This window comes from Tachysurus vachellii, chromosome 22 (assembly GCF_030014155.1).
Source record: "Tachysurus vachellii isolate PV-2020 chromosome 22, HZAU_Pvac_v1, whole genome shotgun sequence".
In the NCBI taxonomy this organism is placed as follows: domain Eukaryota; kingdom Metazoa; phylum Chordata; class Actinopteri; order Siluriformes; family Bagridae; genus Tachysurus; species Tachysurus vachellii.
In genome coordinates this window covers 9,948,151-10,020,239 of record NC_083481.1, presented here as the reverse complement: position 1 = coordinate 10,020,239, position 72,089 = coordinate 9,948,151, and the positions used below count along the sequence as shown (strand labels likewise).

Genomic DNA, 72,089 nt, shown 5'->3' with positions numbered 1-72,089 from the left:
ATTCGCCAGTGCTATTTAGTAGCTTTTGGTACATTTTGGAATATAAAATACATTTTTAGGCTTGCTTTATAATCAAATATAGTGAAAATGGGGTGGTCAAAAATATTAGCCCCTTGTGAATATTTGCTTTCAACACACACCCAATTAATCAATCAGCTTTCAAAACACACCTAATTAATCAATCAGCTTTCAAACCACACCTGTGCAGTCAATTGGCTTCCTAACAACACCTGGGCATTCAATCAGCATTAAAGGACTCCAAGGAACAGGGCACTTGAACACATTATTGGGAGAGACTACTTTTACTCACCATGCCAAAGACAAAGGAAATCAGTCTTGAGCTCAGAAAGAAGATAGTGGAGGCTCATGATAAGGGGGAAGGCTATACTGCCATTTCCAAGCTTTTCACAGTGTCTAGAACCGCCGTACGTTGCATCATTGCCAAGTACAAGGAGACAAATTCTGTAAGAAACAAACCTGGGCGTGGTCGTAAGCGCAAGATTTCAAGAACCCTGGAGAGGAAAATAGTCAGAGATATCAGCAAGATGCCCCAGACATCTGCCAAGATGATTGTTGCTGACCTGGCCTCTTCTGGAGTTGATGTTTCAAGGAACACAGTTGTGAGGGCTTTTCATCGTGGTGGGCTTCAGGGCCATCGTCCCAGAAGAACCCCTTTACTCAAACAGCGGCACATCACAGCTAGACTGAGGTTTGCCCGTGAACATTTGAAAGGTAAAGATGAGTTTTGGGAGTCTGTGCTTTGGTCTGATGAGACTAAACTGGAACTGTTTGGGCACATGGATGTTGCTTATGTTTGGCGAAGAAAGGGTGAGGCCTTCAACCCTAAGAACACAGTTCCCACAGTTAAACATGGTGGTGGGAGCATCATGCTGTGGGGCTGTTTTGCAGCTTCAGGCACAGGGAGCCTTGTTCGGGTGCATGGCATCATGAAAAAAGAAAATTATGTTGACATTTTGAGGGATAATATGCAGAAATCTGCTCGTAGTCTAGCCTTAGGTCGTCGCTGGGTCTTCCAACAAGACAATGACCCAAAGCATACATCGAAATTGGTCCAACAGTTCCTGAAGGATACCAAAACAAAGGTCCTGGAGTGGCCCGCACAGAGCCCAGACCTCAATCCTATTGAGAATGTATAACTGCCTAAATGAGCAGGTGTACAGGTGTATATATTAAAGTGGATGGTGCGTGTACTTTGGTGATTGTTCTTGTTGAAACAATAACCAAGTGAAGCTCCTGCTATAGCATAAATGGATGTTAATTACTTTATTTAATATAGGGTCTCTCAACCTACAATTACTGAATCCCTAGGGGTTTGTGTGGTGTTCAAGGTGGTTAATTAGACTGTGAGGAAAAGATCATTGTCACATTAAATAAAGTTTTATTAAATAAAATTGTTTTCAGGTTTATCATTTCTAAACAGTCTATGTCTCAAACTTTATTCTTAAATTATTTCTATAAATAATTTGCAATCTATAATTTATTCAACTTTCTCTTTTTTAATAAAAAAATCTATGCTTTGTAATCCTTTACATAAAGATATTTAAACAGCATTCACATAAACACATAAACTCCAAGAAATCTTTTAAACATTTTGAGTAGGCATTGTCATAATTATAATTGTCTAATAATAATTAAAATGTTTTAATTATGATCACTGTAGTTAACTGTGTACCTGGTAATTGTACCTATTTTTTTTGGTGCAGACATGACAAAAATATACAGGACAATATATTTTTAATTTTTTATTTATTTATTTATTTATTTTGCAGGTGATTGCCATAGTAACCGATTCACTAACAGACCTGGACATTTTCCATGACCTGCAGGAGGCATGCACGCAAAGGCGTGTCCCTGTGTACATCCTACTAGACCAGGCATCTCTCCCAGCATTCATACAAATGTGCAAAAACCTTAACTTGCAACTTGGTGACCTACAGGTATGTTTATTGCCATTTTAATGCTTCTCCCACCCTTTCTGGATATCTGAGTATGGCTGTCTCTTGCCCAACTATTTTAAAAAGACGTTAAAGTTAATTTTCAAAGAATGTGGTATGAGTATTCCTCTAACCACCAATGCAAAACAGTCTGCTGGTTAGTGCGTCTCTTCATCTTCAAAGCTAAATTTAATTAAGTGATATTGATTTTTGAAGTTCACTACAAATTCTTTGTTTTGCAGCTAATGAGAGTGCGGACACTAACAGGTTCAACTTACTACATGCGATCTGGTGCTCGAATTACTGGGAAGGTTCATGAGCGGTTTATGTTGATTGATGGAAACAGAGTAGCCACAGGCTCCTACAGGTAAGGTTTAGACTATATATTTATTGGTCATGACATGGCAACATGAACCAGGAAACCAATACACATGCTAATTTCCATAGTTATAAATATAATATAAATATTATTAATAATAATAATTATTATTATTTAATTATATTAAATATAAATATAACTCTTTACTTTTGCTGTTTACTTGTGCTGTTTTATAAATATCAGAAATTCATAAAATATTAGCATGTATAGTTCTTATTTAATGCTTACTATCCCTCATTAAGGCATGCAGGTCCAATAATGAAATACTGTCCTTGTTAGGATCTCATTTTAATCATTACAATTCATACTTGACCAAAATAAAAAGAGACAGACATGAAATGATTTTTTTTAAGTACAGCTAAAGATTCTTGTAATCAACTTTGGGTATTTGTTTCCTATTAATCATGAAAAATCCGCTGTAGTCTAATATAAAGAACTGTGCATGTATGTTTGTGTCTGTGTCTGTGTGTGAAAAAACAATGTACAAAGGAACTAAACCAATTTGAACAGTATGGGGTGGGGCTGAGTGAGGGATGTACTTAAAAAAAAAGTGATCAAGCACAAATGTTTTTGTGTGTACAAATGAGTGAGACAAGTTGTGATCACAAATGTTTATTTCTCATGCACAGACAAACTGACATGGTTTTCTTAATTTTCTGATCATGTGGGGGCCAACTTCACACAGGTTATTTTTGGCATTTCCAGCATTAAACACTAAGGTCAAGGGAATTTTTGTCTGGAATATTTATTAGAATAAAAAAGAAAAATATTTGATAATACAAGTCTATATACTGTCAAGATAAATTCAGGAGGAAAGCCCCAATAAATAATCTCATTGGAGTGAATAACTTTTTTAGTAGTAAAAATTTGAGAGTTATATTTTATGTATTGAGACCTTCAGTTGTACTTTAACACATGACTATCATGATAAGAGTCTGGTATGATAATGGTATGATGATGGACATGTCCCAGCTTGTAATGCAAGATCAGACATGTTACAATAACGCTACATTAAAGAGAGTTTAGTGCCTGGCTGATGATCCAACTGTGGCAGCTAATTAAATCATTGCATTGATTTTGGGAAAAAAGATGTAATCGTAACCTAATCTAAACCAATTACGCAAACTGGTAATCTGTCCCTTTGATAAGGCTATTTGGATAGAAATATACATAAGGCTTTAAGACAATGTACTGGTTAATCTCCTCAAAAGTTCTTTATTTGTGACTGTATTGACAATGATGTATTTTTCCCACAAAATCTCTTTTTGCAATGTGTAAATTATGCATCTTTACAACATAGCACACTCCACATATGATGTGAAAACTTTTCCTAAACTTCAGAAGCTAAGCTCATTTGGAGGACCTTGCTAACTCTTTCGTATACAGAATATAGAAGAGAGGGTCATGCAGTCCAACCAATTCAGAGAACTAAGACATTTATTCTCTGTTGGACTCCCAGCTTTGCATAATTGTGGCATTGTCAGTATTTGAACCATTATTGAATGCTTTGGTGCTTATAGTGCTTAAATTTTCTATTCAGGAAAGATTAAGATAATGTTGATTTATTTCTTCATCCTTAGGTTCAACTGGACTGACGGTAAACTTAACAGTAGCAATCTGATTGAGCTATCTGGCCAAATCACAGAGAACTTTGATGAAGAGTTCCGCATCCTCTATGCTCAATCTCTCCCACTTGACACAAGAGTTACCTCTAGTATTCAAAACAGCAGCATCTATGATTACCAACTACTCAAGCCCAAAGGAGCCTCCGGTTCCACAGCAGCAGTCTGTAAACCAATGAGGCTGACCAGCACACCCAACAGAGCTCACATCAAACACTCTGGAAAAGAAAGTGAGATTGAGTGCATTCCACTACCTGGTACATTAAATCTTGAAGGGAAGTGGATTGAGAAAGATTTTGGACATGATCCTACTGCTGCTGAAGACAATCCTGTGAATGTTGAAAACTTTGCTGTATCTGCTAACACTGTAATTGTGGGAACTACGACACATACACCTGCCCAGTTTCGTCACATGTCCACACAGACTAGCTACCTGAATTTAGATGACACAATGCAAATAAAAGCAATCACTACTCCTCAGGATTCTTGCACCATAGCCCTAAACTCTGCCTGCAGTAAAAAGACAAGCAGCCCTAGCCATTCATCATCTGCATCAACAACTACCACACCCAGGGAATGTTCATCTCAAGTAGAGGTGCAGTACTGCCCATACATCAACCGCAGTATACTTCCTACAGGCAGCAACCTGAGAGATAGTGTATGCAAACTGACCAAAGAACGGCATTACCATTTTTCAATCATTCGCTCCAAGCTGGACCACATGGTAATGATGCTATCCCGTGGGAGTGGGCAGATAGATCTTGTTGGTCGGCACCATGGGGTGAAGGGCAGTGTGTTGGTTGGGACATGGCCAAGGTCACGTTGTCTGCAGTAAAGGGAGCAGTCTTGGTGTCGGGAATGTTTTGCATTACATTTATTGTCTTTCAAGCTGTAATTTAGTGGAACATGTGTTCCATTTAAATACTTTATGGGGGTTTGCCGAAGCACATTTTAAGAGCTTGAGTAAAAATAATATAGTATAGTTATTACATGTTTATTGTTAATGTTTTTCTAGACTTTATATAATTAAAGGTGGTTGGGTCTTCTTGACAGTTAATTATGTTTAATATTAAATTTGTTCATTTTAGTGGTATAATGGGATCTTTTGTTAATCAGGTGATGTAAATTGATAATTTACAGAAATTGTAAAGGTTTAGTAGTATTTTGCACAGCCATGTTTTCACTACATTAGAATACATAAGGTACTGGGTTCCTGAAATTCTAATTCATAAATCAAAGCATTCCAAGCTTTTGCTTAATTTAGCGGATCAAAAAATAGTGCAATTCTCTACTGCAGGTGTCAAAGATTAGAAGAAAATTATGATAATAATAAAATAATTTTCTCAATAAAAATTGAGTTGTGTTGAGAGTAAATGTTGACTGCTATTCTTTCTTAATCTTTCTTTATCTTTTTGTGATTAATCATTTTGTTAATAATACCTAGATATGTTATGCAAGTATGTCTTTCAAAGCAGCACATCACATTTTATAATGTAATCTATGGAGACCAAGAATAATTTGCAGTATTCAGACTTTTTAGACCAACTGGATAAGATGTGGCAACACAGAGCTTATGACACAACTGGTCCTTTCCTGGTCCCCTGTGCATAGAATTTGTTTATTCATTCAAACAAATTTAAAAACTCTATGGCAGACTTCAGAATGGCCATAAATTCTAGAACAAAGTAGATTAATTTGTACACATTTTGCAGTGGTAAGAAACATATGGAGTAAATTAAAGTATTAAATGAATAACATCTTGTTACAATGGCACCTGTAAATGTGTGGAATATATTAGGCAGCAAATGGTCTCAAAGCTGATGCGTTGGAAGCAGAAAAAATGGGCAAACATATGGAACTGAGCAACTTGACCAATTTGACAAGGCCCAAATTGTGATAGCTAGATGACTAGGGCAGAGCATCTGACAATGCAATGATTAGTGTCCAAGGAAGGATAACCAGTGAACAGGTGAAAGTCATAGGCACCCAAGGCTCACTCACTCACTCTCACTCATTTTCTACCGCTCATCTCGGGTCACGGAGCCTGTCACGGGGGCATCATCGGGCATCAAGGCAGGATACACCCTGGACAGAGTGCCAACCCATTGCAGGGCTCATACACACTCTCATTAACTCACGCAATCACACACTACGGACAATTTTCCAGAGATGCCAATCAACCTACCATGCATGTCTTTGGACCGGAGGAGGAAACCGGAGTACCCGGAGGAAACCCCCGAGGCACGGGGAGAACATGCAAACTCTGCACACACAAGGCGGAGGCGGGAATCGAACCCCCAACCCTGGAGGTGTGAGGCGAATGTGCTAACACTAAGCCACCGTGCTCCCTTGCACCCAAGGCTTATTAATGCAATTGTAGAATGATCCCTCAGAATAGCTACTGTAACACAAATTGCTGTTGGCTATAGTAGAATTAAGTAATTGCAGCTTGGTCAGAATACCTACAGGTATATGCGGTCCCCTGTCCACTACCAGAAAAAACACTCCCTATGCTAAGCTTTGATGTTTGTAATCACCAGCTTCCCATCAGCTGACTGGTATTCAGTGCCAGTGCTTTATGATTATTCATTCATTCATTCATTCATTCATTCATCTTCTACCGCTTATCCGAACTACCTCGGGTCACGGGGAGCCTGTGCCTATCTCAGGCGTCATCGGTCATCAAGGCAGGATACACCCTGGACGGAGTGCCAACCTATCGCAGGGCACACACACATTCTCATTCACTCACGCAATCACACACTAGGGACAATTTTCCAGAGATGCCAAACAACCTACCATGCATGTCTTTGGACCAGGGGAGGAAACCGGAGTACCCGGAGGAAACCCCCGAGGCACAGGGAGAACATGCAAACTCCACACACACAAGGTGGAGGCGGGAATCGAACCCCGACCCTGGAGGTGTGAGGCGAACGTGCTAACCACTAAGCCACCGTGCCCCCCCCCCCCCGCTTTATGATTAGAAAAACAAAATAATATAGTGATTCCAGACAATGTTTTAGCTGATACATCTCTAAACCTTTTAATTACACCACTGTTTTTCCCTGTCATACATGTTGCTACATTGTTTGTTTAATTTTTGTAGTTAACCCAAAGCAGCCCATAATTTGTTATCTATAAGTTTAACTCAAAGATATTTTATTGAAATAAACTTTTGTTGTGGATGCTTTTTAAGTGCACTTCCAAAAACAATAAAAAGACAAACCCAAAGACAAGGTGCTGTCCGAAGACCAAATCGTTTGCTCCATTTCAATCAATCAATTAATCAAGCAATCAAATTTTATTTATAGAGCACCTTACAACAACCAAAAGGAGCACAAGGCGCTTTGCAGTAAAACAACAATAGCCAATAAAATATAAGAACACAATGAACATAAAATAGCAGTTTATGTGCCACAGAGTTGTGCTACACCCAATGCCTCAAACCCAGCGTTTCTTCATCCACAGCTGATGCTGCTATATACCCTCATAAGCAGACACAGTCCAAGGAGCTGTCCGGACTGCTGCTGATATAGAGATGCACCAGTAGATAATATCAAAGGACCACCCTCTTGATGACTGTTTCTTTTACTAATTAAAACTAATCGAGAGTTCTGACCGATGTACAGGCCATTCTTCCACCTCCGCCACCATGGCAAAACGGCCCCAACCCTCTGGTGGGTGTATCAGTCTGCACCCAAACCACTTCACCTTGAAAAAAGCCATATTTCTTGTCTCCATCAGCTGAACCTGACCTGGCAATGAAATTGATCAGCAGGCTTTTGACACCTGAAAAATTAGGAACAGACATACAATAATAGACATCCAGCATTAGGTACAGGCTCATACACTTCATTGTCATTCATTCAGGGCAGGCTACAGTTGCTTTTTTCCCAGTACTTCCTGAAGGATTTTTTCCTCAAAGGTGATTTTTTGTTCAAGTCTGCATTGCCAGACTGGTCTTCAAGCAAGTCAGTGAAGATTTAACTTAAACAACCTTCATTTTGCTGATATTGCCGATTAAAGGATCAGGATGAATAATGGCCAAAATAAAAAATGTGGCATATTTATTGGAAATTCATTGTGCCTGGAGCATTCAAATGTGGTATGTATGTATAGATATCTATGGGATTAACTAGTAGCCACTTAGCTTGGCATGTGTGCCTACTTTGTCACAGACATTCGGCAAGTAGAGGCACACAAATAGCCTTGTGAAATATAAACAAACAAGCAATTCCCATATAAAGATTGGAGATGTGTGAATATTTCTGCTACTCATCTGAAAATTAGTAGACAGAGACAGTGATCTATTCTGCCACCTCACCAGTGCAACAGTGGCCATTTAACCCTTGTATGGTGTTCGTATTTTTGTTACTTAGCCAGTGTTCATTGGATCTGGTGGACCCGCTGTATTTTTGGGTTTCAACACAATAAAAATTTTATGTTAAAATGCTCTACAGATGTTTACTTCATCCAAATTACAAGCAATATAAACAGCATATATGGTTAATATTTGCCCTTTACCTTTATTACATCACATTTTTTAATTAAAGTGCTACTCATTTTTTGTTGTTTTTTAATAAAATGTAATAAAAAAATTAAAAAAATTACAAAGTACAAAATTACAAAATTACAAAAACATTATGAGTGGAAAAAATCAACAAATTTACAAGGAAGCAAAGTTTTTCAAAACTACTGATGTTTATGAATATGTGTCCCACAGACCCGAACAACATACAAGGGTTAAACAGTTACCACATACAAACCAGACAACATCATTACTCTTAATAAGGATGAAATGCTCACACATTATTGTATCTGGGCACCAAGCATGACTATATCCTACAAATTAGTTCACCCCTAACAATGACAACATTTAACTGCCTATATAAGCCACTTTATTAAAAAAAGAAAAGCAAGTCCAAATTTACTTAATAAACAGACCTGGAAACATGAAAATTGTGTAAACCTGAAAATTTATTTTTGCTTACTGAAAATAAAACTTTTATTAGTTGTAACCTGAGATTTGGCACTAATAAGATTATTTTCAAATATTTTAGTCCATTTAAGACTGAAACTTCTCAGTCTATGATTCTGCTCAATATGTTATAATCACATTAAAACAGAATGGGGCTACACTAAGTCTGTCACACCTTTATTGAACCACTTTTGTGTCAGCCAGCTTTATGGTTGGGCCTTCTTCAGTGATCATTTGAAGACTTTGGCAGGAAAAAATTAATGTTCGGTCTGTGGTGAACTCATAATTAGTGCTGACCTATTAGTTCACTAAACTACAAACTGTTTTGGGAAGGACAAGGTCACCCAAATGAGGATTGGTTCCCTTCTGAGTCTGGTTCCTCTCAAGCCTCTCAAACTTTAAATTAATTTTATTTATTTTTCTTATTTTGTTTCTATACTTCTGTAAAGTTTCTTTGACACAATGTGAATTGTTAAAAGTGCTATACAAATAAATTGATTGGACAAGACAACTCTCACTAAAGATATACAAGAAGTACAGCAGGCAATAGCAGAGTCGGTTTGTGTGTATGAATGTGCAAAAATGTATTGTCCTTATTGTGGATTAACATATGGCGTTATGAGGGAGTCCAGACCTCTTCTGTATGTATATGAGTGGAAACTCAGCACCTCTGTGGTGAATTCAGTGAATCAAGCTTTCATAGATAAGGCCAGTGCTTTTACTAACCTTTACATGCACACAATACATGGACACACATGATCTGCTCTGCACAGCTCACACACACATAAGGGACCAGATGCACATTGTGAACAAGAGTGGTTTGTGAAACGCAAACTAAGCAGATATGTTATTGTTGTAGAATTTGTTTTGGGATAATTACAGATGTTCTGGAGTAGTGAGTCTTTGTAGAATACATGAAAGGCCAGTAGAATACATGAAATATCCACATGTGTCTCTATTAAAAGATGATAAAGAGAATTGGGAAGATGTATGAGAGTGGACATGGAAATGTGTGGAAAGATGAAAGGTGTGGAAACCCAGTTCAGATCTCACTGTGTTTTATAGTGAGAAAATAAAAGCCTATTGTAATGTCTTTGAGCTGGATAGCCTTGGCTGACAGAACGTTTGAAATAACGCAATAAACAAACACGCTTGGTGTTCCAATATCTATAAATACTGTTGTACATCCCTCCTTTTGATGCATGGTCTTACTCATGCCTCAAATTATTATAGTAAGGAAACAATTTATTTGGCAAGCATGGTTGGTCATTGGGGCTTAACCAAACACCATTTCCTACTACACCTCCTGCTTTTCTCCTTGCTGCTCTTTCTTCTGCTGTGCAATGTGCCTGAAGATCTTCAAGGTCAGCTGTGGGAGTACATATTTCAGCAGCTTTATCTGAACATGCAGGGCGAAGACACATTTCACACATTGCTGCCTGAAATAGTAAAACATGTATGCACACGCACAAAGTAAAATAAATGAAAGAGGTATATGTGACAAACACCTACAACAGCAGACTACTATATAGTATTACAAAACTGGACATAACAGAACAAACACTAGACAAGTTTGATTTGAGCATATATACATTGATAGCAAGGGGATACAAACTGTTTTATTATGGTGTGGATAGGAAGAGAAGTGAGGCAGGAGTGAACCTAAAGGATGAGTTTCTGAGGAATGTTTTAGAGGTGAAAAGATTGTCAGACAGGGTAATCAGTTTGAAGTTAGAAATTGAAGGGGTAATGTTGAATGTCATCAGTGGTTATGCTCCACAAGCAGGCTGTGAGTTAGAAGAGAATGAGAGATTCTGAAGTGAGTTAAATGAGGTGATGGAGAGAATTCCTAGATGGCAAAGAGTAGTGATTGGAGCAGACTTCAATGGGCATGTTGGTGAGGGATACAGAGGTGATGAGGAGGTGATGGGTAGGTTTGGTGTTGAGGAAAGGAACCTAGAAGGACAGATGGTGGTAGACTTTGCAATGCAGATGGAAATGGCTGTAGTTAACACTTATTTCCAGAAGATAGAGGAACATAGAATTACATATAAGAGTGGAGGTAGGAGTATGCAGGTAGACTACATTCTATATAGACGAGGCAGTCTGAGAGAGATTAGTTACTGCAACTAAAGCAGAAGGGATCAGGGATACAGGTAGGAGGGTACTAGGGGTGTCATCTGGAAGGAGAAAAGAAGATAAGGAAACGGTGGTGGAACGAGGAAGTACAGGACAGCATTTAGAGGATGAGGCTGGCTAAAAAGAAGTGGGACTTAGAAAGGACTGAAAAAAGTAGACAGGATTATAAGGAATCGCAGCACAGAGTGAAGAGGGACGTAGCAAAGGCTAAACAGAAAGCATACAATGAGTAGAATTCCAGGTTAGTCATGAGGGAATGTGAGAAGGACTTGTACAGAGTAGCAAGGTGTGAAAGTGTCTAAGAGAGACAGCAGTGGAATTTAGAATCAAGATTGTTCGACAGTCTTTTAGAGAGTAAGAAGATGCCTGAAAAATTGAGAAGTGTTCTAGTGCCAATCTTTAGGAACAAGGGTGATGTGCAGAGTTGTAGCAACTACAGAGGTATAAAGTTGATGAGCCACACAATAAGGTTATGGGAAAGAGTAGTGGAAGCTGGGCTAAGAAAGGAAGTGGATATTTGTGAGCAGTATGGCTTCATGCCTAGAAAGAGAATTAGTGATGCAAGTTTTGCTCTGAGAATGTTAATGGAGAAGTACAAATGTCTTTGTGGGTACTGTATGAGGATGTCATGAGTGGCAGAGAAGTATGTCAGAGTAGTTCAGGATATGTATGAGAGGAGTATGACTGCATTAAGATGTACTGTAGTTTAGACAGGAGTTCAAGGTGGAGGTGGGGCTACATCATGGATCGGCTATGAGTTCCTTCTTGTTTGCTATGGCGATGGACAGGTTGACAGATGTAGTCAGACAGGAATCACTGTGGATCATGATGTTTGCGGATGACATTGTGATCTGTAGTGAGAGTAGGTAGCAGGAGGAGGAACACCTGGAAAGGTTTGGAAATAAGAGGGATAAAAGTCAGTCATAGTATGACAGAATGCATGTGTATGAAGGAGAGGGAGGGAAGGAGAACAGTGAGGTTACAGGGGGCTGAGGTCAAGAAGGTTTAAGTATTTGGGATCAACCATCCAGTGTGATGAGGAGTGTGTAAAGGTGGTGAAGAGGTGAGTACAGGTTGGAGTGGGTGGAGAAAAGTGTCAGGAGTGTTGTGTGACAGAAAGTGTCAGCAAGAATCAAAGGAAGGGTGTACAAGAGAGCTGTAGCAGTGAGAAAAGGCAGAGATGGAGGTAGCAGAGATGAGGATGTTGAGGTTCTCTTTAAAAGTGATAAGGATGGACAGGATTAGGAACTAGCGCTTCAGAGGGACAACTTAGTTTCGCTGTTTTGGGGACAAGGTCAGAAAGGTTAGCTTGAGATGGTTTGGACATGTGCAGAGGAGAGATCGTGGCTATATTGGTAGAAGGATATTGGAAATTTAGATTCCAGGTAAGAAGTCAAGAGGAAGACCAAAGAGGAGATATATGGGAGTGTTAAATGAGGACATGAAGGGGGGGTGTCAGGCATTGAATGGAGTAGAAGAAGACAAAACATTCAGATTTTTGGAATAAAGGAAGGTGTTGAGAAACCTACTGAGTTGATGAAAAAACTTCTGAAACAGGTACTAGGCAAGGGGAATTTTGACAATCAAATCCAGATTTACAGGTCACACCGTTTGCCACAGCCTCTAAGAGATGGTCAGTTTCAGGCATTTATTGTTTGAGTTCAGCATTATTAAATGAAAGAACCCATTCTTTGCCTGGCAAGATTGAAACCTCTGAAATACTATGGTAAAGTGTATAAAGATACATATCATTCCAGATCTGGCTGGCGATGTCTTATGAAACACACGAAAAAAAAGCAAGCAGCATGGAGTGAGGTGTGGATTTCATTTTCCCTCCAAGTTCATTGTGACCATGAAGGACAAAGAAACAAAGGTTTTTGATTCACCCATCAGGTTTTTGATTCACCCAAAATAGATGAATCATACCTATTGAATGTGATGTAAAATTGTTAAAATTGAGAATTTGCAAAGTTTCACAATGGAATCAGAAGAAATGTAGTGATTAGCAGTGAACTAAGAATGCCAAGTAGCATTGAGGGTGAGCCGATAGATGCAAATGTTAATTTTTGGTGGGGAGCATCCACAATGGTTGTATGAGATGCAGTGATTGGAGGAGGAGGGTTGTGAGTGGGAATAATTCACAAGGTTCGTAGTGCTCATGTTCATGGAAAGGGTATATTCTTTAAGTTGGAATGTCCAATTCAAAGTTTTTGTCTAAAGAGATGAGGCAGAGCATGTTTTACTTTATACACTGAGTAACAGAGTGAACATTCACGATTGAGGCACTTAATTCACATTTAATCTGTGAGAAGTTTGAGAATTAAAATTTAAGTAGTTATGAATTAATAGTCCAATCAAAAGAGGAAAAATCTAAGTTCATCTCAAGAAATTAGATTCAGAGAGTATTTTTAACCAAGTAACACATATTAAAACAACAAGCGAGGTGTCTACGAAGCAAACTTTTCTACCAAAGTCAGAGAAGTAACAATTGTTATTAATAAGTGATATAAATAAACAAACAATTAAGCATAGTAATGGCAGGTATTTAGTTGTAAGTGGGGAAATAAATTCATTACCCATTTCTTTAATATTGGGTATTCATTTTTTGTGATCGTTTTTAAAATCATACCAGAATTTATAAATTCACGAGTCATCATGGCAGGCAACTATAATTGTGAGCTAAACACTAGGTTAGACACACATCCTTGTTGAACCATAACAAGTAAATCATCTGCTACAGTAAGCAACTAGAGACGGAAGTTAAATCTGATAGACAGCTGGAGATGCACCCCATGGATCAAGATATTTCATTTTACTCCTGTCCATAAAACTTATTCAAGGGTTGATTTTTTTCCCTAATAGATTAAAAAATACTGCACTGTGTAGTTTCAACACAATATCATACTAGACTGTTATCGGACAGAAAATAAAATTTGTTTAGATGAGATTATACCTGGAAATTTTCTAATAGGTTATTAAATTATGTAAAACTTTGAACGCTTCTTTCTAACAAATTTACATTGTTTTTAGAAAATAATGATCAAGGAGATATATCTGATTTGGTACTTTGGGAGACAATAAAGGCAGTTATCAGAGGTGAAATTATAGCTTGTCAAACAGCCAAAGGTAGACAGAACAGAGCTAAACTGTTTGAACACAAATAATAAATTTAGAAATGGAACATAGATTAGTCTGTTAGAAGTCTATTCTTAAAAAAATAGAAGAGAATGTAATTCTATACTTTATGAGAATATTTTAAGACAGCTTATTCATATCAAACAGTTTGAAATAGGTGATAAGCCCAAAAAATTACTCACACAACAACTGAAGCACTTTCATGCAATATATAAAATAAAATCAGATAGTGGAAAGATTCTTTTGTTGAGGATGCTTCCCACCACACCCTTTGGTGCGTTCCTCTTCCCGGCTGGGCTAAGGGTGTCACCCGACCTGCTTGGCTTGGTTCTGGATTCTGCCAGGCCTTCCGCTCGTCTTGGTTCTCGCCAGGATCAGGAGGCCCCAGAATTTTGGGGTAGGGTCCCAGAATGACATGTCAGTAAGGTCAAGGATGTTTTCTGTAACAGATATCAAACAAAGGCAATCTCATTTTGTATGATACTTGCAAAAAGACTTGTTTTACAGATGTTTTATGTAGTCTAGAGAACTGGGAAACATGCTGCACCATAAAGAATTAAGATTTATATTAAAGGATAAATTACTACGGTGGCCGAGAAGTGCAAAACAAATTAACAAATCCGAAAACACATTAACAAATCCGAAAACACAACGACAATTCAGACAACCTGGAAGAGGTTGGTATAGTTTGTGATTGGAACACGTACCGATCATTGGACAAGACACCTGTCACTCAAGGTATACATGAAGTTCAACAGTCTGCCGCAGGGAAAAGTTGGAATGGATGGATGGAATGGATTACTGTGGAGTAATTCTGTTATTTTCTTATATTTAAACGGAGAACTTTACACATTACACATAAGATTCCATACCTGTATATCTTGAGTGACAGGTGTCTTGTCCAATGATCGGTAAGTTTCCATTCAAAAACGATACACTACCGTTTCTGGGTTGTCTGACTTGTTAATGTGTTTTCGGATTTGTTAATGTGTTTTCGGATTTGTTAATGTGTTTTTGGATTTATTAATGTGTTTTCGGATTTGTTCATTTGTTTTCGGATTTGTTAATGTGTTTTGGGATTTGTTAATTTGTTTTCGGATTTGTTAATGTGTTTTCATTCATTCATCTTCTACCGCTTATCCGAACTTCCTCGGGTCACGGGGAGCCTGTGCCTATCTCAGGCGTCATCGGGCATCAAGGCAGGATACACCCTGGAGGGAGTGCCAACCCATCGCAGGGCACACACACACACTCTCATTCACTCACACAATCACACACTAGGGACAATTTTTCCAGAGATGCCAATCAACCTACCATGCATGTCTTTGGACCGGGGGAGGAAACCGGAGTACCCGGAGGAAACCCCCGAGGCACGGGGAGAACATGCAAACTCCACACACACAAGGCGGAGGCGGGAATCGAACCCCGACCCTGGAGGTGTGAGGCGAACGTGCTAACCACTAAGCCACCGTGCCCCCTTTAATGTGTTTTCGGATTTGTTAATGTGTTTTCAGATTTGTTAATTTGTTTTGCACTTCTCGGCCACCGTAAATTACCCACCTTTTAACAAGATTTTGGAACCTATGAGGCTATTTTACAGAAAGTAAAACAAGTCTTTAAAATTATCTGTCTTGTTTCTCTCTTAATTATATTGTCTGTTTAGACCTTATTTTAATTCCTATTGTTGTTGTACACTAGGTGAAATGATTGTGTATTTTAACTTTGTTTTTGTTGAGTGCTTGCAGAAACCTTCCACAGTTATTGTAATTTGCGGGCGGGGGTGATGGGGGTTCTACTCTACTTTTTCCCCTATATAATAGTGTAAGCAATTTTGTATTCACCAAAATCCCCAGTGAATCTACTGGAGAGAAATCTATTGTGCAGTCCAGCAGCAAAGATTCATTGCAGCCCTACAGGATTTTGGCTAACCTTCCCTGACAGAATGTTGGTAGGACAATACCTACTGCAAAGCATGACACAGTGTACTGGTGTACTAGACTCAGCTGAACTAAACCAGACCAATTTGAAGTGGAAAATATGAACATAAACAAAGAGTCCTGAAGAATATGAATACTGAATTTGGGCACAGCATGGGTTTCATAGAGCATATGGCTCACCTGTAACACATGATCAAGCCATTTCTGAGCTACTGCATGCAATAGTCAAAACTGGTTATTGATAAGTATTTACAGCACTCAGATCGAAGGTAGCAGACGAACCCACTAAGCAAACAGCCTCACAGCAGGTAGATATAATGCCTGTCACAGTCACGGATGACTCAATGATCAGGACTTCACATGGTTTAGACCATTGTGCAAGGAGGAGGTGGAAAAAAAAAAGAACTTTGGTGATTACCGACAAACTGTGAAATATTTGATATTCTGAACATCATAAAGAGTTTCACAGATCCAACAGGACATATAATATAGCCGAATAGACCATTCTGACATTTGGTGATTTATTTCATCGATATAATAGGAAGAAAAGAAAGAAAGAGATTCTGGTGGTAGTGGACAGATTCAGTAAGTAAACAGATTCAGTGTTTGCGGTGTTTCTTCTTAGTTCCACCCTAGTCTGTCATCCCCTATGGCCCCAGGCAGTTTGTTTAGTGATTCTCAGAGTAGGTCAGGCTGTTCTCAGTGGCTCCTCTACTTGTAGTTCCTCTACTAGTGAGTCCACATTGGCATGTGAATCTGGCCTTGGTTTTGGGGGCAGGGTGCATTTTGTTTTCTATTTTTATTGCTGTTGATAAGGTCCCCTTTAATATGAACCATTGTGGGTGATATACACCTCAAAACTTGTATTTTATTTGCAAGTCCTGCCTTACGTTCTTGTTGAACCACCTATATAAAAAAAATGGTGCTTTCAGTGCTTTCAGAGACTAAGAGTGGTCAATTTAATTTGCACATTCAATTTTTCAAGGGATTAGAAAATTACAATAACAGCTACTAGTTACAGTATTAGTTACTGTACTAGCTACTAGTTTCAGCCTGTCAGCTGAAATAGAGTATCGGGTAATTTAAAAATGTTTAAATGTGCATGTTTATTAGTATTTTTAAATATTAAATTATATAACTGGTGTTCGGTTTTATGTAACAACAAAAGATATCTTTTTACTAGTCTATCTTGCTTTAAAAATTAATACTTATAATAATTAAAAATGAATACTTTAATTAATAATTAAAACTCCCAGAGTGAAAGTAATTCACTCTGGTTCACAAATGCCTCACTATTCAATGTGTGGAATGTGTTATTTGCATGAATTGTAGTGATGGCTGGGAACTGCATAGCTACAATAAAAAATAATTTTCTTTTTCACAATTCTTTAAATTTAATATGTGAACCTATTTATGACAGCATTATGAAGATGCATTGCAGTAACTGCAGTATTGTTATCTTCTTCTGTTTGTAGTTACAAAAAATGCTAAATTACCTTTGGAAAAAATATGTAGGCTATGCATGCATGAAGGAGTGCATTTTTTGAGCATTTCCAGTAAATGAATTATTTTTTGGTGTGGTTTGACTTTTGTAGTTTGTCACAATCCCTGTTAATAGCCCTGTGCGGTCCCAGTGTGTATTATGTGCCAGACCCACAAATACCTCTTCTGTGCCAAAGCGCTTGGGCTCTCCTTGCCTTTTTGATTGAAGATTGATCACTTGTCCACGCCTCTTCCTTTCTCTTACTTCTGCCTGACCCAGTGGCTTTAGAAGCCTCTTGAATAGGGAATATAAGAGGGGCTCCAACAGATGGTCAGGATTGGCCTGATTTAATCACACTGCCTTTGAATCAAATTGAAGAGCGAATGGGTAAAAAACAGTGAAGGCAAAAGAGAGAGAGAAAGTGATGCAGTCCTATTCTTTTTGCAAGTCGAAGAGAAAGATGGGCTGTAAGTAAATGTTAATGGTCATGTTTATATGTATAAGAAAACCTGTCTGGGCAAGAGACTACTAAACAACTGAAATGTGATGGGATAAATTGAACTGTTCATTGAGGGACTTCTCCCTTAATACCTCTCTGCCCCTCCTATTTATCTGCTATTCAACATGACTCCCAAGTTTCTCTTCTTGGTGTGTTTATATCTGTGTGCTGTATGAGAGCCCCACTCATCGAGTTAGACAGGCAGAGATTAAGATGAATTAGACTGAACTAAATAATTGACTACTCAGGAGCTCATGCTCTGTTCTTCTTCTACAAGGGCATCTGTCTTGCTCCTGGAAATGACTGATATGAGGTACGTAAACTTGCTTTGGTAAACATAATATTGTTTATTAGAAGAGCCTTTCTGTAAATCTTATGGGAATTTGTATTAGTTTGTATCCTGGATGGAATAAAGAAGATCAAAGCTTGCATGATGGTTGTACAACAGATGCAGTTGTTTGCAATTAACATTTGCAGGAAGACTTGTTTCAGGCTTCATAAATGCTTTTTTGATGCACTGTGCCCAGTCATGAAACAAACAAATATTCAAACATATTAGTGCTTTGTTTCATGACACTTTCTAAGGTACATTTGTCTTTCTGCATGGCTTCATTATTGCTATAGTCATGGTTCTTCATTATTTAGCTTTATCCTAAAAAAGATTTTTATGGATTTCAATGGAATCTTCTAATATATAGCTATAATAGCTATAGCTATTCTAATGTATAGCTGTTTTTGGAGAGTGAAAACATTTGTATTGAAATGGTTTTTTTTTTTCTTTTATCATAAAGAAAGAACAGAGAATGTAGCAGTCTGAATCCACTTTATGCACCAATTTATGTGCATGCACCAGTATGATAAGTTATTTTAGTGACCATTTTAAGTTTTTCTTTCATTAAACGAAGGGTATCAACAATTTTGTCCACATGTGTAGCAGAATAAAACCCTTGCATGTGAGGTTGAGGAGGAAGACTCAGGAGACAGGCAGAATGCTACCTGAGCTCCAGCTCATGTTTATTCAGTCTATGCTTTTAAGCACACTTCAACAGAAGTTCAACAAATTTAGGCAGTTCCAGAAAATTAGATTTACAGCATTTTCTCTGACAAGTTTATCTGACGTTATCAACAGCGTGCTCAACAACATTCACTCTCATTACTGAGAGAATAAATAAGTAAACTAGAAGTAACAAGTAAACTAGAAGTAACAAGAAACAGGTGGGGAAAAACACAAATTATCTGCTGGTTCGACCTGCCTCCTTTATCAACAGGTGATGCTTTACTATATCCATGTTGAAACAAGCAGTAATCCTGAAAAGTTGCTAGGTTCTTCAAAGCAATGTGTATTTCCCCACATAAACAGAGTTTTGAGCCACTGGAAGAGGGGTCAACATCATAGAATATTAACAGGTCCAGGCATTCCCATGACAGAGCATGAAGGAGTATGTCGTCCTTTTGGTCACTATTGTAGGATGGTGCTACAGCTACAGTTTTGATAGAACCACAGGTAGATATATAACCTACTGTTAGCAAATGAACAAAAATGTCAAACTCAAAAATAATCCACAGATAATTTCCATCCATCTTCTACCGCTTATCCGGGGCCGGTTCGTGGGGGCAGCAGTCTAAGCAGGGATGCCCAGACTTCCCTCTCCCCCGTCACTTCCTCCAGCTCTTCCGGGGGAATACCGTGCGACATAATCCCTCCAGCGTGTCCTAGGTCTTCCCTCGTCCTAGGGGCCTCCTCTCGGTTGGACATGCCCGGAACACCTCCCCAAGGAGGCGTCCAGGAGCATCCGGAACAGATGCCTGAGCCACCTTAGCTGACTCCTCTCGATGTGGAGGAGCAGCGGCTCTACTCTGAGCTCCTCTCGAGTGACCGAGCTCCTCACCCTATCTCTAAGGGAGCGCCCAGCCACCCTACAGAGGAAACTCATTTCGGCCGCCTGTATCTGGGATCTTGTCCTTTCGGTCATGACCCAAAGCTCATGACCATAGGTGAGGTTAGGAACGTAGATCGACTGGTAAATAGAGAGCTTCGCCTTGCAGCTCAGCTCTTTCTTCACCACAACGGACCGGTATATCGACCGCATCACTGCAGAGGATACACCGATCCACCTGTCCTTCCCATCCTTCCCTCACTTGTGACCCCAAGATACTTAAACTCCTTCACTTGAGGCAGGAGCTCTCCACCAACCCTAAGGGGACAAGCCACCCTTTTCCGGCTGAGAACCATGGCCTTGGACTTGGAGGTGCTGATTCTCATCCCTGCCGCTTCACACTTGGCTGCAAACCGTCCCAGTGCATGCTGAAGGTCCTGATTTGATAAAGCCAACAGGACAACATCATCTGCAAAAAGCAGAGACGAACTCCTGTGGTCCCCAAACCGGATTCCCTCCGGCCCCCGACTGTGCCTAGAAATCCTGTCCATATAAATAATGAACAGGGCCAGTGACAAAGGGCAGCCTTGTAGGAGTCCAACACGCACCGGCAACAAGTCTGACTTACTGCCGGCAATGCAAACCAAACTCCTGCTCCGGTCATATAGGGACTGGACAGCCCTTAGCAGAGGGCCCCGGACCCCATACTCCCAGAGCACCCTCCACAGATCACCACGAGGGACATAGTCGAATGCCTTCTCCAGATCCACAAAGCACATGTGGACTGGTTGGGCAAACTCCCATGAACCCTCCAGCAACCTGGCGAGGGTATAGAGATGGTCCAGTGTTCCACAACTGGGATGAAAACCACATTGTTCCTCCTATTCGGTTCGACTATTGGCGAATTCTCCTCTCCAGTACCCTGGCATAGACCTTTCCGGGGCGGCTGAGGAGTGTGATCCCCTGTAGTTGGAACACACCCTCTGGTCCCCCTTCTTAAACAGAGGGACCACCACCCCAGTCTGCCAGTCCAGAGGCACTGTCCCCAGCTGCCACACGATGTTGCAGAGGCGTGTCAACCAAGACAGCCCCACAACATCCAGAGACTTGAGGTACTCAGGGTGGATCTCATCCACCCCCGGTGCCTTGCCACTGAGGAGCAACTACCTCAGTGACCTCAGCTTGGGGGATCAACGAGTCCACAACTGAGACCTCAGCCTCTACTTCCTCAGTGGAAGACATGTTGGTGGGGTTTAGGAGATCCTCGAAGTACTCCTTCCACCGTCCGAGGATGTCCCTAGTTGAAGTCAGCAGATTCCCACTCTCACTGTAAACAATGTCTGCAGGGCACTGCTTCCCAATCCTGAGGCCCCGGACGGTTTGCCAGAATTTCTTCAAGGCCAACTGATAGTCCTTCTCCATGGCCTCACCGAACTCCTCCCAGACCCGGGTTTTTGCCTCCGCAACCACCCGGGCTGAAGCTCGCTTGGCCCTTGGTAGCTATCAGCTACCTCCGGAGTCCCCCGTGCCAACCAGGCTCGATAGGACTCCTTCTTCAGCTTGACGGCATCCCTTACTTCCGGGGTCCACCACCGAGTTCGGGGATTGCCGCTACAACAGGCACCGGAGACCTTACAGCCACAGCTCCAAGCTGCTGCGTCGACAATGGAGGTGGAGAACATGGTCCACTCAGACTCAATGTCTCCAACCTCCCTCGGGATCTGGTTGAAGCTCCGCTGGTGGTGGGAGTTGAAGATCTCTCTGACCAAACGTACCTCACAGTACGTTTGGGTCTGCCAAGTTTGTCCAACTTCCTCCCCCACCATCAGATCCAACTCACCACCATAATTTCTTTATGCATTTACTATATATAGAGAGCTTATAACTAATGCACATTGAAACAGACCGTTAAGCCAATTTGATGTTTTTGTTACATTCAAACTGTTGTACAGTGTTGTAAATGTATAGTGAAGTATACTCATTTAACTACACTTAATAAGAAAGGATGCCAACCAGAGGCAACAACAAGTACTCTGTTGGACTCATGGTCCAATAGAGAAGGTCCTAATGAGTCGTTGCCTGGTGCTGCTTCAGAGTCTGTGTCTGGCCATTGGATTAAAAAAAACAAAGGAGAGCTGACAAAATGGCTGCCATAACTGAGAGGCAGAACACAGACAAAACACAGGCATACACACTTGTTCTGCAGTGACTTGAACAGAGGGGTGTTTTGTTAAGATAAGATAAGATAATCCTTTATTCATTTCACAGTTCAGAAATTTGCAAAAGGTCAAACCCACACCTCCATTCAGAGAATATCTTGACTTTGTGCCTTAAACCATTTGGCATCCTGATGTGCCATTAAAGGGATTAAACAGTATGCCTTTGAGAATCTTAAAAAGATCACTAGAATGAATGAATACATTTTGGATGGGTAATGGCTGGATTAATCCCCAGGGACATTATTGGGGATTACTGCTCTGGGAACAGGTATTACAAGCAGCCACAAATCTCTGTGCAGGCTGGGGTACTAAAAGTGAATCACACCCTGATCCATGATCCATGCCCTGCTGCAGTACATGGGTATGGATGTAGGTACAGTACATAACTAGTGCTAATGGAAGAATTGATTATTTTTTTTTAGAAGGGGTTTGGTTGTATTGGTGTTTGTATTGTATTGTATTTCTGTTTGAAGAAATTTGAAGGTAAGGGATCTGGAAAGCAGGTTCATAATTTTGAAGAAAAAAATGGTGAAATTAAATCTCTTTTTATTAATGCTATTATTACTATTGTTATTGCTGTTGTGTATTGATGTACATTTTTCTGCAGTGGGTTTATTCATAGTTAATCTTGCCACAGTATTAAATAAAAATCTTGGATTATTTGTTATTTTTAATCAGGATGAAGAGATATGCTGACCATTTTAAATTTCTATTGGTATAAGTGCGTGTGTGATTGTTGTGATTGTGATTGTATCAGGATGCTAGTTTATATTCTCCCTATTTAGTTTTATTCTAATTTGGTCAAACAGTGGTCAAACCATAGTTAATAATGCAGTAGCAGATATAAATGTACTTTTGATACATTACCATCACAAAATGCATATTTTATGATTTTTTAAATGAGACAAGATAATACAATTCAGTCTAATTTTATTTGTGTAGAGCATTTTTTCATACAATTTTAAAGCCACTTTACAGAAATACAAAATAAAAATTAAAAATTTCAAGTTAATTGTATATTTATCACCAATGAGCAAGCCTGAGGAACAGTGGTAAGGAAAAACTCCCTGAGAGGATAAGAGGAAGAAACCTTGAGAGAAACCAGACTCAAAAGGGAACCGATCCTCATTTGGATGACACCAGATAGTGAGATTAGAAATAATGCCCTATTTACAGCTTTGTATAATCAAGTAGACACTAATTTCCTCCTGCCAAAATGTTCAAATGTTCAATAATAAAGACTAGCAAAACCAACCACCAGCACAGCAGTTATAAGTCACCATAATCTCATCAAGAGACAAGACTCCAACCAGAAGTAGGGTATCAGGATGGATCAGGCAGGGCCGGAGAGAAGAGGCAGTCACATTGGGAACTCAGAACTTAGAACACTGGGAGCTCTGAAGTAGCATGTTTAACTTGACAGAGAGACCAGGGATATATGGCATGCTTGTGATCAAGTAAAGGTTAAAGACCATTCACATTACCTGCAAAGTGCAGGCAGGGACTCTGACAAGACTAGCTATGACAGCATAACTAAAATGGAGAGCCTGAAGGTGACAGACATGAATGAGGGCTTCATGGGACAAAAAGTATATGTAATTTTACATAAAATGTAAACAATGTGTTTGGCAGTTTTACCCTGAACATTAGCTCTAGCAGCCTTAAAGCCATGTGCAATTCAAAGCTTACCAAAATTGTTAGCTACACAATTAGTGGCATATAGAATCAAATTAATTTAGTTTTATAGTTTGGTATCTGAGAAACCTCAGATGGCACATGTGCCAAATGCACCAACATGGCACAGTGGAGAATCTGCCTAAGCATTCCTCTTCAAAATCATCTCTGATACTCTGTAGATGAATAAAGCTTGAAACAGTTAATGGTGCAATGTTATGTAATATATTTCTTGAGCTTTTAGGCTTTCACTGCATGAATCCAAAGAGATATGCTCTCTAAAATAAATAGTAAAATTTTGTCAGCTGGAATATTTTTTTGCCATGTTCCATCTTCTCTTACTCTGACCCAATATAATATATTATATATTATACTTATTCTAATACCTACAAGAATTAGCAGATTTATTCCAACTTCACTGGATGCCTTGCATTTTGTGAATTGTTCAAACTACTCAATACATGATCCTATTGCCACCACCCTCCACCTGGCCCTTACACACCTGGACAGAAAGGACACTTTCATATTCATGTTTTTGGCAAACAGGAATGTGGTGGGTCTCATCAGCAATAACAATGAGCAATAACAATGAGAGAGGGGGTGCTTCAGCTAACAGCCTGGTGTAAAGCCAATGATCTGAAAATGATGACAAAACTAAAGAGATGGTTGTCGAATTCAGAAGAGCACAGAGTGACCATCCCTTGCTGAATATTGAAGAATCCCAAATGGAGATCATCAAGAGCACCAAATTCCTTGGTGTTCACCTGGTGAAGAAGCTCACCTGGTCACTCAACACCAGCTCCATCAGAAGGAAAGCACAGCAGCATCTCTATTTTCTGTGAAGTCTGAGGAAAGTCTCCCTTCCCTAATCTCCCTTCCCTATCCTAAGCGTCTTTTACAGAGGGACAATCAAGAGCCTCCTGAGCAGCTGCTCCACTGCCTGGTTTTGGATTTGCACCATCTTGGATAGCAAGACCCTTCAGCATCGTAGAGGACAGCCAAGAAAATTATTGAAGTCTTTCTTTTCTCTATCATGGACATTTTCAAGACACAATGCATCTGCAAAGCCAACAGCATTGTGGATTACACACAAACCTCACACTCCTCACATCTCACAGCAGCTTTACAGAAGCATAGACACAGAATACAAATTGTACATTTTAAAATAAAATTACTTTTTATCTGTAACATCTATCCCCAACATCTATCCCTTATGAGCAAGCCTGTGGTGATGGTGGCAAACGACAAAACCTTGAAAGGAACCAGGCTCTGAAAGAAACCCATCCTCATTTGGGTGACACTGGACAGTAAATAATGTAAATGTATATAATGTGCTTTCTACAATAGTTCATATTTAAGTAGAACCGTGCAACAAAGAGCTCCTGAAAAACTAATAGGTCAGGGTAATTTATGAATTCATTACAGACTTAACACTTCCTTCCTGCCAAAGTTCACTGATGAAGACCCGAGCACTAACTCGGTGACATGGCAAATTGCATATATCGTGTCCAAGATGCAATTTAAATGAAACAAGACAATCGTCTGAGATAGCTTCAGATTGTGTGACTATATTTTCTATGTTTAATCGGTTAGAATAAGATCAAAAGAGTGACCTCCATTATGAGTTGGCCCTATTACGTCCTGATTAACTAAGATGCTAAGGTGGACACTACTGAGGAACTTAAGTCTCCCACAATTATTGCTTTGTCTGAAGAACCAACTACGTTTGAAATGCAAATTCACAGGGGAATTCAGTATATGGCCCCGGACGTCTGTAAATGGTCTGTAAATTATTGACTAGGTAGACTTATTTTTGTGACTACATATGTTAAGTTAGGGGGGCACGGTGGCTTAGTGGTTAGCACGTTTGCCTCACACCTCCAGGGTTGGGGGTTCAATTCCCGCCTCCGCTTTGTGTGTGTGGAGTTTGCATGTTCTCCCCGTGCCTCAGGGGTTTCCTCCGGGTACTCCGGTTTCCTCCCCCGGTCCAAAGACATGCATGGTAGGTTGATGAATGAATGAATGAATGAATATGTTATCATGTAGAACTTTATGTCTAGAATGTCATGAATAAATGCGACACCTCCTCCCTTGCCTGTTAGGCATGTCTGATGTATATAAATATAACCAGGCGGTCAAGCTTCATTTAATGTGAGAAACTTGTAACACAGTAAACATTTCATTAACAATGAGTTCTGCAATGAGTTCTGAGTTAGATGCAAGAGATCTTTAACAGTCTAGTTTCAGACCAAATTGCAGGCTGTTCATTTACTATGATCTAATTTACTATGATCTACTAAAATACATTTTCCAAGTGTTTACACATTTTTGTTTAGCTCGGGAAACCTCTATATAGTGAACCCTGGGTGACAACTCCTTGCAGCTAGCAAACTGTTGAATTAGCCTGCTTGTCTGCTCCCTGTCCCTGGTTACAGATTTTCACAGATTAACTAGGCCTGTTCTTAAACTATATGCTAATCTGCAAGAAATGAGATCAGCACCTTCCAAAGTGGGATGGACAACCTCCAGTCCTGACAGACCAACCTTGCCCTTGAAAATGCTCCAATTATGTATGAAGCCCACATTGTTTTAGGAGCACCACTTGGACATCCAGCAACATTGGATTTGCAACTATGTCACCAAGTCGTCACCCATTTGTCCTTGAATTTGCAAAAAATGTGTTAGAAACATTTTTTTCACACCATATCTGTTCATAATTCTTTCATTTGCCCAAATGAACCAGTAGGTTAACGTTTTCCATTCCCACCATCCTGGTACAGCACTTCCCCCAGCCCCCCATGGTTTGCATTAATTTTAAAATCAAAGTCAGGAAATACCAACACCAGGGTGTTACTTGGAGCTTCAAATTGTGCAAAACATTTCACAAACTTCCAGCATTAGTTTTTCGTTTTGAATCCACAGGAAAAGTGTTATATGTGCTGAGAAGAGAGTGAGAGATACTTAGAGAGAATAGATTAAACAGATGAGGCATAGTGAAACACCTGAATGACTGCAGCAGTAAGTTGTGGCATTTGCACTTTGTAAACTGTATCAATATTAGATCTTGATACCTGATTATTTTCCGTTGTGCAGTGTTTGAAATAAATTTGCTTAACTTTGTAATATTAATATTGTATGTGTTTTTGACAGACACACTGAGAGGTGGATCACTGTACAGCACTGAACAATGTTGTACCAGCTGGACAGGACTATGGCAGTGTGTAAATCAGCCATGATCATTTTCTTCCTTCTGGGGTACTTCTTCCTCACTGATGCCTTCATGCACCTATCTGGTCAGCACCTAAGGTCTCGTTTGCACAAGGAGCGACACCACATTCGGCCAAATATCATCCTTATCCTCACTGATGACCAAGACATAGAGCTTGGTGAGCTATGTCTAAGAAAGTTATATTAAGGACAATACCGTAGACTGCAAAAAGGAATTTACACTGTAGAAAGTTTGTCTTTGGTATATGTTTATATTATGCTATTCTATCTCTCTTTCATTCTGTTAGGGTCCATGGTGGCTATGAACAAAACACAGCATATAATGATGCAGGGAGGCGCCCATTTCTCAAATGCATTTTCTACCACACCAATGTGTTGCCCATCTCGATCCTCTATTCTGACTGGCAAATATGTGCACAACCACCACACCTACACCAACACAGAGAACTGTTCATCACCTTCATGGCAAGCCTACCACGAAACTCGTACCTTTGCTGTTTACCTTAACAGTTCAGGCTATAGGACTGGTTAGTGCTTAGTAATTGGAATTGAAAATATCATATCAATCATGGGAAACAAAAAGTACACCATCCTTCAGTTCTATCCTCTTTTAATCCTATGTGTCAGGGCCTAAATAATTATGTGATAACCTCAGGTAATAATAAGAACAACTAAAACAGATTTGAATATGTTGTAATTTTTCCCAAAAATAAACCAACATTTAGGATTCAGATGGGAAGAATGAGTACTTATTCTAACCCACAATCATTAAGAAAAAAATTATCAGCCATGGGTTAATAATTAAATGTAAATGAAATTATCCAAAAATGTGACTGAAAGCAGAATCATTAATATTCCAGTGTTCTTTAGGTGTATGTCGACACAATGCCAAGAAGAAAGTACATCAGCCATGACCTCAAAGAAGCAACTGGTGCTCGGAAAGGATATAAAGGCCATTTCCTAACCATTTGAAAGTTACCATTCTAAAGTGAGAAAAATTGTTTACAAATAGGAAACAAGATAGGTGTCAGTCTTCCCTAGGATTAGGCACTCCAGGAAATTCAGACCAATGTCAGAGATATAAAGCACCCCGAAAATTGACATCTACAGAATAAAAAAATCATCCAAAGTATATACTAAACTTCTACAGAAACTGTTTACTTCAAGTTATTCTTGCTAAATGTGGTTCTACATGTTACTGAATTATAGGCTGTACATATTTTTTCCCACCTGTTTTCTGGTGGGAAAAATGACTAGATATTCAAATCTTTGTTGTTACTTGAAGTTGAGTTTATAGAAGCTACTGAGGTTCAAACATTTGTTAATTAAATCCTGATAGAGAAAAACACACAACTGAAGGAAAATGTCCTTTTTCCCCCAAGACTGTAAAAGTAGCATGAAATTTTATTTTAAAACACAGTTCCATCCTAAAACTACTATGTTTACTGTTAAATAAATATTATCTCTTGCAGCTTTCTTTGGGAAGTATTTGAATGAGTACAATGGGTCCTATGTGCCACCTGGATGGAAGGAGTGGGTTGCCCTAGTGAAAAACGCTCGCTTTTATAACTACACACTGTGTAGAAATGGCGCCTTGGAGAAGCATAACATGGATTATCACATGGTTCTGTCCAATGCTTTTGTTTCTTTTACTATACAATACCTATTCATGGATGAAACCGAATACATTATTTCATGTTTATAGTCTTTGTAATATATGATTTAGATACTTAGAATAGTTACTGAGCATTTACCCAAAAATGTTTACATAGCTTCAGTGAAATATGTAGTTATAAACCCTATGATGTTAAAAGACATGAATAAATGACAAATTTCTTATCATTTTAGGACTATATCACTGACCTTATTACAAACGATAGCATCAGCTTCTTCCGAATGTCTAAGAGACTGTACCCCAACCGGCCTGTGATGATGGTGCTGAGCCATATTGCTCCTCACAGCCCAGAGGATGCAGCACCTCAGTACAGTACAGCCTTTGTGAATGCCTCCCAACACATGTAAGCATACAATCTACAATCAGTTGTTCCAGTATTGTGGAAATACCTTGAAAGATATAGCTAATTACTAAGTAAATGCATCCATACATCTGAATAGTGTACTACATGTATCTATCTATTGCTGGGTCTACATTTGGAAAATGACACAATTTTTGTAATTTTGCCTTTGTACACCACCAAAATGGACTGAAATGGAGCAATCAAGAAACAATCAGGATCAAGTGGTGACCATCAGTTTTAATTAAAATGGTTTAACAAAAAAATTGCATTAACCATTTAGGACTTAAAGGAAATGGTAGCTAAGTAGCTAACCAAGTGGAGTACTGGTTGGAAGGTTGTGAGTTTGCATCCTTGGACCACGAAGCTGCCACTGCTGAGCCCTTGAATAATTGCTCAGTTGTATAAATGGTATAATTGGATAAGTCTGAAGTCTGCTAAATGCTGTAAATGTTAAGAAATTGTAGCCATTTTACACAGTCTCACTATTTTCACATGCTCAAAACTTATTAGAACCAAACTAATATAATTATAAATATTAGGATTATTTTTAATATTGGACATAAATCATTTATCAACGACTTCCTGAAGTCGGGAACACATCAGTAAATGTTCAGTTTCCTCCCTTGAGATGTTTTGCCATGCCTTTACTTCACCCTACTGCATTTGCAGCTTGTTTGTATGTAAGTTCTTTTACCTTCAGTTCAGCTTTGTCTGCCTTTTGGAAACAATTCCATTTCTTTTTCTTTCTTTATGCTTTATTTTGGGTCATTATCCATCTGTAAAGTGAAGCACTATGGGGCTTGCAGTATTTGACTGATTATGTGTTGGTGATAAATATCTCTATACACAAGAGATTTGCCCTGCTGCTTATATTAGAAGCTACATCAATCTATACCAGTGACTCAGTTAAAATGGTAACCATTTATGCCCATCCCATAACACTCCTTCCCAGTACCCTTCCCTTCTTTTTGGTTTCATCTGTCCAAAAAATCTTCCAAACTGTGCAGGATTGTTTTAGATGTTGTCTAGCAAAGTCTTATCTGGCCATTCTGTTCTTGAGTGCTATGAGTGGTTTGCATCTTGAGGGTTAAATCTCTGTATTTATGTTTAGGATGGCATTTCTTGATTGTAGATGTTGACCTCCTCGAGACTGCTTTTGACTTGGCTGTTGTTGTGAAGTCATTTTTCTTCACTAAGGAAAGAATTCTGCTTAGCTGTCTTGCATGGACTTCCAGGACTTTGGAAGTTGCTGAGTTGCTGAGCTTGTCAGTGTATTTTTTCTTTTTATGAATATGCCAAATTATTTAGTAATTTCTAATGTTTCTACTATCTCTCTAATCTTTTTTTATTTTCATTATTCTAATGATGGATTCTTTCACTTATGTCAACACCTCTTTGGACCAAATATTGAGAGTTGCCAGGAACTGGTGGTATATGCACAGTATATGCAGACAGGTCAGCAAGTTTTCCTGGCAAAGTTATGCTGACTGTTTTTTCCTTCTCTTTCATGGAAGTCAAAAACAGCAGCAAAGACATATGCACAGCATAACATGGAAATCTCCTCAATGTTGTTCATCCCCACTCAATGCTCCTCACTTCAGGACGAACATGATGACAGCAGACTTCACCTCCACACCTCACTCCCTCACCTTCCTCTTTCCCATATTTTTTCTAAAAAAAGCAAATTTTCCCTACAATTTTCCCTACACCTATCTGTCTGTGTTCAGCACAATTCAGCATGGAGTAGCTACAGTACATCAGTTAATGCAAATTTTTTGTTAAACCCCTTGAAATGATTTTAAATGTCTACACTTAAATCATTTTAAATTCCTTTGTGATGTTGTACAGAGGCCAAATAACTGTCAAATACTATAAAAATATGTACTTTTCAATTGTAAGGGATTTTCCCTTTATTCCCTATATTTTCTCGTTATTTTCAGATACCATGTAATAAAAGGATTGCGTTCTATGCCAAGCTGCTCTAGTCATATAAAACAGACAAAATATCTGCACTCCTGAAGCAAGTTTTGCATTTAAAGCAACTGAAAATGTTATTAGCTTTTTCAGAAAACTTGTATGTAAAACTTTCTGCTTGTAATTCTCTCCTCAGTACTCCGAGCTACAATTATGCCCCTAATCCAGACAAGCACTGGATATTGCAATACACTGGTCCTATGAAACCTGTTCACATGCAGTTTACCAACATACTGCAGAGAAGGCGACTACAGACACTGCTCTCTGTAGATGACAGTGTAGAAAAGGTGTAAAATCTCATTCACGTCACCAAACTATTTAATGAATGTGAATGTGCCCACCCTTGCTACCCTGTTCTATATTGAGGATAAAACATCCAATGATGTTTTTTGGACCTTGAGAACATACAAAAATCTGATTGTCTATTTCTTTTCTTTAAAAGGTGTACAATATGCTGGTGGAGATGAAGGAACTGGACAACACTTACATTATCTACATGTCTGACCATGGCTACCACATTGGCCAGTTTGGCCTCATTAAGGGCAATTCTATGCCCTATGAGTTTGATATTCGTGTTCCTTTTTATATACGAGGTCCAAATGTGAAGGCAGGCTCGATGTGAGTTGCAAATTAAACAAATTTTTTGTTGTGTGTGTAACAGTGTTTATATAAAACTCATTTAATACAGAGTTTGTAAGCACTATGAATATGATTTTCAAACAGCTTTTTCAAAGCTCCTTTTCATAACTTTTTATAGTCGTATATGTCAAATTAATTAAAAGTCTTTTCTACTCATTTATACAAAATTCAGAAACCTCTGTATAATTATTCTAAAAGTGAAGCATCTTAGATACCCACAGAATATTACTTTCAGAGCAGTCAAAGTATATTTTTCTATGTTCATTGAAGGAGGGTGTGTAAAAGTCAGTTGTTCACACATTTGCCTCATACCTCCAAGTTTGGATGTTTATATCACAAAATGTCCTTGTTGGACAATCGCTTCATATGTGCACACATGACCAAGCTATATATGCCAACTCTGGTGGTTACGAGAGGTGAAATAGGACCTCCATTTGTGATAATTTCATGTCCTAAGTGCCTGATTCAATGAATGGATTGACATTAGTAAAATGAATTAAAGATTGTAGTTGTTCCACTCTTGGCCAATGTTCTTGTGTCTTTTTCAGTAACTCCCACATAGTTCTCAATATTGATTTAGCACCCACCCTTCTTGATATGGCTGGAGTTGACATTCCTATGGACATAGATGGAAAATCAATCCTCAAGCTGCTACAGTCTGACAAACCAATCAACAGGTACAACTTCCACAAACTTAACATATGTCATTTGTTTCTAATGTAGTTTACATAATTTTGTCCATTTTTAGGTTTCAGATGAATAAAAAGGGGAAAGTGTGGAGAGACTCTTTTCTGGTAGAGAGAGGGTAAGTTTTTGCTGAGGATAGGTAGGGACATACCTGTTTATTGAAACACATACCACCAACATGGATGATAAATCTTATATGAAGTGATACCAGATAAAATGTGGATGAATTAGTCAATAAAGTATTAATCAAATTTACAAATATAAATAACAATAACTGTAGATTTGAGTACTCTCCCTCTAACTAAATATGCAGGAAGCCTTTGCAAAAGTTGAACAATGGAAAAGGAGACAACTGGGAGAATTCACTGCCTAAGTATCAGCATGTTAGGGAGCTCTGCAGGAAATCAGAATATCAGACCCCTTGTGAGCAATATGGGCAGGTGTGTAAAGTAACACACACACACACACACACACACACACACACACACACACACACACACACACACACACACACACACACACTCCCTCACAGTCTCTTTCCTTCCATCTGCAGAAATGGCAGTGTGTTGTGGACTCCTTGGGTATGCTACGACTTCATAAGTGTAAGAGAAGAGCAGATCGCTATGTCCCATATAATCAGGACAAAATGACTAAAGGCTCACCACAGAATTGTAACTGTGAGCCAGACGTGCCTTTCAAGCGGAGAAAGATGCTGATTAAGAAAAGTATGTCTGTTATGTGAATATTTATTTAAAAGCAAATGTGGCATCTAGGTATTTATATCTAGGTTGCAATCATGTGTATGTTTTTTGAAATAGTAGAAAGTAAATTCAAATTTGAAAAAAGTAGTGGGCTTTCTTATAACATGAGACAGTTTATATAATTATATAATAATCTTTTTTTTATTATTATTATTCAATAACTCCAGAGATAAAGACAAAAAAGACTTTGTCTCAAAATCGTTGGACCCGTTCGCTCCCATCTCACCTGGGCAGTACTATGTACACTTTGGATCTGGTGGAGGGTTATCGACCAATTGTACCAAAAAACATCAGTCCCAGACTGGGCAGAGAAAAGACAGATTATGGAGGTTTTGAAGAGCTCAGTGGAATGGAGCCTATAACCAACAACCTTACAAATCACACAGCACTGAAAGTCACTTACAGGTTAGACAGCATTTTGAATAGAAGATGTAAATAAATGTATACTCATTGTTGTGTATACTCACTGTATATGAAGGTGTATATAATTTTTTGTGACGCTTATCATTTTAGAGTTTAAGTGTGCTTAAAATCTCAGTACAGTCCTTGTTTTAGGTGTTCAATATTGATAAATGACACAGTGATGTGTGATGGCAGAATGTACAAATCACTCCAGGCATGGAAAGACCACAAACTACACATTGAACATGAGGTTGGATTGTACATCATTAATGAAGTCATTTTTTAAAATTATCACAAAGAAAATATAGTCATGTGCACATTATATAATTTTTCATTTATCAATAGATTGAGACATTACACTCCAAAATAAAGAGCCTTAAAGAGGTCAAAAGACATCTGAAAAATGCTCGTCCAAAGGAGTGTGACTGCCACCACGTTGAGTGAGTATAACATTTTGTTTATGGGTAATGAGAGGAGGGTAACCAAAATTATAAGTACAAGTAAAACTACTTATAAAACAAGTTACTTAAGTATTAGTAAAAGAAATAATGTTCAAAGTTGCTTGAGGAAGAGTATAAGAAATAAGAAAGTAGTGAGTTGCCTTTCACTTTAGATCTGATTCAAATGAAGGCAAAATCCTGAATCTCAGACTACATTGAGATCTGTAAACACATACAGTATATGAGTTTCTATATTTTCATATATGTCATATATCTGGCACGAGAGCATATACAAGAAGAAAATTTGAGTAATTGATTACATAAAAAATATTTTTAAATAGAAGAAAAGGAAGTCAGTGTGGGGCACGGTGGCTTAGTGGTTAGCACGTTCGCCTCACACCTCCAGGGTCGGGGTTCGATTCCCGCCTCCACCTTGTGTGTGTGGAGTTTGCATGTTCTCCCCGTGCCTCGGGGGTTTCTTCCGGGTACTCCTGTTTCCTCCCCCGGTCCAAAGACATGCATGGTAGGTTGATTGGCATCTCTGGAAAATTGTCCCTAGAGTGTGATTGCGTGAGTGAATGAGAGTGTGTGTGTGCCCAGTGATGGGTTGGCACTCCGTCCAGGGTGTATCCTGCCTTGATGCCTGATGATGCCTGAGATAGGCACAGGCTCCCCGTGACCCGAGGAAGTTCAGATAAGCAATAGAAAATGAGTGAGTGAGTGATTACATAAAAAATATTTTTAAATAGAAGAAAAGGAAGTCAGTGTGGGGCACGGTGGCTTAGTGGTTAGCACGTTCGGATTCCCGCCTCCACCTTGTGTGTGTGGAGTTTGCATGTTCTCCCCGTGCCTCGGGGGTTTCCTCCGGGTACTCCGGTTTCCTCCCCTGGTCCAAAGACATGCATGGTAGGTTGATTGGCATCTCTGGAAAATTGTCCCTAGAGTGTGATTGTTTGAGTGAATGAGAGTGTGTGTGTGTGTGCCCTGTGATGGGTTGGCACTCCGTCCAGGGTGTATCCTGCCTTGATGCCTGATGACGCCTGAGATAGGCACAGGCTCCCCGTGACCCGAGGTAGTTCGGATAAGCGGTAGAAGATGAATGAATGAATGAATGAAGTCAGTGTGTAAGATTTTTTTTTATTACAGTAAGATCCAAGTGTCCATATTGTGTCCAAAATAGGCATTATCATGACACTACATGCTTTCTTAAGTTTTGGTGTACATAGCAAGTATCGCTTTACGTAATATTTTTTACTCCTTGAAATGAGAAAATATATTAAATATGAGGTCATGGGTGCCCAGATTCCGATAGCACTCATTTTTTTACGATTTAGACTCCTGTATCGTATCGTGAGACCCACAATCATATTATAAGAAATGTAATATATAGATCACCAGTTTCACAATACAATGCAGGAGTTGGAATCACCAACTTTGTAACGTGCTCAGTTCTGGAAGATAATGGCCGAAGTAGGGCAAAGCACTCTTCAGACTCAGATCAGGTCCAACACACTCTCTAAGGTGAGTCAAATTCACAAGTAAGCTTAAATGGCAGCTGTCATTTAATGAGAGAAATGATCATTATTAGCACTTGCCCTATTACAGACTGTCACCACTCCTCTTGCCCTGTCTTCACTTTGCCTTAGGCCAACATCTAAAGGAAAAAAGCAGGGGCTACTGAAGGAACAGAAGAACAGGAAGAACCTTCATACCAATAGCACTTGTAATATATCCGGCCTTACCTGTTTCACCTACACTAACCAGCACTGGCAGACTGCCCCCTTCTGGACAAGTAAGACACTCTAACATGAATATTAAGTACTATCATCATGGGATTAGTATCTCTGGGTAACAGCATTTTTGTGACACTTGAATTAGCTGCGGGAACAATGAAGTATCTATCTATCTATCTATCTATCTATCTATCTATCTATCTATCTATCTATCTATCTGACACAGTGGCAATAGCTATCAAGGTAATATTCCCTTTAAGCAGACTACAGGATTACACTCATTCACAGACATGCATATGTCTGACTAAATATGGTGAGAAAACGTAATAAATGTTATTTTTGCTCTGTCACTCAATGTCACTATTTCACAGAAACAATAAACTGCAATTATGTTCCACTGACAAAAAAATAAAAGTCCTAATAAATCAGACCCTAATAAACCATTTATGTGTATCCAAAACTGGGCAATGAACCATTTGCCTTTTATATGCAGGATATCTAATTAAGTCCAGAGGTAAATTTCACTCAGGGTTGTTCCATCAGCATGGGAATTTCTTTATGTACACACTTTTTACAAACATGATATGAAGATGCAGCTCAGGTATTCTGTGAAGTGTAAGAATACTTAATGGGCTTTACTGCATAGGATGGTGGAAATTTTGGGATGGTGGATGCAGCTGTCTGGTCAGTGTCTCTGAACATCAAGAAGGACTGACTATGTTCTGCCAAGCGTGTGGTTTCACCCCGGGCTGAAGCATTGCTCCTATATTACCTACTCTCTGTTACAACTGGTAACAGAGAACCCTGGTCTTAAAAAAATGTGAAATATTATTATAATATCTACACAGGTTTATCAAAGGTATTTTTTAAAATTGTATGTTTTTGTGTGGTTTTTAAATAGTTTTTGTTATTGGGGCTTTTCTGATAACTAGCAGCCTCTTGGCAAATTTTTGTCTGTTTATTCATGTATACATTTTCTATACCTAATTAAGCCGTTGCTTAGTCTCATTTAGAGCTGGTCTTCTAGCTCATACTGTAGGGAGTCCTGTGTGTCACACTTCTACCCCTCACGCTTCTACCCCTCACACTTCCAAACCTCAACTCTAATGCACCTGATAAGCAGATCAGGCAGATTAGCCTTTATGAACGGAACCATCTTTAGTAAACAAATAAAATACTTGATTTAAGTTTGTTAAATCTTAAAAACTAAAGTACGTTTTTGTTTGTTTGTTTGTTTGTTTGTTCCTAGTGGGACCATTCTGTGCCTGTACCAGTGCCAACAATAATACATACTGGTGTCTGAGGACCATCAATGAGACTCACAATTTTCTGTTTTGTGAGTTTGCTACAGGATTCCTTGAATATTTTGACCTCAACACGGATCCTTATCAGGCAAACACAATATGATTATCAGAATTTAAACCATATAATAATTACAGTCAAAGAACAGAATGATGATTTCTCCTTCTGTGTTTGTCCTATCTGTATAGCTGATTAATTCAGTTAGTACACTGGATCATGGTTCTCTCAACCACATGCGCCTACAACTCATGAAACTGCATAGCTGCAAAGGTCAAAAGGAGTGCAATCCTGAGAGAGGTTAGATATCACAGATGCTAGCATCCTATACAAGTCCTGCACACAATCATATAACATCTTTTTTCCATATCCTAAATATTTAAATTCCATAGGGGCCAAAGAACAAAACTTCATTATTAATTACAGGTATGTTTTCATCCAGAATTCTTGACTATATATTATGCAAGCTATAATTGCTTTGTACAAGTGGTGTTATCAGTGTATGGATACTTGCCTGTGTGTCTATGTGTGCCTGAATATGTGCCTGCATGGGTATGTGTTTGTTCTGCATGATATAGGTCCAATTATCATCATAAGCGGCCAATGAAGAGACCCTCATCCAAATCCATGTGAGTTTGTCATACACCAGCTGTTCTCATTTTGTAAGCAAGGTACCTATTCATTCTTGAATTATAGAGAGTTGTTTTTCTACATGAGATGACCTATCGGCATTGTGTTTCTCTCTGTGTCACCACCTGACATTTGCCCTTTAATAATATTCTTTTTATATGCTCATGACATACTTCAACACTATATCATTAATTCTGTACAAATATGTAATGTATTTCAGTGTCCCACTACTTAAAAGAATCTCTATCCTAATTCTGTGCTCAACCTTTTTTTTATTAGATTAGCCATTTATCTGAGTGTCTGACAGTGGCCATAGACTAATTACTCTCTGAAGTAATCTTTTTTTTTTTTGTACATCCAGGGAAAAGATCTGGGAAGGATGGTTGGGGTAAAGCCATCATGCATACAGACCACAAAAGTGTGTGAACAATGTAAAACTTGGTAATCCACTACAGATAGTATATATACAAAACCTCAAATGCATTTGTCTTAGTCAATACATTTTAATTAACCAAAATCAACACACAGTTTTGTGTTGTACTTAGCATGGCCCAGCTGTTAAAAACTGAATACCTGCATTACGCACTTCATCATACACAGCTGCTCCCCGGGCGCCGCAGCGTAAATGGCTGCCCACTGCTCCGGGTGTGTGTTCACGGTGTGTGTGTTCACTGCTGTGTGTGTGTGCACTTTGGATGGGTTAAATGCAGAGAACAAATTCTGAGTATGGGTCACCATACTTAGCCGTACGTCACTTTCACTTTCAAACATTTCAAACATTTGAAGGTCATATAGACCTTCAAACATTCTTCTCAAACATGTTCTTATCTTTAAGATCCTCAAGAATGTATACTGTACTTAAAGTTCATGGACATTTTAAACTTTGAACATATTCTTTATGACATAATCACCTACAGATATCACCTGCTGGATGATGTGTTATTCTGATTCATTTTGTAAAACAAGGTGATACTGCATAATAAGTCAGACTGAATGCATAACACATCCATGGATTAATGTGCATTTTATTTAAATGATAAAAAAGTCTTTAAAAAAATCATTTGGATGCAGTACAAAAATTTAAACTAAACTGTTCAGTGGTATTAGTATGAAAAAATTCTTACGGAATGGTTCTCATTAATTGACATAAATTGTTGTTGTTGTTAATATTAACCTTTTAGACTAATATTTGAGTACGAGTTTAGTAGCAAGTTATTCATCTTTCTTGACTTAAGATGCAGGAATCAAGTCATTAACTTTACCAGCAGATGATGCCATGGACATGTCACATTATTTGATCCTCATGAACTAATGTTTGGGACAGTGTCATGTCACACTGTACTTCATGTGCGTATTTTGTGTCCAGCATATATTGGTTATTAGCTGATATAAAAAAAAAACTAAAAACTGATATGAAATAGATGTTTATTGTTTGTTGCTTCATTAGCATTACATTTGTAAGAAGTTGCATGTTTTATGTGTACTGGCTTTACTTTATACAGGAATATTCTTGAGATAAATGTGAGGCCATCTGTTCAGCAGCTTAAGCTGGGCTGAAACTGGATCATGCAACAGAACTTTAATCCCACAAACACCAGCATATTGACACCTGAATGGTTAAGAAAAAAGAAAATCAAGGTGTTGGGACAGCAATGTCCAAAGTCCAGGGCTGAGTCCCAGTGAGATGCAGGACCTTAAGAGAGCTGTGCATAAATTTTACTGTTAATATGACATTTTGTGGTGTTAAAAAAAAGAAAAATTGCAATGTAAATCATTACGCTAATTAGTAATTATAAACAATAAGACTACGTGTGTTTAAGATTCTCATTAAAAATGTCAGTAGTGTCATAATCTTGCTGTGTTTTTTATTAATCAGTTTACTTATTACATGGTTCTGCCCTTGCTTTACATTTTGATGCTAAAATGTACAAAGTCACAGAAACAGTTTCTCATTCATCTTGACATCAACAGAGTCAGGACATGGGGATGTCCTGTGTCATGGGGATGCATTTGGAGAGGCAGATGCAAGTGCCAGTGGATTAAATTCAATAACAATAGAATTAAAATCCAACAGCATTTCCTCGTCTGAGCACCAGAGTGTGAGCAGGCAGGACTGTTTCTATCATTGTTTATTTGAAGTTGTCATTTGCTTTTGTTCATGTTTTAGTTTTCCACATGTGTCTTGTTCCACCTGAGCTATAATAGGAAAATTGCTCTTGAGGGAGGCCTTTTACCATCAACTGCTCAGCTGTATAAATAAGATAAATGTAATTTGTTCTGGATAAGTGCATATGCCACATGGAATAAATATGAAATATTTTAGTAATGAGAGAAGAAGACACAAGAAATTAGGATTGCCTTATTTATTTATTTATTTATTTATTTATTCATTCATTCATTCATTCATTCATTCATTTATTTATTTATTTATTTATTTATTTATTTGATGCTATTATTCCATAAAGCAGACCTGGCTTTGGCATATGTAGCTGCCTCCCCTGCCATGGATTTCTAGGAAATTTCTGAATCAAATTAATGGTAGTAACATTGTCCATGAAGAAATTAATGTAGTAATAACTGTAGCGGTGTATTCCTCTAGTGCTGTTCTTGGATCTAGTTGCATTCCCTTGCTTACACAGATATCCCAGTCTGTCTCCTCGACGGAGTCCAGGAACTATAGAACAACATCCATAGTGCACTCTTTTAGACTGGGTTATGGTCCCATCAGCTTTAATTTTATGTTTTATCTTGTGCAATGGTATATTGAGTTATATGAGTTATATGTTATATATATGCACTGGAACCACAGATCTTCCTCACTGGCCCCACCGAGTCAGCTGTCCTATCTGCTCAGTACATGGTGTAGCCAGATAGCAGGATAATGTCGTGGTAAATCACATTCAGATTTCTTCCATCTTATTCCGGATTTATCAGACATTTATGAGAAAATTGTGAGATCTAGAGATTTAAATAAATTAGCTTTAAATCTAACATAAATACCAACCTGCTTGCTGTTGTTGTGTGGGAGCCTCTGCTAGCTTTGTTGGATTAGCAGTTTCAGGAAAGATGTATTTGTCCACAGCAGTTGGATCTTTAATCCCAATTTTATGTTCAGCAGTTCAGCCTAGTTGTACTGAAGTGCTTTTGATTGATGGCTCAGAGTGAGGATACCAAAGATCACCAAAATAATAAAGAAACTATGTCTATGTTCTGTCCAAGTGCACCAGCATTGTGTGACTGATATTGATTTCTATGGTGGCCCATAGCAAGAGAGATGTGGGCACAGGTGATAAGATCAATTCTTAAGGAGTTTGGGAAGACATGGGTTATGGGTTGGATCAGGTCCTCCATCTCGGATTGGAGCTCAGGTGAATACATGTGGGACAAAGCATCTGCTTTGGTGTTTTTAAAGCAGTAGATGAGCATGAAGTTGAACCTGGCACAGAAATAGGATGACACAAAAGGATGTTCAGCCTCCTCTAACCAGTGTCTTCACTCCTCCAGTGAAAACCTTACTCCCACCAGCTCTCAGTTGCCCATCTTGTAGTTGTGTTCACCTGCTGACAGCTTCCAAGAAAATATAAGTGCCCAGATGGAGCTTATTTTGTTTTTGTTTTTTTTAGAGAGCTCAAGGAACAGCATGGTCCATAAACACTTCCTTGGGGCTGATCACATAACAAAGGAATGACATGGTTTGTTGATGGAGCTCACACCTATCCCCTTTCATTTAAAGCTGTAGACAGTTCTGGAGGACTTGGCACACATAGTACATGGAAGAATATTCCAGGATGTTATTCATGTAAGCCACAACAAACTGTCCCAGCATGTTCCCCAGCACATCTTTGATGAGACACTGGAGACACTAGGGAATACTAGAGACCTAAAGAGAGAGTCTCTTACTAGAGGGACTAGGGAATACTAGAGACCTGCTAAACACCATCATCCTATTATCCCCACTTGCAAATTCATACCGGGTTGTATGGACTGCAGAGATCAAGCTTGGTTAGGTTCTGTTGCTTGAGTGCTAAGGTGCTTGAGTGCTAATAGCAAAAAAATAGTGTACTTGATAGTACATTTGCTGAGGCACTGGTAACCAATGCATGGTCAAAGGCTGCCCCTTTTGTGGCCAGAAGAAGAAGCCCATGAGGCAGGTGAAAGGAAGGATATAACCCTACTCATGTCCCTCCTGAATGCCCTTTGTTCAGCAAATAACTATTCACCCATTCCAATTCACCCATTGGAAGGCATAATGCTGGGAAGCAGGTTGATAGCACAGTTTAACAAACTTGAGTCAGTGTGAGGGAAGCCCAGTGGCCTTTACTGTACCTTGCTGAATACCTCTTTGAGGTCCTGGTAGTCAGGAGGTAATTATAGTCATGGCTGTGTCTCAGGGCTTTCAGTGGAGGTAGATGCTAACAGTGCAGGCCTATGAAATGTAGTTGCTGTAGCTACAGGGACAAGCAAGGGAGATATCTGTCTGACCAGGGAAGCTGGGGTTTATGGTGATCCATCCTGAAAAGTATTCTTCCCACAGGGCATTTCTTATAACATTTCTCAAATCTCTTCTAACAGAGTCAGCTTTTATTTCCTGGTATTTACATTTAGATATTTTATACAACAAAACAATAAAGCTTAGGTATTAGACCAACCAATTTTGTGTCTGCAAAATTATTGGATCAGGTATACATATACCTTGATTGCAATTATTGCATCAAACCTGCCAAAATTACCAAATTGTTGACTTCATCTTTTGTGACAGTTTTACCTCTTTCAGTTGTTAATTGTTTAGGAGGGGTTCTTTGTCCACTCTCCATTTCAAGAGCTGAAATAAGTTCTTGTTGTGTGGGCAATGTGTTTTTGGATCATTATCTTGCTGCATGTTAAAGTTCCTCCTGATTTTGGATGGCAAATTGGCAGACTTTAGACTAGTCTAAAGTCTAAATTTAGATCCTGTAAATTGAATTTATTATTTGCTGTAGAATGAATTTATTGTACTGTTACATCACAGGTTACATAATCAAAAAAGAAGAGTGAGCCTGTTCCAGAAGTACAAACTATGACACCAACTTTACCATGTTTTGCAGATGATGTATATTTTGGATCCTGAACAGATCCTTCAGATTTCTCCACAATTTGGCTTTTTAAATTCTAATCTGAACTTCTTATTCCTACTACTGATTAGTTATTTGCATATTGTGGTATAACTTCTGTATTTCTGCTGTCTTCAAATGATTGTGATATGTTGGTTTTTCTTCACAGCATTCACTGTCATCAACTGTTGCTTTATTTATTTTTCAGGACATTACAAATTGGATTGGTTGCTTTGCTTATTCGCAATGTTTGTGCACTGATTTTCCTCCTTCTCTCTGCTTTAAAATGGCTTGATTTTCTCCCATAGACAGCTCTTTAGTCTTCATGTTAGCTTATCCTTTTTAACAACATATGCAGTCTTCACAGGTGAAAGTAAAGGCTAAAAACAAAAGTCAATGTTTAGAGTTATTACAATCTATCTATCAGAACACAACTACGAAAAAAGAATTGACCTTGCCAATCCAATTGCATCAAGTGTGACTGTATGTGGTGCTGCACATACAGAAAACATATTTCAAGCAGTGGCAGCCAATGCTTTTCAAAATCTGTTTAGTATAAACAGTAAAATTACTTAATTAAAATAATTCATTAAAAATAAATCACTATTTGTACAATTGTAATGACACTTCTTTTATCGCTCTCATTTTAAGAATAACACTGGGAAAACATTTAAAGAAAAAAGCATGGGCAACGAAGAAAATTAAAAAGTTTTATACATTTAAAAGCTTAAAGGATTTTGGCACATAGCCCGTGCTAAGGGAAGAATATATTATCTTTAGAATGGGATCAGTAGCTACTGGTAGTTATCTGTTTAAAAGAAACATGTGGGTAAGGGATCCAGTATGCAGGCTGATAATTGTTGCACATTATTTTGCCTCCGTTTAATTTAATAAAAGTCTTCGCTATCAAAGGCAGGAATGGCTCTTCATACATAAGTCCTGAGTTAGGAGATTGCTATTCCCTTAACTCTGAATAGCAATTGCTCAGGTCTTATGTATGAAGAGCCATTCCTTCCTTTGATTAATCCTGCCTTTCTTTTATTCTTGCTGACACTTTCTGTCACACAACACTCCTGACACTTTTCTCCACCCACTCCAACCCACCTCAACTCGCCTCTTCACCTCATTTCTGCACTCCCCATCGCACTGGAAGATTGACATATACTTAAACTCCTGCACCTTCTTGACCTCAGCCCTCTGTAACCTCACTGTTCTACTTCCCTCCCTGTAGTTCATGCACATGCATTCTGTCTTACTACAACATACTTTCATTCCTCTTCTTTCCAGAGCAGACCTCCACCTTTCCTGGTGTTCCTCCACCCGCTCTCTCTCCATCTTGAACTCCTCTGTCTGATCTACAGCAGATCTCACTGCTATCATACTGCACTCATACAGTACATATCCTGAACTTCGGACATATTTTCTACCACCCCTGACATCCTCATACAGTACCATAACTCCTCTCTCAGCACCCTGTCATACACTTTCTCTAAATCCACAAAGATGCAGTGCAGCTCCTTCTGACCATCTCTGTACTTCACCATTAACATTCTCAGAGCAAAAATTGCATCGGTAGTGCTTTCTGGGCATGAAGCCATACTGCTTCTCACAAATATCCACTTCCTTTCTTAGCCTAGCTTTCACTACTCTTTCCCATAGCTTCATTGTGTGGCTCATCAAATTTATACCTCTGTAGTTGTTAAAATTCTGCACAATACCCTTGTTCTAGATAGAAACTCCATGCTGTCTCTCTTAGACTCTTTGTTGATACCTAATGTGTTTATTAATGATGAAGGCTAAAGCTACTTTTCATGAATCAGCAAATGCTGTATAACAGCAGCGTCTGAATATTTCACCTTAACCCTCAACTGCTCGGATGTATAAAAGACTAATTTAAGTTGCTCTGGATAAGGACGTCCAAATGCCAGAAATGCAGTGCCTTAAATGAATACATGCATTGACCATATAATAAATAACATCTACAAAATAGCCAGCTAAAATACCATAAATTCAAGTGATTCTTAATATCTAAAGACATAAAACTACACCAAGCTGCCATATATTAGGCATACTTATCTCGACACTACACGCATATGGTAGATGGAATTGATTACCTGGCCAATAAGTGAATCTACTTTATAGGTACACACAATAAATTAAACTCTGGTCCTAAACCATGAATAAATAGTTCTTCTGTTCTAATGACAATTATTCTATTCTAATGACAACGTTTTTCACAAGGACTTTACTGATTTAACCTGCAACTTATTACCAATCATATAGACTAGGGGTTGGAAATTACATGGAATACTGGTTAGGGAGTCACACTATATTAATACATCAGTACATACTTCAAGTTCAAGTTAACAGTCAACCATTTGCACCATCATCTAGAAGGATTTCAAATAATTTCACAAAAAAGTCTTGAGATGATTTCACTGATCATTTAAATTTTATTTTTGAGTTTATTTGAACAGACAATGTAAATGCAGACTAAGACAACATTTCATTTTTAGAAGAGTTGAGGATAAACTTGCAGAGGTGAGACTATGCAATAAAACATAGTTGCCTTAGCAACCACTTGCTTTGTTCTCTGCTTTGTAAGAAGCTTGCAAGGTTCTTCTAGCCATTTCAAGGACTCCTTCCTTGGTTTTGTTTCCTCCAATGAAGCCACTGGCATGAACAAAGACACAATCAGGGATTCCACTGAACTGGGACAAGTCATTGTCCCTAAGCCCACGCCATTCTTCCGGCAGTGACAGCCTGTATAATAAGTGGATAAATAAACAACTGGTAAAGTTACAACAGTTCATTAGTTCTTGTGGCTGAACTGGGACAAATCATAGAAGAAGCCTTTATTATCGCCACATATACATTATAGCACAGTGGAATTCTTTCCTTCACATACCCCAACTAAGGAGGTTGGTGTCAGAGTGCAGGGGCAGCTATGATACAGAGCCCCTGGAGCAGGGAGGGTTGAGGGCCTTGCTCAAGGGCCATACTCAAAATTCTAGTGAAAAGCTTTCCCAGGAAAATAACTAAAGAAAATTAAAGTAATGAACAAAATACTAATTAAAAAGTGTTCTGTTCATGCTTATCCCAATAAAAAAAAATGGACATCCTTGCTTACCACTGCTTGTATATGAACAGTTATGGAAAAAGGAAAGAACGCCTTCAATTCTGATTTTAAGTAAGAGAGATTTTTATGTAGCCGTGTGGTCCTTACAAACTTCTAGAAACAAAAAAAAAATTAACCTCAGGCTATGGCAACGACGAGGTATTTAAATTTAAATTTATAAACAGTAAAAATTCTCTGTAGGATTTATAAGTCTCTCATACTTTTACAGGAATTTTAGCACACTCTTCTTTACATCATCACTTCTGTTCATGTTTGAGGGCATTTATTTACACATAACTCTCTTTAGATACTGCTCATCATTTCAATGGGACATTTTTATTCTTGTTTAGCAGTTCAATATAAATTTTCTGGTGTGTTTGGGGTCATTGTCCCATTTCATGACCCAATATGTCCCTGTGGTGGCTGCAAAATAAGCACAAATCATTCCACCACCCTGAATGCCATTTGGGATTTGGTGATTTCTCCATGTTACTGGGCTACATGAATACAAAATGGTGCTATTTACGTTTTATTAGCCCGACTTCCTATGTTGCACGGACACCAAAGAAAAAAGTGCTCATATATACGACCAGTAGATGCCAAATCTTTTTGGATAGCTTTAGTAATTATTACTAAAGAATTAATTACTAATTAATTTAACTAACTACTTATACTGCAGCTCCATGTTATTCCCACTAGCATAAATATTGTTTGAGATGTCAGTCCTATTTATTGCCGCTTCAATGACTGGCAGTTTCCCGTGCCGTTGTGAGGTTCCCGAAATAGAATCAAAGCAGGAGATGCCAGCAGGCTAAAACTGATAAAGTCAATTTTGCAATTAAATGCAGTCTGGTGAGCCCAAGTTCATACAGATTACCCAAGTAATACATACAGATAGAATGTTGACGGGTAAATACGTAAATCAACAGAATAGACTAGAAAGGCCCTGTACCTCACAAAGAAATTCCTCAAGTGGCTCATGGACTAGATTAATTTGATGACACTGAGTTGCACAATTCTATGAAGCTATGAAGATCTAATTTAATGAAGATCTGTAACCTTCTCCCCACCTACCTTCCTACCAAAATAGACTTAAACCTCAGCCCACAGCTGAGAGGTGGTAAGTGGAGTACTACACTTCAGCTGGTACAAGTAGTTAGCACTATATTGTTTAGATAGGGCTATTTATATTGAAGTAAGGAGCATGCGTGGTACATGAAAGATTACGAACCCTTTTTCTACCTAAAATGTAATCAGGTTTTCAAACAAGCCCTAAAAGTAGAAAAAGACTGAGGAAATATCTAAAATTACATATCTGTGCATTGCAAAAGTATGTGAAACTCTAGGATTAAAAATTAATTTGAAGCTGAATTTAGATGTAGATGGATTAAATTAATGAGATCACAATTCGGGAAACTAAGATACTTTGACAGTCATGTGATTACTCAAGTTTGTTGACAGTAGCATGGAAGGATGCTTTACTCTCATGTATGTGTTACCTTCTAGCTCTCTCTTTTAGTTATGCTGCAATAGTTGTTAACTACTGTTTTAAGCAACTGAATATGTCTTTAACAAATCTAGTAATCTGTTCTCTCTGTCTGTCAAACCACGTGTGCATAAGTGCTGCCCAATGTGTCGACTGGGCCAGATCTTGATGTCAATAGTATTAAAATAATATATATTTATACTAGCTTGACAAATCTGCAGGTGACTGCTCTAAATACATATCTAAATGATTTATCACACTTCTAACAGTATAAAATATAAATAGCCACTGCCAACATTTCAACACTAGCAATACCAAAATACAGCAACTTTAGTGAACTAAACTTCACCTGTTGTTGAAGGTATTATGTCCTGCTGGCACACACTGGACTCTCCAATGCCCATTTTGGTCTGGGTAGAGCACAAACTTGATTGGGATATCCAGTTTAAGTTCTTTTTCCAGCAAGAAGAGATGTTCTTTCCAAGGGCATCCACCTTGAGCCAACAAAACTATCTCTCCACTAGCATCCACCTAAACAATCCAAAATTGTCATAAGATAAAGCATTATGCATTGAAATTAATTATTGTAAATCTTGGTCACCTGATGCCTTGTCTGAATAGCAGCCTCCACTATCACTCGTGCTGGAATCCATGCATTTTGATAGTACTGCAACCGGTCTAAGAATTCTGCTCCCACCAGGGCAATGGCTTTGTTAAAACCCTCCTATATATCACACACACACGTATAAATACAAACTATATTACGAATAAAAACAAAAAAATGTTAACAATATTCCAAGGTGTACTGTTAACATATTTCATAAAAGTTTTAAACACAAGGGATTTTTCATTTTCCTTGCTAACCTCTGTGTCCTGGCAATCACTGTTCCAGCATGGGTTAAGATGACTGACACGAGTACTAAGAGTGGTGCTAACAATATAACGTGCCTCTCCATCATACTGAGAAATTCCATTATCCACAGCATCTACTTCCTCCACAAAGTTCTCATACATCTGGAAGAAAAAAGAGAGTAGATTAAGATAATTTTGCATATTTTAACGTGTTCAATGAAAACATCTAGCAATAAACAGTGGGTCAAATAATGACTTTGTCAGCAGTCATGAAGCAAGTAGTAATAAGCCAAAATATATTTGGTAATGGTCAATAAACTGGACATCCAAGCACTAGATATAATTAAATATACAATGGGTTACATTTAAGGGAAAATCCAGCCTTTAAGTGCAGTACGCAGCCTACTCTGGAAGGTGCTGCTCTCATTTTTGAAATTTTTTAAAGAGAAGAGGACATCAGATGACAGTATTATATAAAAGACCAAAAAATTTATTCATACATTTATGAAAACACATGTCTTTTTGATCTTTATGATCTTGTTATGTTTTGGCATGAACATTCTTTCTGTTCTGTTCAACATGTGCTGAGTAACAAACGTGCACTCTTTAACATGCTCATCAAACCTGCAGTGTTTCTGTCAGGATAATTCTGTTTAAGAAGTATTGAAACATGAATCATGTAAGGAATAATTGAAAGGAGTTGGTGAGCTGTTAATAATTGCTAAGATGTAGTGGAAGTTTTGTTCCCCAGGAGGTTTGTTTGCTCCCCACCTGCCGGAAGGTTTTGCGAACGTTAAAGGTAAATCTGTCTTTGTCTGGACCCCTTTTTACTTTGTCCTGCTGTTCATACTGGCCAATTTACTCTAACTCTGATGTCTGTCTTGTGTTTGTGAATTGTGATAATAAGTGTCCACTCTAAGCAAACTACCCATGATTGGATATATAATCATGGTTATGGTTAACCTTTTATCGATAACATAGCAGGTTGGACCAAGTGGGTGGAAAAGAATGGCATCCCTATACAAGAAAAATGACTTTTGACGATTTAATCTGGGTTAAATTAAGATATTGTTTACCATTTTATAGTTAAAACATGGCATTCTGATTTCTAGAAAGACTGCTGTAAATGCTCCCATGTTCCACTCACACACCTGGCCCAGTATGGAGTCCGGCCTCGCTCTCTAAACTCCAATGGTCTAGAGCAGGGGTGTCAAACTCAGGCCCAAATTTGGCCCACGGTGTAATTATATTTGGCCCGCGAGATCATATCAAATGTGCATTACAGCTGGCTAGCCGCATGCTCCGCTAATACTACAAATCCCAGAATGCCTTGCCACTGTATTAACGAGTAGTCACGAACAGCAAGCGCCCCTCATTCTCTGTTGCCAGTCGTTAACAACCATGCTACAGTCACATCGGGCAAGTTAACTTCACCCTCCACAAAAATAGCCAAACAAAAGATGGACAATAGGAGCCTTCAAGACAGGAGGGAGGCAGATTATCTGTTCACGAATATAAAGGACAGACCTGTTTGTCTAACGTGTCTGTAACGAAAGAATATAACATAAGAAGACACTAGTCAAAAAGTTGGATTTTCAATGAATGAAATTATAATTTTTGGATGTTTTGTTGTTGGTTTTGAAAAAGATCCACTTCAAAAAGGAACTTAAAATGATCCAGTGAGAGCCATCATTTATTTTATTTATTTAAATAAGAAATGAACACCACTGATGTGTCTTTTATTTCAAATTTAATTTCTTATGTGTTTGTAATATCAAACTCTGGTTGTTCCAAATCCTGTGTTCAAGCAAAACTAAAAAGTTTGTTTCCATATGAAAAAGGTTGAACATTACATATCAGTTGCAGTTAATTTTTCAATAAATATTCAGTTGGCAGGTGGTAGAATTGCAGGACAGGATGAATTGTATGATCTCTTCTGTTGCTAGTGTTGGCAGTAAAAGAGAAGGGGGACCGTGTTAAAGTAGAGTAGAGGTAGTAAGGATAGATGTAAAGATCAGAAAGTTTTCCTCAATCTTCTCATCATAAAAAGAGTCGAAGACTTCAGCAGTCAGGGGAGATAAAGCAAGTGGCCCCAGGGGGGTGAGTATCTTAAAGGAGTAGATGCCAATCAAGCAGACACGAAAAAAGTGGTGGACATGAAGCCGTTTTTTTGAGCTGGGATGTGCATCCTTGGGAGGAGGATTTGTAAAACTGGTCAAAATCCCTATCTAATAAATGTATGGCTGTGTATGTATATCTAAAACCACTTTCTAAATGTTGTGTAGATCCCCCTTGTGCCATTAAAACATTGGTGACCTCTGAAGGCATGGACTACACAAAAACTGCGAAGGTGTACGGTGGTATCTGTCACCAAAATGTTAGCAGCAGATTTTAAGTCTTGCAAGTTGTGAGGTCAGGCCTCCAGGGACTGGACTTGTTGTATAGCACATCCCACAGATGCTCAATTGTACTGAGATCTGGGGAAATGTGACAGAGCATACGGCAATCCTGCTAAAAGAGGGCACAGCCAGATTAATATTGTTGAGAAACACTGTTGAAATACTGTTAAGGAGGAAGTAGTTGGTCTGCAGCAATGTTCAGGCAGAATGGAGAAAAATCCCATTTGGCGTTTTTTTTTAACTGAGAAATATAAATTACAGTAAGTGGGAGGAAACTGCCTCACCATTGTAATCAGTATATAATGATCATAATCAGTGTTCTCTACCATTAGGGGTTTCTACAGTCACAATGTCAGTAACAGCTCTACAAACACAAAGCAAAAATAATCTGAACATACCAGCAGCAATATTTCTTTGTATCTAAATATAAATTAAAGGAAAAAATAATAATTTCAATTTGCCGGCCACAGATTGATCATTTATAAGCCATTTTATAGAAAGGTTAAAATCATTTGGGTCACTTAAAATAAATCAAACAGTCATAAGACCAGACTTTCTAAAGTAAGGTTCACAGAAGCTTCAAACCACTGTACTGCACACATTGTATACATTTGAACATTTTGTGTATCTTTCTCTTTAATTTCCTGACTGCATAAGCGTCATTCTTTGTTCATCCTCTTTGCTTTCTGCATTATATATGGATGGGAGAGGTAGGTTTATATTAAGTCCTAATTTCATCTTTGTTCTAAAAATCATTTTAGACTATTTAGACTACATAAATGTGCATGCATCATACATGCAAATAAGTAAGGTGCTTCCATGGGTAGGCCTTAGCTTTAGCCTTGGCTTTTAGTCATGCTCTTAGCTGACCTGCAGCTTTAATAATATTGTAAAATATTATATTTAATAATCTTGTAATATGCTTTCAAGTTTAGAATAGCGAATAACAGATAAATGCATCACAGGCCTCTTTTTAGGCAAAACCTGCCCTGCATGCATTTACACAACTTCCTCAGTATGCATGCTAAACACAGGTCTAAACAGGGCCTTATCTAAATTACCAAAGATGCTTCTCCTTTATGTTTAAATCTACAGATCTATAGGTTTTAATGTTTCTTACATAAATTAACCTTATCATGGAGGGTCTCCAGCTGGCTGGTTCCCTGTGCCAACTGTGTAAGGTGAGAAAGTATTCGACGACCAAAGTGAAGATAGACCAACCCTGCTGAGCTCAACTTGGTTGCCCATGGCTTCTCTGGGCATACGCTTTTGAAGGTCTCCTTAAAGGACCTAGGAAGAAAAGCAGGAGCAATATTAACTAAGTAAAGTTATAATTTCTCTTTGAAACATTTTGTAGGTTGTGTTTTCATTATTTGCAATGTTTGCTATAAATGGTGCTATTATCACTTAAGCATGTCTTTCTCAAAATTGGGCTTCAGCAAGAGAAAATGCCACCACATGAATACTTTCAACTGTAGCTTTTCTTTTATTATGGGACAGCACTAAAAAATGTTTCACCTAATGTTGCATTTGAGTTAAAGTTCAAACTACTCAACTTGAAACTGTGATGCCTGTTTCACACTTTTTGCATGTGCAGAGCAGAAGCAGCACAGATGAAGTGAAGTGCAGACATTGTGCTTTCATACTGGCAGCAATTGTATCACACAGCTGAATGTTGAATGCATCTAGGGGGAAAACTCGATCAAGAGGCTTTTTAGACCTGCTGATGTAATTTATGCATTTATTCCCATTGTTTTCATTCTCTTTGTTTTCTGTGTGGTGTGATTACAACAAAGACAAATGGCCATTGTGTTTAATCTGTTGCTGAGCTTAAGAAGAAAGATGACATGGAGACTTTGGGTTGATGCCGGTCACGTGTTTGTTTATGATTGCATATAAGCATATACGTTAAAGATAAAGCGACACCCATATGATGTGCATATATAGCTTAATAAAATAAAAAATATAATAAAATGAAAAAATCGACTTTAGGAAGACTTGACAAGGAACTTACTTATCTATAACAACTTCATAAACAATCACCCATTGAGATAAGGAGAGGAAACTAATGCCCCTTTTCCACCAAGGCAGTTTGAGTGCTGGTTCAGAGCCAGAGCCTAATTTTAAAATCAGTTCTTTCTTTTTCGACACCCAAAGCACCAGCCTTGAACCAGGAAAAGTGGTTCTTACGTAGCACCAAAACGTTGCTGGTCTAGACTTAAGAACCTCTTGTGTCAGGGGCTGGGGGCGGGGTTACTGTTACCAACACTAAAGAGAACGTTGTTAGCGCCATTTTTAAATCATTTTAAATCAATATTCTCCGCGTTTGGATGCCGATGTAGGTTCGCAAAGCCATAAGCATTAACAGTAAAGCAACATCTACAATTGTTGATGTTGTGTTTGCCGCTGATGCGCTAATGTTTCTGTGTAATGTTGTATACAGTGACGTCTTCACATCTGTGATGGCTCTCTAGCCCATGGAAAGGCAAACCGGTTCTTAGAAGGCTTGTCAGTGGAACCAACTTTGAACCAGCACCAACACTAGCTCTGAACCAGCACCCGGTTCTTTCTGGTGGAAAAGGGGCACCTGTAGCAACACCAACTGGCCATATTTCAGAGAACATTTTTGCTCATAACCTTTGAATCGCTTGTCCTAGATCCTTATTTACCTTGAATCCCTTGGCGACGATGAAGTGAATAGACTCATCCACTGTATTGGAATCTTGTAAAATTCAAAAATTATGGATCCTTTCTGTGAATTGATATCTACACTTCAGCTATGTTTTGTTTCATTCATCTTTGATTTTGTCAAAATCACATTTAACCATATCCTCCTAGAGTTAGGGCACAATGGCATTATTGTGTAGATTATTTTTAGTACTTCTTTAAAAAATGGTTGCCAAGTTGAACATTATGGCAGCAGTATACCCACAAATTTTCCCTTTTTCAGACTAAAGTGGACATAAAATTTAATGCACGTGCTTACCATGAGGTCTGGGTGGCACAAACTAAGTTTAGTTAAATTTGGACACTTTGGTGTACTATGCAATGTGCATAGATGTCTACCTAGAGATCCTGCAGTGCTAGACCAGTTCAATGCTGCTTGCAGCTATATGTATTATTATATAGCCCAAACTTTGATTTCCGTGTGTTCCTTGTGAGTTAATAAAGAGATTATCAGGACGTGATGGTTCAGTGGTTAAGGCTTCGGGTTACTGATCAGAAGGTCGGGGTTCAAGCCCACAAGCTGCTGAGACATCAACGTTGGGTCCTTGAGCAAGACCCTTAACCTCACCTGCTCCAGGGGTGCAGGTGCTTTTCGCAAGTCCCAGGTTATTATCAGCCATAGTACGGCAGACCCTGCGCTCTGACCCCATAATAACCTGGGATATGCGAAAACCTAAAGCATTTCACTGCATGTCGTACTCTGTATTTGAGATTCCCAGTGCACCAGACACCAGACACACTAACCCAACTGAACAGTAAATCAAATGATCTGATCTGAATCTCTGATCAAATCAAATAAAAAAGGCATCTAGTACATTTGGTACAAACAGACAATATTTTATAAAGTACAATTTTATCTTTATGTACGTAGATGATCTGAAAATACCTTTGATGATGGTCGTAACGGTGTTGTTTGGGATCATAGACTCCGCCCACATCGACCACAACATCACACTTGGCTAATTCTACTGGGTCACGTGTCCGAATTATTTCAGCATCCTTTTGGGGGAAAAAAATTAAAACGTGTCAATTGGTAAACTTGGGAAATATTCATGAAACTATTCAAATAACGATTCTTGTCATTTTTTTTAATGTAATAATTAGTAAAGTTAACCTTGTACTCTGGCAGCTGACGTAGCATGTAGCATGCTAAAACTTCATCACAGTGAAAAGTACCGTTGTGTGTACCAATTTTAACAGAAGACATTTTTACTAAGCAACGATTCCGCTTGAATATGAGTCTTCTCTGGGTTTTAACTATGTGCGATTTCTTTTGCAGCAGGAATTTACTAGGACTACACCTTAAAAAAACCGGGCAGATGTGAGAAAGCATGCGAGATCTCCTTCTTCTTCTTCGGTGTTTATTGGCGGTTTGCAGAAAGACTTAGAAGGTGCATTCCGGCCACCTACTGGATTGGAGCGTGAAGAGCAGAATTTTTTTTAAAATTCGTGATAAATTATTGACTGCTTTTGGGCCATTCTGTACATTAACAAATCTGAAAACACAACGACAAGTCAGACGACCTCGTTTTTGAATGGAAACTTACCGATCATTGGACAAGACACCTGTCATTAAAGATATAAAGGTGAATGAAAGGTGTCTCGTCCGATGATGGTAAGTTTCCATTCACAAACTATACCAACCTCTTCCGGGTTATCTGACTTGTTAATGTGTTGTCGGATTTGTTAATTTGTTTTGGGATTTGTTAATTTGTTTTCGGATTTGTTAATGTGTTTTCGGATTTGTTAATTTGTTTTCGGATTTGTTAATGTGTTTTCGGATTTGTTAATTTGTTTTCGGATTTGTTAATGTGTTTTCGGATTTGTTAATTTGTTTTCGGATTTGTTAATGTGTTTTCGGATTTGTTAATTTGTTTTCGAATTTGTTAATGTGTTTTCGGATTTGTTAATTTGTTTTCGGATTTGTTAAGGTGTTTTCGGGTTTGTTAATTTGTTTTGGGATTTGTTAATTGTTTTCGGATTTGTTAATTTGTTTTCGGATTTGTTAATGTGTTTTCGGATTTGTTCATTTGTTTTCGGATTTGTTAATTTGTTTTGGGATTTGTTAATTGTTTTTGGATTTGTTAATTGTTTTTGGATTTGTTAATGTGTTTTCGGATTTGTTAATTTGTTTTCGGATTTGTTAATTTGTTTTCGGAGTTGTTAATCTGTTTTCGGATTTGTTAATTTGTTTTCGGATTTGTTAATGTGTTTTCGGATTTGTTAATTTGTTTTCGGATTTGTTAATTTGTTTTCGAATTTGTTAATGTGTTTTCGGATTTGTTAATTTGTTTTCGGATTTGTTAATGTGTTTTCGGATTTGTTAATTTGTTTTCGGATTTGTTAATGTGTTTTCGGATTTGTTAATTTGTTTTCGGATTTGTTAAGGTGTTTTCGGGTTTGTTAATTTGTTTTGGGATTTGTTAATTGTTTTCGGATTTGTTAATTTGTTTTCGGATTTGTTAATGTGTTTTCGGATTTGTTCATTTGTTTTGGGATTTGTTAATTTGTTTTGGGATTTGTTAATTGTTTTTGGATTTGTTAATTGTTTTTGGATTTGTTAATGTGTTTTCGGATTTGTTAATTTGTTTTCGGATTTGTTAGTGTTTTCGGATTTGTTAATTTGTTTTCGGATTTGTTAATTTGTTTTCGGAGTTGTTAATCTGTTTTCGGATTTGTTAATTTGTTTTCGGATTTGTTAATGTGTTTTCGGATTTGTTAATTTGTTTTCGGATTTGTTAATTTGTTTTCGAATTTGTTAATGTGTTTTCGGATTTGTTAATTTGTTTTCGGATTTGTTAATGTGTTTTCGGATTTGTTAATTTGTTTTCGGATTTGTTAATGTGTTTTCGGATTTGTTAATTTGTTTTCGGATTTGTTAAGGTGTTTTCGGATTTGTTAATTTGTTTTCGGATTTGTTAATTTGTTTTCGGAGTTGTTAATCTGTTTTCGGATTTGTTAATTTGTTTTCGGATTTGTTAATGTGTTTTCGGATTTGTTAATTTGTTTTCGGATTTGTTAATTTGTTTTCGAATTTGTTAGTGTTTTCGGATTTGTTAATTTGTTTTCGGATTTGTTAATGTGTTTTCGGATTTGTTAATTTGTTTTCGGATTTGTTAATGTGTTTTCGGATTTGTTAATTTGTTTTCGGATTTGTTAATGTGTTTTCGGATTTGTTAATTTGTTTTCGGATTTGTTAATGTGTTTTCGGATTTGTTAATTTGTTTTCGGATTTGTTAAGGTGTTTTCGGATTTGTTAATTTGTTTTGGGATTTGTTAATTGTTTTCGGATTTGTTAATTTGTTTTCGGATTTGTTAATGTGTTTTCGGATTTGTTCATTTGTTTTCGGATTTGTTAATTTGTTTTGGGATTTGTTAATTGTTTTTGGATTTGTTAATTGTTTTTGGATTTGTTAATGTGTTTTCGGATTTGTTAATTTGTTTTCGGATTTGTTAGTGTTTTCGGATTTGTTAATTTGTTTTCGGATTTGTTAATGTGTTTTCGGAGTTGTTAATCTGTTTTCGGATTTGTTAATGTGTTTTCGGATTTGTTAATTTGTTTTCGAATTTGTTAATGTGTTTTCGGATTTGTTAATTTGTTTTCGGATTTGTTAAGGTGTTTTCGGATTTGTTAATTTGTTTTGGGATTTGTTAATTGTTTTCGGATTTGTTAATTTGTTTTCGGATTTGTTAATGTGTTTTCGGATTTGTTCATTTGTTTTCGGATTTGTTAATGTGTTTTCGGATTTGTTCATTTGTTTTCGGATTTGATAATTTGTTTTGGGATTTGTTAATTTGTTTTCAGATTTGTTAATGTGTTTTCGGATTTGTTAATTTGTTTTCGGATTTGTTAATGTGTTTTCGGATTTGTTAATTTGTTTTCTGATTTGTTAATGTGTTTTGCACTTCTCGGCCACCGTACATTCCCTAGCAAGATTTAAGATATGAGACATGAAGTAATTGCAAAAGGATGGGAGGTGAAATGCATTTATAATTATTATTAAGTTAGCTATTGTATATAGTGCGTGCAAACAAGGGGTTTGGAGCTTTTTTGTAATACGCTTACAACGGTTAGACGTTACATGAATCTGTGTTCGAGGGAACTCGTAATTGGAATTACTCAAAATTCTTTTGGGTTTCCATGTTGACGTGTATGCATCATGAAAGTCCTGCAGATTTTTCAGGCACATTTTCATGCTGTTTCATGAGTAGTAACTGGCAAGATCACTGGATGACACCTAACTCATTAACATCTACCCAAACCCGGTTTGAGACGACATTTGCTTTGTGGTGTAGTTCATTATCTCGCTTAAAGTAGACATTAGACGATGCACACTAACAATACTCAAGTAGTCTGTGAATTCAAGTAATGACTGGTGTTATTGGGCCCAAAGTGTCAAAGTGTGCAAAGAAAAAAATTCTCCACATGACTACAACGCCGGCAGCCTGAAGACTGCTGAAAAACACAAATTTAATTAATCTGGGCCGATCTGTCTGATGAGAAAAAACTGATTTAAAACTGTGGTGTGTGGATATGGAGGAAGAGAATGACTTCCTCGCCATCCACACCTGCCAGCGTTCCACATAAGTTCTAAAAAGTCTAGAAAAACTGTAAGGGCAGAATAGAATTTAGTTTATTGATCATAAGCAGGACGAGTTCTTAAGACTATTCTGTCAATTTCTGTTTAAGTTTCTAATATAACTGAATCAGACTGACACAGTGTGGTAAGAGAGTTATCTTGGAATCATTGTTTAAGATAAGATAAGATAAGATTAGTTAATATAAGATAAGATAAGATATACCTTTATTCGTCCCACAATGTGGAAATTTCTTTGTTACAGCAGCAAAGAGAAAGAAATGCAAATATATAAAAGAATAGAGACATAATATGATATAATATACAGTATATACACAACAAAATGTATAAAAAGAGACCACGAGTAGTAGTTACATGAACAGACATATTGCACACAGGTAATATTGCATGTTTTTCAAAAATTTCAAAAATGTTGTTTAGAATACTTTGTTATTGTTATTATTGCAGTTAAACAGTATTAACGGTGTGTAATTATGGTAACTGGTTCACTGGGAGCAGCTTTGATTGTACAGTCTAATAGCAGCAGGGAGAAAAGACCGCCTGTATCGCTCCTTCAGATGTAACAGTCTGTCACTGAAGGAGCTGCTCAGGGATGAAACCGTTTCATACAGGTGGTGAGAGTCGTTCTCCAGCAATGATGATAGTTTTGCTACCATCCTCCTTACTCCCACCTCCTGTACAGTGTCCAGAGGAATCCCCAGGACTGAGCTGGCCTTACTGATCAGCTTGTCCAGTCTCTTCCTTTCTGCAGTAGAGATGCTGCTGCACCAGCATACCACGCCATAGAATATGGCTGAGGCCACCACAGTGTCAAAAAAGGTTTCAGTAGCTCTCCCTGTACTCCAAAAGACCTTAGTCTCCTCAGCAGAAAGAGTCTGCTCTGCCCTTTCCTATAGATTGCTAAGTATTGTCTGTCCAGTCCAGTTTGCTGTTCAGATGAACACCCACTCTCACAATGTCCTTTCCCTGAATGTTCACTGGTGGTAATGAAGTTTGTTTGTGTCTACGGAAATCCACCAACAGTTCTTTGGTTTTCCCTGTATTTAACTGGAGGCAGCTCCGTTTGCACCAGTCCATAAAGTTCTGTATCAGTCCTCTGTACTCCCTGTCCTTGTCATCTGTGATCAGACAGACGATGGCAGAGTCATCAGAGAACTTCTGCAGGTGACAGGTTTCTGAGCTGAACATGAAGTCTGCAGTGTAGACAGTGAAGAGGAACGGGGCCAGAACCTTTCCCTGCGGGGCTCCAGTGTTGCAAACAACCATGTCAGACTCACAGTCATGAGTCCTCACATACTGTGGTCGGTCTGTGAGGTAGTCCAATATCCAAGCAGACAGATGATGGTCTACTCCCATGTACACCATCTTATCCCTCAGAAGCACAGGTTGGATGGTGTTAAGCTTTTAATAACTAGAGAAGTCAAAAAACATGACTCACTGTGCTCCCAGCCTTTTCCAAGTGCAAAATAGCCCAATTTAGGAGGAAGATGACAGCATCTTCCACTCCAATGCTAACTGAAGTGGATCCATTGATGGGCTCACCAGAGGTCGGAGATTAGTGAACACCAGCCTCTCCAATGTCTTCATCAGACGCGAGGTCAGTGCTACTGGTCAGTAGTCCCCAAGGTCTTTTGGGCGCAATGTCTTTGGTACTCATTGTTAATTGTCAGGGGGCGGTCAGGATGGAACCAAATGCAGAGACGCCAGCCAGGGGGGAAAAGGGGCGGTTTAATGAGCAACAGCATGAGAAAACATAAGACAAGACCATAGAATGCTAGTAAAAACAAGACAGACAAAGAAACTAAACAAAGAGACCAGGGTCTTAGCGAAGATGATGCGGATAATGAACGCAGAGTTAAATAGAAACATAAACAGAATACTCCTAGAAACGCATTGTACAGACTCTATGCATGGCATAAACCGGGAACCATAAATATTCACAGGTAGAGACAAATGCCCATAAAGAGAAGTGGGATAAATAGAATTAAGCACAGAATGCAATGAAACACTGGCCGTAGTGGAAACTGAGACAAAATAAAAGATCATAAGTCATACATCAGGCAATTAGGCAATAAGTAAGCAGCAATAGCTGGTTTAGAAATAGTGAAGGCAAAACTCAGTTCAGTTCAAAAAGTTCACAGAAACACTCTCTCACTCATCTCTCATTTTCTACCGCTTATACGAACTACCTCGGGTCACGGGGAGCCTGTGCCTATCTCAGGCGTTATCGGGGATCACACACTACGGACAATTTTCCAGAGATGCCAATCAACCTACCATGCATGTCTTTGGACTGGGGGAGGAAACCGGAGTACCCGGAGGAAACCCCCGAGGCACGGGGAGAACATGCAAACTCCACACACACAAGGCAGAGGCGGGAATCGAACCCCCAACCTTGGTGTGAGGCGAACGTGCTAAAGACTAAGCCACCGTGCCCCCTCACAGAAACACGATAATCCCAAATAACAGTTTAGAGAAGGGTAAGAATCCTCTGAGCATTAAAATCCCAATGAGAGATGGAAAAACTCATCACTCAGAGTTCACTAATAGTCCTCAGAGCAGTAATAATCCAATTCCACAGCTAGCCCACTAACGATCTGGAAACTCTGAGGAAAGAACACAAACGAGAGGGGAAAAACAGGATCCAGAGAGATGAGAACTCATTGCTCAGGGTTTGTACATGGTCCATGTAGCATCAAAATCCAGGGTGAGAAATAGAAAAACCACAGCTAAACCAACAATAGATCTGGAAAATCCAAAGAACGAACACTAATATGAGGAGAAAAGTGGAATCCAGAGACAAAGGGAGGACACGGTAACCAGGAATGGTGAGATGACTTAATTTGAAATAAGAAATAAATTGAGAGAGCGTGTGGTGAAAAAGGTCCAAAAGAGACACGACCAAATAGCGTAGACAGGGAAGAAAATGGTGGCACCCCAGAAGAGCAGGGAATGGGACGGCTTCCAACCCAGAAGTCGGCATAACAAAACCGGAGGGAGAGCCATGCCAGCTGATAGTTAATGAAATGATTACTGATAAGTTTAGTGTTCTACACTTAATAGAAACGTAAGGTTACTTGCATAACCCAGAGTGAGGTATCTCACTATGGGAAACACCTCAGGCGTGACTATGGAAGCACCAATTACACCACGGTTCTTGTCTTAAGCAATAGTTTATTGCTCTTTCTGAACAATCAATTCCTGTTAACATACTGGCTTAATGCTTGTACAGGACACAGCATGTGCGATTCACCTTCCTCCTCCAAAGCCACACTCCAGACAATCAGATTGCAAGCTAGATTGTGCAATTGCACTGAGCACATCCCTCCTTGGCAATTGATACATGCCACCACCGTTGTGTTGTCTGACCTGACCAGAATGTAACATCCCTTTAGGAGCAGCAGAAAACGTTTTCAGGGCCAGAAACACTGCCATCAGCTCCAATCGGTTTATGTGGAGCTGGGGTGTCCAGCAGCCGTTTACTGACCTGCCCTGAAAAACAGCCCCCAGCCTGTAAGGGATGCGTCCGTAGTCACCACTTTTCTCAGGGAAACGCCCTTTAACGGAGTCCCCGAACGTAATAGTGAAGGGTCTCTGCATCGAATAAGCATCTACATGCATTCCTCCATTACTCTCACTCAGCACATGAGATGGCGGCAAAGACATAGCCGCCTCGCCGCGACCCACCGCTGGAAGTCCCTCATCCTGAGTAAACCCAGCGGGAGCACTGACAGTGAGGAAGCCATCATACCCATCAAGCGGAGACATGTCTTGAATGGAAACAGGTTTCCCTTGTGGATCTGAATCAGACACTGATAAAACGCCGTAAATCTCCTCTCCGAGAGTGTAGCACGGTATGTGTTATCGAATGGCCAGAATATGTTTGGCCCAGAGATCGATTTAATTCTCGGTTCAGTGATTTTTTTGCTTTTGTGTTTCTGCGCCCTTTGCGATGAGCCTGAATGTGACAGATTACAATTTTTTATTATTGGTTTTGAACCCAAAGTTTGAAGTGCTTTGTGACAAAACATGTGAACTTTCTCATTCCCGGAGTCTAGCTAAGTGCCCAGCTCCTCCAAAAGCTCGGTTTGATAGGCCATCAGCATCAAAGTCACGTTAAGGGCTAGCATGGCTAGCACTGTTGATTTATAAATTTTTTGATACATGGAAGCAGTGAAGCATTAAAATTTCCCAGGGAGGGTGGGACTGGAAGAAGAGAGAGTGGTCCGCCTGTTCGAATGCAGGTGGTGAGCCACTGATTGTTCTACCTTGGGTGGGTTTAAAAGCCTGAGCCCCTCCATCTCGTTCACATCTAGTGAAGAGTAACCCTTAATGGGCACTCTGTGAGAGATGTGCTTGTCCCACTACCGCTTCATTTTGGCCACACATGCTGGTAAAGTGGGAAACAGCTGTTTAGTCAAGGAAAGGTGGGAAGGAAGACATTCCTGTCATAAATATCACGTTTGCTTTCCTTGACTAACGGTGGTTAGGGAGACGGATGACAAGGAGGACAATGCCATGAGTTCACTACTTTGTACACTCATGGCATTGTCCCCCTCATCATCCGGCTCCTCTCTAAGTTGACAAGCTAGTCTAAGTTCATCCCCTCCATCTCCTTGCCCTCCTCCAGGAGTCGGTGGTCAAAAAGTGACGTGGGATTGGGGAGCTCTTAGTCCATAATATACCCCCACGAGGAAAATATCTGCTGGAAAGAGGAACAAACCTCTTTAACCGGATGGGCTGCAGAGAGACGCAGATCTTTGCTGGAGGAGGCGACCACCCGAAGCTTTCGTTCTAGGATACTTGCCGGCATAACTCGGCAATGCACTCAGCTCTCCACCCTAACTGAAGATAACAAAAATAATCTTACATATTTCTTTAATAGTATAGCAAAATTAACTAGGAGCAAAACAACTATAGAAAAGTGCACACCATCAATTATTCAATAATTTCTTGAATTATTTCAGTGCAAATATTGAGAATATCAGGCAGAAAATTTAGATTATGAATTTAAAAGTAAACAATTTGATAAATAAGAGACTCAAATTTCACTAATTTCTTCCTAAAAATTCTCAACCTACATAATAGATCCCTTACCGATATGTTTCAGATAATACCATTAGCTATTAAACCCTTTTTTAAAAAGATCATAAACAAGATCACGTCCTAACTATATCCAGAAGATATGAACATATCACTCCTATCATATCCACACTCCATTGGCTTCCAGTCAAATCATTGCACTTATTATAAAATACTATTACTGACCTATAAACCACTGAAAGGTGTCGTGCCACAGAACCTGAGCAATCTCACATTTGTTTAGTATAGCTTTTTATGAATAGTTTTTCCTACATAAAGGAAAAGGATCTGTAGAGTTCATGGGCATAAAGTGTTTGATAAACTGGGATGTTTGGATACTGTCACCTTGCCACTGACACAAGTCGCTCAAGGTTTGCTGACTGTGGAGTGGTTGGATGCCTAATGTCCCAGGAAGCCCTCAGTTCTGTGTCACCAAACTGTGGCTCTCCCTTGTAGTTACTGTATGCTGTCATACTCACTCTTGCTAGTCACTTGGTGGTGCACTCTGCTGGGGATAGAACTGCATGGAGAGCCCATGGGATTGCTGGGGATAGAAACACTTGAAGACTGTCACACTGTCTTTAAACTGCCATTGCGGCAGTCAGCTTTGTGCTCGGGTCTTCATCATTGAACATTTGAAGACTTCAGCAGTAGGGAATTAGTGTTAAGTCTATAATGATCTCAGAAATTACCCTGACCTATTAGTTCCTCCGGAGCACTTGGTTGCACAATTCCTCTTGACTATAAACTGTTGTTGAAATTACATTATTTACATTTACAGTATTTACTGTCCAGTGTCACCCAAATAAGGATGGGTTCCCTTCTAAGCCTGGTTCCTCTTAAGGTTTCTTCCTCGTATCATCTCAGGAAGTTTTTCCTTGCAAACGTTGCCTCAGGCTTACATCAGATTAGCTGATGTCCCATCAGTTAATCTTCTGTAATTTCTAAACCTAAATTCAGGCACGTAGAAAGCTGCTCCTCTTCGTCCTGTTTTATAATTTTTTTAGTCATGTGTGTACAGAGGCACATGGGTGTACACAGGCACATGGGTGTACGCAGGCACATGGGTGTACGCAAGCACATGGGTGTTCGCAGGCACATGGGTGTACGCAGGCACATGGGTGTACGCAAGCACATGGGTGTTCGCAGGCACATGGGTGTACGCAGGCACATGGGTGTACGCAGGCACATGGGTGTTCACAGACACATGGGTGTACACAGGCACATGGGTGTACACAGGCACATGGGTGTACACAGGCACATGGGTGTACACAGGCACATGGGTGTACGGAGACACATGGGTGTACGCAGACACATGGGTGTACGCAGGCACATGGGTGTACGGAGACACATGGGTGTACGCAGACACATGGGTGTACGCAGACACATGGGTGTACACAGGCACATGGGTGTACATAGGCACATGGGTGTACACAGGCACATGGGTGTACATAGGCACATGGGTGTACGCAGGCACATGGGTGTACGCAGGCACATGGGTGTACGCAGGCACATGGGTGTACATAGGCACATGGGTGTACGCAGGCACATGGGTGTACGCAGGCACATGGGTGTACACAGGCACATGGGTGTACATCAGAGATGGGGGACTCGAGTCATATGACTTGACTCGAGTCGGACTTAAGTCGCACAGTTGAGACTTGAGACTTGCTTGACAAATATTAAAAAAAGACTCGACTTGACTTTGACTTGACATTCATGACTTGAGACTTGACTCGGACTTGAGTTAAATGACTCGAAATAACTTGTTTTTTGTTTTTGTTTTATCTTTGTTGTCTATTTTGTTTTTAAATCTGTTTTTAAACGCACGCAAGAGCGTAATCTAACCACGTGACGCAGCAGGCAAGCAGAGGGAGCGCGCGCACTAACTAATAAACCTTAACAGTCGTGACGAAACATGGAAGGCGCTACACCAAAGATAATTAAGTTCGGGTACCGGGATTTTGTGCAAGATGAGAAGAGAAGAACAGCAGTATGCGACCACATCGCTCACAATTGAATGACAAAGTTCTATCAAATTAATTTTTAGTAAGTGCAATGTAGTGTAAATGGTTGGTCACTGTTTATGTGGAAATGTCAGCTGTTTTGCAATAGCACTTATAATTGGTCTTCAGTGTTAGGCTTTGAGTGAAAAGCGTATGGATCGTTTATGGGGATGCACATATATATATAAAACATAAATATAAATATAAAAATAAAAAACTTCAGAGTTGCAAGCAGAGCCATATTCTTGTCTCGCATGCACAAGCACACAGACATTTACATTTACATTTACAACATTTGGCAGACGCCCTTATCCAGAGCGACGTACATAAGTGCTTAAATCTCTAACATTGAATACATTAATGCTGGCTCACTAAGTTACATACTTAAGATACCATGAGTTTAAAACATTTGTTCAAAGTTACAATGAAAGTGTCAAAGGTGTTTTTTTTTTTTGTTTTTTTTTAAAATGCAAAAGATAATGAAAGAAGTGCTAGTTGAAGTGTTTCCTGAATAAGTAGGTCTTCAACCGCCGCTTGAAAATAGCCAGTGACTCAGCTGTCCGGACCTCTAGGGGAAGTTCGTTCCACCACCTTGGTGCCAGTACAGAGAAGAGTCTTGTAGTATACTTGCCTCTTACCCTGAGAGATGGTGGAACCAGACACATTCAATTTAAAGGGATAGTTCACCCAAAAATAAAAAAAATTCTTTCATAATTTTCTCACCCTCATGATGTTACAAACCTGTATGAATTTCTTTGTTTAGATGAACAGAAGATATTTTAAGGAATGTTTGTAACCAAACCATTCATGAGCCCCATTCACTTCCATAGTATTCTTTTTTCCCACTGTGGAAGTGAATGGGGCTCGTGAACGGTTGGTTACAAACAGTCCTCAAAATATCTACATGTGTGTTCATCAAAACAAAGAAATTTATAGAAGAAGTTTGTAACATCATGAGGGTGAGAAAATGATAGAATTTTCATTTTTAGGTGAACTATCCAATCATCTCTCTCTCTCTCTCTCTCTCTCTCTCTCTCTCTCCAATAGTTAATTCATTTCAAGGTTTGTGTGATTCAATAATTTACAATTTTTGATTGACGTGATTGATTGTTGTTATTCTGTTGTTAAAAAGGAAGGATCTAATTTAAGGATGTGTTTCATGTCCCATTAAAAGGGAATGCCTGTACAAAAAAATGCCTTTTGGTTGCAAAGAAACCATTGTACTTTTTTATATAAACTTTTCCATGGTCTTCTGCCATATTTGAGGCATCTTGAAACTTTGCATGCTTTTATGTTGGCCTTATTTCAGTTACATTTACATCTACATTACATTTACAGTTACATCTTATTTTTTGTAGTTTTGATTTGTATTCATTTTTAGATTTTTATTGTATTTACAACTCACCTGTATGTGGACACCTTTCAAAAATAAATGCATATAATCATTTTTGTTGCAAATAAAACTCTCATAGTCCATAAATACTGTAGATTTAACTTTGTTTAATATATACTGTACATTTAGTTAAATCATCAAACATATGTATGACTTGCCAGTGACTTGCTTGACTCAAGCTACGACTTGACTTGACTTGCTTGACATAAAGCAGTGACTTGACTTGACTTGACTTGACACTCACAAAAAATGACTCGGACTTGCTTGAGACTTGAAGGTTAAGACTTGAGACTTACTTGTGACTTGCACATGTGTGACTTACTCCCACCTCTGGTGTACATAGGCACATGGGTGTACACAGGCACGTGTGTACACAGACACAAGGCAATCTTCCGTCATGATGACGTTCTTCCGTGCGTAAAATAATGTGGAAAAAAATGGAAAAATATTAACATTTTATTGCTGTATCAAACAAAGGTAATGAATCGGTAACTAATAAGACATTTTTTTAAATTGTACAATCATCAAAACCGTTAGGGAACGAACGGAAAATACGCTGTACACTTTCACACGTCTAAAAGGGGCGTGGTATCCACACGGAGAGGCGTCGCGAACGTGATTGCGTCACTTGGAAAGGAAAGGAAGAAAATGGAGGAGTACGCAAGGGAGCCGTGGTAAGGCTAATCAGCTAAAATGTCTTTTTTTTTTTTTTTAACTGTATACGTTACATGAAATATTCTTTTGTTTTACTTTACGCTAAAGCTAAACATGTACGTACGTTATATATCGTTTCAAGCTCAAAATAAGTTTTAAGAGGCGTTTAATTCATGACCATTCAGTGCTAGCAGTCATGCTATATATACATTAGCTCACTGGACATGCTGTGACCTTGCTTCATCATTGTTAGCATTAATTATTATGAAAGCTCTTAATGGTTAGTCTTAAAGCTTACAAAGTTATAATTATCTTGTTGTAGGAAGTATTTTCTTATTATTATCATTAGGTTAAAATTCTTGCAATAAATAGCTAGTGATGTTAGGAGTTTTGTTTAAATATCTAAATAATCTATTAAGGTTAAAATGTACATGTGTTACATCCAAATACTGCCTCCTTTTATTTAAAGCTCATTCTGATTCTGATTCTGATCAGATTGTCTAGATAGATAGATAGATAGATAGATAGATAGATAGATAGATAGATCTTTATTGTCATTGTATAGTACAGATTAGGGCTGGACGGTATGACGGTATATTCCGTTTCCGCGGAATAAAATGTCTACCGTTACAGGTTTTTCTATACTTGCATACCGTGAAATTTAAATTAGTGGGCGTGGTTAACCTCACGTGTAGCACGCCTGAATCTGAGAACGATTGAGAAGCGGCACATAAGCGTAGATAAGAAGAAATAGATGGAGAAAGACATGCATGCTGATAAAGAAATCCCACAAACCAATCCCGAGCAGGAGGAGGAACTTGTTGTGAAACGAGGCGCGACATCAGTGGTATGGACGTGGTTCGGGCTGACAAAGAGCAGACAAATGTGATTTGCAAACTGTCACACGAATGTAACCGTTAGCCATGCTAGCACGAGTAAGCTGTCCCCCAATCAGAAAGGGAGTCCATTGAAATGGAACTGAACAGCTATTTACTATCAAACTAGCTATCAAACCCCATGGAATGGTGGAGGTAGCACGAGGCTAATTTTCCACGTGTGGCCAACCTGGCAAAAAATATCTTTGCATCCCTGCTACAAGTGCTCCATCTGAGCGTGCTTTCAGCACAAGTGGGAATATTGTCACATGCCGCAGATCAGCACTAAAACCTGAGAGAGTTGACCAGCTTGTTTTTCTTGCACGCAATTTGTAATTGTTTTGTTTGACAGAATTTTTTTTATTTATTGTGTTTAATTTATTGAGGTGTTTATATTTATTAGATTTTTTTAAATGTTTCAAAAAGAGTTTAAATTTCTTATTCTCAGGAAGTGTTTACAGTCAGAAGTTTTTGAGCCTCAGAAGTGTTTACATTCAGTATTTTGTTTTTAGAACAAGTGTTTAGATTCTGACATTTTCCTCAAATGTTTACATTTTTATACTTTCTGCAAAATTTGTTTTGTTACTGAAGTTTAATTTATTTCATTGCTTTGAGAAAGTATTAATAATCTGTTCTGATATTAATAAAAAGTCTGTTCTCTTTAAACTCTAAAAATGAGGCCTATTTATTGTTATGGTGAGGTTGATCTAAAAGTTCTCATTCACTGCTAATGCTACATAAAAGAAAAATTAATAAAATAAGACGAGAAAGCATATTCTTTATTTTTAAAGTGTTAAAGTGGTATTTAATATATTAAGCACGTTACTTTTGTTGATTTACCTGAAAAATTATTATTCCGTGATATATACTGCTACCGTGAAATAAAATAACAGATTTTTTGGTCATTCCGCCCACCCCTAGTACAGATACATAGCAATGAAATTCAGTTTGGCATCTACCAGAAGTGCAAAGAGTAGCAATTGTGCAAATAGACAAGTGTAGGTAAATATGTAGCATATGTACAGCATGCAATATATATAGGTATATATGTAAACATATGTACAGCATGTAATACGTATAGATATATACGTAAACATATACACAGTGAATAAGTATAAAGGCTATAGCAGTGCAGAGATGTGTGAACATTGTTGAAAATTACAAGTAAATGGTTCTAAGGCTATGGCATTGAAAAAAATGTGCAGACACTGTTGTAAAGGAACAACAAGTAGAAGGTTATAAGATTATGGCATTGAAAAAATGTGCAGACACTGTTGTAAAGGAACAACAAGTAGAAGGTTATAAGGTTATGGCATTAAAAAATGTGCAAGCTGAATATACAAGTCCACTAAATACATGAATGTGAAATATTAGGCAGAATGTACAGTAAGGTGTTTATATAGATACACATAAATAAAATAGTGCAGATGTATGTAAGTCACAATATGTGTAGAGAATTAGGAGTATAAACAATACAATATGTAACGTACATTATAATTGTATAGAAGGAATAAACAGTATTTTTACAGTGTTCTAATGGTGTAGTGTAGAGTTCAGTAGTGTGACGGTGGATGCAAAAAGCTGTCCCTGAACCTGCTGGTTCTGGTGCGTATGTTCCTGTATCTCCTTCTTGACGGAAGCAGGTTAAACAGTTTGTGACTGGGTTGTGAAGAGTCCTTGATGATGTGAGCTCTGAGCAGACATCTGCTGTGGTGAAGGTGCTCAATGGCAGAGATGTCGTCAGCTTGAATTTGTTGCCAGTTATCATTCAATTTTGTCATCTCTACATTGCTACAACACATTTAGGCATTGATATGGATACTACATATTGATATGCTTCTTCAGTGGTCTTAATCCTAGTTCTTTTTGATAGACGCTTAAATAAGAAATGATGACACTTTTCTATTAGGGTAAAAAAAATGCATTTACTTTCTTAATTTTTGGGTGCTCTGTTCATGTGGGATTATTATATCAGGGTGCTAGTATTTTCTTTAGCTTTTAGCAGAATGTTGACTCTAATCATTCAGTGACCAGTTCTGTGGGGTGAGATGGTTATCCAATCAAAGTTTGGAAATTAAACAACATACCAAATTGGGAGATTATTCATAAAACTATGCAACATTTTTACCTTCAACCATAACAAATAGCCAAGTTACATTAAATTTATTTTACATATAATACATTCATTGCACAATTGCTTTCACGTTCTATAACATGTTTGAGTGGTCTAACATACATTTAGGGCAAATTGCCTTTTCTTACAAAATCTTTATTCCTTAAATATTTTTCATAATCAGAGTTTTTCAAAATAGAGAAACCGAGGGGAAAAAGCATACATACGAATAAAAAATCTTAATAGTAAAAGACCTTTTTGCCATCAGTTATTTTTTACTTGCAAATATCTGTGGCACCAATTGAGGTTGATTTCTTTTGCTACTTCACTTGTACAGAAAAGTATGGATGAGCTCACTAATCCTATCAAAAAAAAACATCTATTGAAATAAGCACAGCAAAGGCACTTTACCAGCTCAAGAATTACTATGCCTTAAAAAGTTTGTGAGACAAATCGGGGGACAGTAAAGCTGACACTGCTTTTTTTTTTAACATCTGTGACATTTGCCCCTTAGTTGTGTTATGCAGTCCAAAGTCTAAATTCCTCTGCTTTCACTTCATTGGGAGAATCTGCATTAGAAGTTGTACAAAATTGACAAGTAGATTCTGTAAAGTCTCAAGTAATAGAATGAGAATATGTAGCAACATTATGTGCTTTTGTGGCACTTGTTTTCATAAAACGAACATTAGATAAATAACAATTTTCATTTGACTCACCCCTGTATTTCCCATTTGATCTCTTTCTTTTAGCCCCTGGAGGATAGTGGACGATTGTGGGGGCGCCTTCACTATGGGAGCCATCGGTGGAGGAATATTTCAGGCTGTCAAAGGCTTTAGAAATTCACCTTCTGTATGTTTGTCTTCTTTGTACTTTCTAATCATTTTTTTGTGTAAAAATTCTCATCCGTATTACTTTTGACTTTATGGATTTATTTATTTATTTTTTAATCATAGGGCATGAACCACAGGATGAAAGGGAGCATGACAGCCATCAGGACCAGGGCTCCACAATTAGGAGGTATGAATACACCTCAGCATTTTTGAGTCCACTGCTCCCTAAACACTTCGTCTCCATTATACAGCACAAGCAACAAACACAAACCCAGTACCATCGCTTTCATGGTCGAGTGAATGCACTATTTTCACATCATATAATGCTAAGAAACATAAAAGATTACTGTAGATAAATGAATAATTCATCTGAAAATATTTATTTTAGATTTTACTGCTTAATTTGTTTTTATTGCTTACTTTATCAGGAATAAATACATTTCAATAAAGTGGAAGACACTACTAATTTTTGGGCTAGTCTAATCCATAAATTCTGTACATTCTGGAATAGTTTTAATGATATCTGGCATTGGTGCAAGAAAAGAACAGGCACACAAGTATGCCATGGCTCCCTTGCTGATGAAAATAAAGGTCACATGAAGGATTACATATTATTTGCTGACCTGACTGGTGGGAAAGGACTATAAATACCATAATTGATTACCAACGTAACTGAAACCAAGGTCCTAGTTTATTAATTGATTTTTATTTATGTTGATATTTTTGCAAGTACAAGTGACTGTTCATATTCCTCTTGCGAGATATCAGAATTTTAAGTTGTTTTCGCTGTGCTAGAGAAGGCGAAGCAGCCATGCTATATGTGAGGTGTGTAAAATGTTTTATTCTAAATTGCAAACACGTAAAATCTGACTGTTGCAGGAAGCTTTGCTGTATGGGGTGGGCTTTTCTCAATGATTGACTGTGGCCTAGTAAAAGTGCGTGGAAAAGAGGACCCATGGAATTCAATAACAAGTGGAGCCATGACAGGAGCTATTCTTGCTGCAAGGAGTAAGTATATAGTTGAGTGCCTGTTTTATTACATCTTTTCATGTAACAACACTGAAGACATGACACATTGCTACAATGTAAAGTAGTGAGTGTACAGCTTATATAACAGTGTAAATTTGCTGTCCGCTCAAAATAACTCAACACACAGCC

At 38.4% G+C, this 72,089-nt stretch overlaps 4 protein-coding genes across 4 annotated transcripts in view; 3 read left to right on the top strand and 1 right to left on the bottom strand.

Annotated features, from left to right (window-relative positions):
- Positions 1 to 5,330, top strand: part of fam83d (family with sequence similarity 83 member D) — a 6,974-nt gene extending 1,644 nt beyond the window's left edge. Inside the window, exons 2-4 of the mRNA XM_060858546.1 lie at positions 1,791 to 1,958; positions 2,198 to 2,322; positions 3,915 to 5,330. Of these exons, the coding sequence (XP_060714529.1) occupies positions 1,791 to 1,958; positions 2,198 to 2,322; positions 3,915 to 4,791 (1,170 nt within the window). The 3' untranslated portion in view covers positions 4,792 to 5,330. The remainder of the gene's footprint in view (positions 1 to 1,790; positions 1,959 to 2,197; positions 2,323 to 3,914) is intronic.
- A 12,667-nt stretch (positions 5,331 to 17,997) lies between these two features.
- On the top strand, positions 17,998 to 38,100 carry LOC132838061 (extracellular sulfatase Sulf-2-like). Its single transcript, XM_060858172.1, has 21 exons — positions 17,998 to 18,095; positions 18,405 to 18,440; positions 27,048 to 27,283; positions 27,413 to 27,652; positions 28,598 to 28,749; positions 28,974 to 29,143; positions 31,254 to 31,404; positions 31,560 to 31,735; positions 32,305 to 32,433; positions 32,505 to 32,561; positions 32,757 to 32,883; positions 32,997 to 33,168; positions 33,372 to 33,609; positions 33,760 to 33,856; positions 33,952 to 34,046; positions 35,693 to 35,838; positions 37,029 to 37,171; positions 37,270 to 37,378; positions 37,471 to 37,504; positions 37,657 to 37,707; positions 38,070 to 38,100. Exons 3-21 carry the CDS (start codon positions 27,085 to 27,087, stop codon positions 38,098 to 38,100), a joined length of 2,517 nt encoding a protein of 838 aa, XP_060714155.1. The 5' UTR covers positions 17,998 to 18,095; positions 18,405 to 18,440; positions 27,048 to 27,084.
- Positions 38,101 to 45,228: 7,128 nt separating this feature from the next.
- On the bottom strand, positions 45,229 to 54,899 carry myg1 (myg1 exonuclease). Its single transcript, XM_060858622.1, has 7 exons — positions 54,495 to 54,899; positions 54,267 to 54,379; positions 51,784 to 51,943; positions 48,267 to 48,416; positions 48,004 to 48,126; positions 47,752 to 47,933; positions 45,229 to 45,561 (listed from the first exon to the last, which is right to left on the bottom strand). Exons 1-7 carry the CDS (start codon positions 54,711 to 54,713, stop codon positions 45,369 to 45,371), a joined length of 1,140 nt encoding a protein of 379 aa, XP_060714605.1. The 5' UTR covers positions 54,714 to 54,899; the 3' UTR covers positions 45,229 to 45,368.
- Positions 54,900 to 67,030: 12,131 nt separating this feature from the next.
- timm17a (translocase of inner mitochondrial membrane 17 homolog A (yeast)) overlaps positions 67,031 to 72,089 on the top strand; it is an 8,769-nt gene continuing 3,710 nt past the window's right edge. The window contains exons 1-4 of the mRNA XM_060858553.1: positions 67,031 to 67,133; positions 70,851 to 70,950; positions 71,055 to 71,118; positions 71,811 to 71,939. Of these exons, the coding sequence (XP_060714536.1) occupies positions 67,108 to 67,133; positions 70,851 to 70,950; positions 71,055 to 71,118; positions 71,811 to 71,939 (319 nt within the window). The 5' untranslated portion in view covers positions 67,031 to 67,107. The remainder of the gene's footprint in view (positions 67,134 to 70,850; positions 70,951 to 71,054; positions 71,119 to 71,810; positions 71,940 to 72,089) is intronic.

Excerpts from the sequence above, each read along its gene's own strand:
- LOC132838061 (XM_060858172.1), top strand. The coding sequence starts at position 27,085 with ATGTTGTACCAGCTGGACAGGACTATGGCAGTGTGTAAATCAGCCATG. Across the intron at positions 27,653-28,597 it reads CAGTTCAGGCTATAGGACTG|CTTTCTTTGGGAAGTATTTG; the intron begins GTTAGTGCTTAG and ends TATCTCTTGCAG. Across the intron at positions 35,839-37,028 it reads GACTGCCCCCTTCTGGACAA|TGGGACCATTCTGTGCCTGT; the intron begins GTAAGACACTCT and ends GTTTGTTCCTAG.
- myg1 (XM_060858622.1), bottom strand. The coding sequence starts at position 54,713 with ATGCTTTCTCACATCTGCCCGGTTTTTTTAAGGTGTAGTCCTAGTAAA. Across the intron at positions 48,127-48,266 it reads GTGATTGCCAGGACACAGAG|GAGGGTTTTAACAAAGCCAT; the intron begins GTTAGCAAGGAA and ends TGTGATATATAG. Across the intron at positions 45,562-47,751 it reads CATAATACCTTCAACAACAG|GCTGTCACTGCCGGAAGAAT; the intron begins GTGAAGTTTAGT and ends CTTATTATACAG.